Source organism: Pelodiscus sinensis, chromosome 23 (genome assembly GCF_052426305.1).
Source record: "Pelodiscus sinensis isolate ZL-2025 chromosome 23, ASM5242630v1, whole genome shotgun sequence".
Lineage (NCBI taxonomy): Eukaryota > Metazoa > Chordata > Testudines > Trionychidae > Pelodiscus > Pelodiscus sinensis.
The window spans coordinates 10,952,525-11,022,024 of record NC_143074.1 but is presented as its reverse complement, the minus strand read 5'-3'; the positions used below and the strand labels follow the sequence as shown (position 1 = coordinate 11,022,024).

The 69,500-nt window shown below is 53.0% G+C and overlaps 3 protein-coding genes across 13 annotated transcripts in view; all 3 read right to left on the bottom strand.

Moving 5' to 3' along the window:
- Positions 1-23,543, bottom strand: part of ST6GALNAC6 (ST6 N-acetylgalactosaminide alpha-2,6-sialyltransferase 6) — a 27,661-nt gene extending 4,118 nt beyond the window's left edge. Inside the window, exons 1-6 of one of the 2 annotated variants that reach the window (XM_075906002.2) lie at positions 22,551-23,543; positions 21,935-22,109; positions 6,393-6,572; positions 2,878-3,275; positions 2,373-2,480; positions 1-2,271 (exon numbers count right to left, since the gene is read on the bottom strand). The exon at positions 1-2,271 is cut by the window's left edge and continues 4,118 nt beyond it. In XM_075906002.2, coding sequence (XP_075762117.1) covers positions 2,082-2,271; positions 2,373-2,480; positions 2,878-3,275; positions 6,393-6,572; positions 21,935-22,060 — 1,002 coding nt within the window. In that variant the 5' untranslated portion in view covers positions 22,061-22,109; positions 22,551-23,543 and the 3' untranslated portion in view covers positions 1-2,081. Of the gene's footprint in view, positions 2,272-2,372; positions 2,481-2,877; positions 3,276-6,392; positions 6,573-17,687; positions 17,751-21,934; positions 22,110-22,550 lie in introns of those variants that run through there. The other variant, XM_006136334.5, reaches the window with a different exon arrangement.
- A 4,227-nt stretch (positions 23,544-27,770) lies between these two features.
- Positions 27,771-45,654, bottom strand: ST6GALNAC4 (ST6 N-acetylgalactosaminide alpha-2,6-sialyltransferase 4). Of its 10 annotated transcripts, none has more exons than XM_075906057.2 (8): positions 45,637-45,654; positions 42,114-42,341; positions 40,878-40,940; positions 37,620-37,796; positions 36,240-36,652; positions 34,293-34,400; positions 30,251-30,436; positions 27,771-29,960 (listed from the first exon to the last, which is right to left on the bottom strand). In XM_075906057.2, exons 3-8 carry the CDS (start codon positions 40,887-40,889, stop codon positions 29,945-29,947), a joined length of 912 nt encoding a protein of 303 aa, XP_075762172.1. In that variant the 5' UTR covers positions 40,890-40,940; positions 42,114-42,341; positions 45,637-45,654; the 3' UTR covers positions 27,771-29,944. The 10 variants fall into 10 exon arrangements, with proteins under 10 accessions (XP_075762172.1, XP_075762170.1, XP_075762169.1 ...); XM_075906055.2 differs by lacking the exon at positions 45,637-45,654 and adding an exon at positions 42,920-43,070; XM_075906054.2 differs by lacking the exon at positions 45,637-45,654 and adding an exon at positions 42,722-43,064.
- A 3,990-nt stretch (positions 45,655-49,644) lies between these two features.
- Positions 49,645-67,022, bottom strand: PIP5KL1 (phosphatidylinositol-4-phosphate 5-kinase like 1). The gene is made up of 12 exons (XM_006136331.5): positions 66,649-67,022; positions 65,781-65,936; positions 65,357-65,493; positions 61,287-61,484; positions 60,121-60,171; positions 59,200-59,354; positions 57,943-58,067; positions 57,389-57,423; positions 57,224-57,279; positions 56,743-56,855; positions 52,957-53,119; positions 49,645-52,265 (listed from the first exon to the last, which is right to left on the bottom strand). Exons 3-12 carry the CDS (start codon positions 65,357-65,359, stop codon positions 51,845-51,847), a joined length of 1,320 nt encoding a protein of 439 aa, XP_006136393.1. The 5' UTR covers positions 65,360-65,493; positions 65,781-65,936; positions 66,649-67,022; the 3' UTR covers positions 49,645-51,844.
- Between the last annotated feature and the right edge of the window lie 2,478 nt (positions 67,023-69,500).

Here is a 69,500-nt window from a genome sequence, read left to right as displayed (position 1 = left end):
AGAGACACAAGGGGGGAGGGGGAGCACCAATGGTACCAGAAGCAGTCTCAGGAAAGCACCTTCAAGCGAAATTGCCTTAAATGATATGGAGAAGCCTCCCACATGTGACTAGCAAATGGCCTTGCCACCTGGCCACCGGCAGGGAGCGCCATTGCCACATGCTGAGACAGGCTGGGCTCTGCTGTCAGGGCTCTGCAGGGCAGCCCAAGGGACAAGAAAGCTGCATGTGCAGGTTGAGGTCCCTGCTGTGTGCTGCAGCCCACCCACCCCCATCCCGGTGCTCAGGGGCACTTTGTCCCAGGCCAGCCACAGCTGCTCTCTGATCAATGAGAGGGATTCTCAAAGCACCCCCACCCCAAGAGTCAGCTAACGGCACCTCCCAAGCCCCCTCCTGTTATCCGGCTGTACAGCAGGGAGCAACTGGCCCCACATCATAGAAATCAGGGCTCCTGTCTCCCAGCCCTGTGCTCACACAGGTAGTGCTGAGTGCTGAGCACAGATCTCGGGTTTCAGGCACCAGGGTACTCAGCAATATTCCTCCCTAGCTGCCTGGAGAAATGCCAGAGGTGGGCCCAAAATTCAGGTCCAGACCTCAAAGCTCCCCACCAAAGGCCCAGGCTGTACAGAGGGGCATGAGGGGGCCAGCTCTGCATCACGGCTCCCAGGCTGCGTGGCATCCAAGGGAGCGAGGTCCCTACTGAATCACTGTGGAGCACCTGGAGGAAACTGTGTTTGGGCGCCAAGCTCTGAATCCCTTAGAGACTGGAGGGGGGAAGGAAATGGGAGGAAAGAAAGCAACTATCCCATTGCAGAAGGGGGCTGGGAGGGAGAGGACTGCTGCTGAATGCAGGAGGCTCTGGAGCCCATGTGGACACAGGGAGCCCAGTGGGACGCTTTAATAAACTGCAGCCCCAGCCCGGTGGGGGCAGCCAGCGTGGCCACATGCGATGTCTGGAAATGGGGTTAAAGGAGGCAAGTGACTAACTGCCAGCCTTGCTAGCTACTGGAAGGGAAGCTGGGACAGCAAACACCCGGACATGTGGCTCTCAGACTGGGCTTTGTGCAGGGCAGCTGGTGCTGCCAAAACAAGACTCCAGAGGCAGAGCAGAGGGATTGCTTCATGCCCCGCACAGTGCCCTCTACAGCTGGCAACAAATCCCTGTAGGCATTGGTGCCCTTCTGACAAACATGCCCCCACCAATGCATCCTGCCAACTGAGACACCCCCACATCCCTCAGTGTCTCCCAGTGACTGTGACACACAACCCCAGTGTGACTGACACCTCCCCTCCCCCAGCATCCCTCCCCTAGCTGGCTGTCCAGCATCAGTCAGCAGGACAAAGAGTTTCCAGGGAGAGTGTGCTCTGTCATTGTCACCTACGTGGTCAGTGCTCGGATGGCCATACTCCCTCCCCTGCCTTGTCTCAGGTCCACCTGGGAAGTCTACACTGGTCTCTACCTAGGTCTCACTTCCTGGAAACCTTGGGGATGGAGGCAGCAGTTTTCCACGGGAGAGGCTGCCTGAGGCAGCGTTGCACTGTAGAGCAGATGCAACGTTCCAGACACTCAGTATAGGCTGAGCCTAGCAGAGCCAAGAGGCTCCCAGTTCTCCCACCTTGGAAACACATTCCCCAGCAGCCTAGGGAGGCAAGACCAGAGCTGCCACCCAAAGCACTACGAAGCGTCAGCTGCTCCTTCTGGGCAGCCATGGATGCTTTCCCACTCTCCCTCTGGCCTCAGAGCTGATCGCTGATGGCGGAGCAAGGTGACCTCAAAGCAGGGAACCAGTGGCTGTAAAGTGTGGGGGGCACCATGAGCCCAGCAATGCCCGGTGCACAGCAGCGCTCCCCGGGCCTTAGGGCTGCGCGCCAGGTCAAGGAGCCATCCCAGTCTCTTCCTCCCCTCACAGTCCTTCTGGACTTGGACAGTGAACCTGGGCAGCCTGTGGCCTCCTTCCTCGAGCCCCGGCCGGCTCACAGGGTTAATCTAAGAGATGTTTTCCCTTCGAGGTGGAGTTATCCCACGCTGACACCAGCCACTGGGCTGGGCACTCGAATGGTTCCATGTCTCCTCAGGGAGCCCTTAGGCCCAGGCCGGGTGGGAGAAAGTGATGTTGTAGAGGCTGGCCCAGCTGGCAAAGACCCGCTTCTCTGTGAGGAAGCGGTGGTGGTTCCCCTTGCGGCTGCGCTCATTATAGGTGTAGGTGGTGCATTCGTCCGGGCCCTTGGGCTCATAGTAGTGATAGGCCATCTTGCGGGGCGGAGGTCGTCTGCTGTGGAGGACAGAGTTACAGGGTGAGCCGCTCGGTGCTGCCAGCCAATGGCCGAGGTCCAGGATCCCAGGAGGGGCACCTGGTGGAGGGTGGATTCTTACCTGCAGTAGTTAGGGGGGACCATCCCGTAGACATGCACCCTGTCACACAGCTCCACGGCGATCACCATGGTGAACCAGCCCGTGCTCAGCCATGACCGGGACTTCTCCCTGAGAGACAGGGAATGGCAGGAGGTGGGAAGGAAGAGAAGAGGGTGAGGCCGGGGAAGGGTGATGAAGGAAAGAAGTGGAGGATGGAGAGAAGTGGGGGGAGGACATGGAGTGGCCAGTTAGGGGACGGGGGATGACACAGAATTATATCTATGCTGTGTTCTTGATTCTCCCATTTATTCCCAGCTCCACCCCATTTCTGGTCTCCCAAGTAGCCTGGGACCAGGATGGATTGCCAGGCAGGCACATGGTTCCGGGGGGCAGCATGGCCTCTTTTCATGGGTGTGCAGCCCCGGCCAGTGGCACTGCAGGAGGGGCAAACAATCGGGATGGGCTGGCCAGCAAGGCTGGTGCTCCAGTCCCCAGGCATGAGACCAGGCATGGGGCTCCGAGGTACCTGTCCTTCCCTGTCTCTCCCCTGAACAAGTCGTCAAACTGCTTCATGCGCATGGGGGAGACCACATAGGCCGACATGTTGGGGAAGGAGATGCTGACACGCTGGAGAATCTTGAGCAAGCTCTTCTGCATTTTGCTGGGCGGCCCCCAGAAGATGAGGACGGTCTCTGGCGTCTTATTGACAAACTCCTGTGGCCTCTTCAGCACCCTGTAGACACTGGAGTGAGCCACCACCCGTATGGTGGTCTTGTTGCCCACATCCACCTCGTATCCAGTGGTGGGGGCGTCATTCATGCGGATGATGCACTCTGATTGGTCAATCTCTGAGCCCAGTTTGCTCCCGAGCAGGTGGCTGGAGCTGGTGATGATCACACACTGGTGGCAGTGGGATTCTAGGGTCTGGAGAAGAAACCATCATTAGCAAGGATCCTGTGGTCAACTGAGACCTCCCCATCGCCATGACCCTGTGCACCTTCCCTGTTTTGAACGCCAAGGCCACAGAGAGAGCAGAGACCCTGGCCTCTGCCACTTGAGCTATCAGGGGCTCTTTCTGTGGGGACAGGACCTAGGGTTGTTTTTCAAGTAAGGCTCAGGAGATCTGGGGTCAATTCTCAGCTCCGTCACAGACTCCTTGGGTAACTGGGTGGTCACAAGGTTTCTATGCCTCAATTCCCAGTTTGTGAAATGAAGCCAAGGACACTTTCTCTGTGCATTCAGATTAGAAGCTCTTTGGGGCAGGAAGCGTCTCTACATGGATGCCTAGCACCTACTACAATGGGATCCCGATTGGAGAGTATTACTGCCACTGCCATACTAACAGCAATACCAGACCTGTGGATCACAGCTCTGGCTGCATGCAGGGGAGGGCACAGACACTGCATCTGGGGGTGCTGGGGAGGTGCTGCAGCACCCTTGACTGGAAGTGGTTTCTATTCTATCCAGGTTTGATTCAATGGCTTCCAGCACCCCTGGCAGCAGGCAGTGCTCCACACTCACTGGCTAGCTCACTACCACGCTGCCCTTTAATAAGGACCTTCCGCCCAAGGATCCCAACCTGCTTTACAGGCATTCCGTAACATACCCTCCCTATGACCATGCTTGGGATTTACTGCCCGTTTCATATGTGAACAAACCAGGGCACAGAGGACCAAAGTGACTTGCCAAGGGCCAGCGAGTGAGCCATAAGCAGAGTTGCTACCAGAATGCAGAAGCCCCGATTCCCAGTAACTTGCTCTAAGTAGTGTGTAGCGCTTCCATAATAGAAACACCAAGGCCCATTTTCTAGCTGAGCTCCTGCAATTTGCCACCTCTGCTCCACCACCTCCCACAGGGGTGCTGCACAGGATGCAGCCATACAGACGCCAAAAAAGCAATGGCCTTTCATGCTCCTATTGCACCAGCATGCTATCGTGTGGCTCCTTAAAGTGATTTATAATCCATCCCTTCCTTCCCAATGTAAAACACCTGCTGAGCAAAGGAGCCATTTAGGGAGGGCTAGGGGGAAGTAGCCCTTCCTAAATTTGACCCCTTCCCTGAATTTCATATTTGAGGTCTGCTTAAAGCTGCATGCCTGGCTCCAGAGGCAGTTCTTAACTGCAACAGAGTTTGAGCTGTCTGCAGCTTTGCCTTAGGGACAGGAAGTTTTGTTATAAAAAGAGGGAGACAGGTGATTAACAATAACAAAAGGCTGGACATTCCAGAAACTGAAGGATCGTTAGATCATGAAAACATTGCCAGATACTCCACTTAAAAGATAGGGGGGAAAGAGTAGAAATGAGTGTTGTGCTACAGGGGTTTGCATTTGGATCAGTACCATTAAACTTATAAATGTTCTTGAAAAGGGGGTAAATAGTGAGGTGGTAAAATTTGCAGATCCTACAAAATTACGCAAAACAGTTACATCCAAAGCTGACTGGAAAAAGTTACAAAGGATCGCACAAAACTGGATGATTGGGCAATACGAGGGAGACAGAATTCAATGTTGGTAAATGCAAAGTAATGCACATGGAAAAATATAATCCCAACTCTACATACAAACATGATGGGATTGAAAATAGCTGTTACCACTCAAGAAAGAGCTTGGAATCATTGTGGACAGATGCCTGAAAACATCTGTTCAATGTGCGGTGGCAGTCTAAAAACTAACAAGCTAACAGAATATTGGGAATCGTTAAGAAAGGAATAGCTAATAAGACAGAAAAGATCATATTGCAGCAGTCAAACAGCAGTCACACATTAACTCGAACTAAGTCCTTAGTTCAAGTTAACTATTAGTCTTCGTGGAATGAGGTGTATTAGTAAACTTGAACTAAGGACTTAGTTCGAGTTAATGTTTGACAGCCGCGTGTAGCGTGGGCAGTTAGTTCGGACTAGTGGGATTTAAAAAAGAAGCCCGGATGGGAAGATGCAAATAAAACCCGGGATATTTAAATTCCGGGCTTCGTTTGCAACTTTGAATGCCTCCATTAGCCTCCCTAGTTCGAACTAGGGGGCTAGTGTAGACATAACCTAACACAAGAAGCTGACCCAATTAAATTTATAGGCAGCAGATTTAAAGCAAACAAAATAACTGATTTTTTCACAATGAACTTGTGGAACTCTTGCCAGGAGATGATGGAAAGGCCCAAAACCTAACAGGGTTCCAATAAGAACAAAATAAGTTTGAGGAGGTTAAGTCCATCAATGGCTACTAGCCAGAATGGGCAGGGATGGTGTCCCTAGCTTCTGTTTGCCAGAAGCTGGGAATAGGCAACAGGTCATGGTGATTTCCTCTTCTGTTCATGCCTTCTGAAGCACTTGGCATTGACCACTGTTGGAAGACAGGACACAGGGCTAGAAGGACCTTTGGTCTGACTCAGTATGGCCATTCTGATGTTCTTATATAGAGTCCAAATGTATCTGTCTCCTTCTGTAATCCATTCCACTTCCAGAGCTGAGATTGAGTCCAAGAGTCCTGACAGTGTCTGTCTGTCTCTCTCTGTCTCTTTCCCCGCAAAGTCAGTAACAAAGTAAGAATATATATTAACATTTTAAGGCTAACCAGTGTCCCTTAAGTAACTCGCCACAGGATGTCAAAACATGTTAATGTTAGAGCTGAGTGGATCTAATACTAATTTAAATTTCTTTCTTTTATATAGGAAGTAGATAGAGTGCTCCTGTCAGCTAATTGCTAAGGTATCTGCCCCAAAAGCTAGTTTTCCAGTGCCTTAGTAGCCCTAGGAAGAGGTGATATGTGTGTGGGAGGGGCAAAGGGAGGGTGAATGGGATCAGTTCTCCCCCATTTGCTGCTTGGCTTGTACTGAGCATGCTCAGTACCACTTCTGAAGCTGTTGTCCTGTCCCCTGATGCTCTCACTCTCTTCCTCTCTATCACAGAATGAACAGATTAGCCCCCCCAACTAAAATCTGAAACGGTGGTGCTGCTGCTGGGTTCATCCCAGAGACCTGGGAGCCAGTATGAGACACGACCACCAGAGAGTATGTGCCGCGGGCTCACGTGAGACTGGCTGCACTTTACCTTGTTTCCGTAGATGGGGAGGTATCCACTTTTCAGCCCCCATTTCTTGAGGTTGGGGGGACGGTGGAATTTCACCCGCAGGGCAGTATAATGGAAAGCTTCATTCCCACTGTTTGAGCTGTAGATGATCAGCAGCATGATCAGAGCAAAGAGAACCACAAAGATTGCAGTGCGCTGGCCCTGTGGTTGGGAAAGGAGAGAGAGGGACTGAGACGGTGCCAAGTGTCCGCCTTTCCACAGGAGCGCGGGAAAGAGCAGCCAACGGGACCCACATTTATCTGCAGTGGTCTCAGCTAAAAATGACTGAAAGGCCACTGGCCAACCCTCCTGAGCCTCGTTCTTGCCATGAGCAGCAACTGGGCAGGATTCCACCTCCAGCTCCCATAAGCTTCAGGTTTTAGATGCCCAATTTAAAATACACTGGGCATGATTTTTGGAAGCACTAGACCTCTCTGTCAGGTCACAGGTCACCCATATTGTCTGCCCCCCTCCTCCCTACAACCTGCCTAGAGAACGTAGCTCTCCTGGGGAAACGGGACATCTGCCAACAAGTGTTGCCTCTGTCTCTGACATCAGAGATCGCTGGAGCTGACACCACAGCAAAGGGCTTGGGAAGCACAAATGCCTCCTCTTTCTTTGGCAGGCAGCCAAGGCCAATCCCGCCCTCCGCCCCCAAACTCGGCTGAGACACACAGATGGAGCTGAAGGGAGAATTCAGCAACAGGCAGCTTTTTAAAGGAACATTTACCGGGTTTCAGTGGGACATTCTCCCAAGCCCGGCTGCACCGGAAATCCAGACACTGCTTTAAGCACTGTAACATTATCTAGCATGGATGCAGCAGCCAAAAGCCCAGGATCAAAAGGGTTAACTGTGCAGGGCTGGGGACGCAGGCCTGCAGGAGGCTGGAATTATGGTGAGCTAGTGGTGGTGGATGGAAGCAGGCGCCTAGGAGGTCCCAGCTGTCAAGAGGAGCAATGAGCATGTAGGGTTGCCAGATGGTTTCAACAAAAATACCGGAGACACTTGACATGACATCACAATCTACATTACATCTTATTTAGAAAATACCGGACATTTCTATTTTCTCAATTTGTTTCCCGAACAGAAAGCTCAAATACTGGACTGTCCGGTTCAAAACCAAACACCTGGCAACCCTATGAGCATGTGCAGGCTGGGGGCAGAGGAGAGGCCCTAGCAAAGAGACAGGCCCTGCAGTATCCAGTCTGCCTCTGCAGCCGTGTGCTGGCACCATTACAGCAAGCCCGGCTGCTCCAGAGCTTTCATTACAAACGCCGTGGCAAGGAGCCCAGGATAGCAAAGCTGCTGCTGAGGACTGACTGCCCTGGAGAGCATGGTGAGCAGGAGGGACAGAGCGGGCAGCAGCTGGACCAGCTCCCCACACACACTGCTCTGCCCATGGGCCTCAGTGCAGGCAGGCGTGCCATCTGCAGGCCTGAGGAAGGCCTTGGTCCTTCAGTGGAGAATGCTGAGGGAGGCCAAGCAGCAGGGAGGAATGTGGGGGAGGTGCAAGGGGCCATGTGCCTCCCAAATGCCCTAGGTGGGAGGGGCCAGAGTCTCTGGCCATCCCAAAGGTCTAGCGGGGGCACCAAGGACTGCCCCCCCCACTCACCAGCAGTGATGGGGGAAGCGGAGCGACACAGCCCAAGCTCGCTCTGGGGGGGCGTAGAACCACCCCCACACTCACCCGCCAGAAGCGGAGCAACATGACCAGGGGAGCAGAGCCTGCTAGGGCCATGTCACTGCTTTGCCTGCCACTGCTGGTCCTGACCGCAGGTCACAGTGCTTGGGGGAGGGGACTGAAGAAAGGGGTGGGGAGAGAGCAGAGCCGGAGTGGGAAGAGGAGGGGCAGAGGGTTGTCCCAACCTTTCCTCAGGATACGGGTGGCATGGGGAGGAGGCACCCAGTCACCCCCTCAAATAGTAAAGGCTTTTGGGAGGGTCTCAAGGACCAAGAAGGTCAGGGACCCAACTGTAAAGGTATTTATCAGAGAAAGTGGGTGGGTTCTCCCCTCCCCCCACCTTAAAATGAACCACCTCTCACAGAACCAGACAGAGACAGAGGGAATCTCGGAGACAATTTGTATCGTCAAGTCAGTGGCACAGCCACGGGCACCCATGTGGCTCCACAATATGCCAACGTCTTTATGGCTGTCCTTGAACAACGTTTCCTCCACTCTCGCTCCCAGCACCCTGGTTCTACTTGCGTTATATCGATGACATCATCACCATCTGGACTCACGGGAAAGAGACTCTTGAAGAATTTCACAGGGATTTCAACAACTTCCACCCCATCATCAACCTCAGCCTGGATCAGTCCACATGAGAGAGCCACTTCCTTGACACTACAGTACAACTAAATAATGGACAAATTTCCACCACCCTATACTGGAAACCTACCAACCGCTACACTTACCTTCATGCTTCTAGCTTCCATCCAAGACACGTTTCTCAATCTATTGTATACAGCCAAGCCCTAAGATACAACCGGATTTGCTCCAATCCCACAGACAAAGACAAACACCTACAGGATCTATATAGAGTATTCATAAAACTGAAATAGCCACCCGGAGAAGTGAAAAAACAGGTAGATAGAGCCAAGGAGTACCCAGACATGAACTACTTCAAGACAGACCCAAAAGAGAAAACAACAGGTTTCCACTTGTCATTACCTACAGTTCACAACTTAAACCCCTCCAACGCATTATCAACAATCTACAACCTATCCTGGAAAATGACCCTTCACTCACAAAGGCCTTGGTGGAAAGGCTAATCCTCATTTACAGATAACCCCCTAAACTCAAACAAATTCTTTCCAATAACCACACAACACACCTCCATCATAATCATCCAGGAACCCAGCCCTGCAATCAGCCCCGGTGCCAACTCTGCCCACACATCTACACCAGCAATTTCATCACTGGACCCAACAACATCAGCCACCAAATCAGAGACTCATTTAACTGCACATCCACTAATGTGATCTATGCCATCAAATGCCAACAATGCCCCACTGCTATGTATATTGGCCAAACTGGACAGTCTTTATGGGAAAGAATTAATGGACACAAATCAGATATCCAAAAAGGCAATACACAAAAATCTGCTGAAGAACATTTTCATCTACCTGAACACTCATTAATGGATCTCCAAGTTACCATTTTGTTTCAGGCAAATTCCACATGCCAAATACACAGAGAAGGATCTGAACTTCATTCACAAGTTTAATTCTCATGCAAATGGTATGAACAAAGACATCAGCTGGCTCACACACTACTTTCCACATCCTATGACTTAACCCAGTGTTTCTCAACCAGTGATACGAGTACCTTAGGGGTACTTAGAGTCTGGGGGATACGTGACAACTGAAATTTGGAGAAAACTGCATTTTTGTTTTAAGTTTTACAGCGCTTTATTATTTTTGGACTTTGTACACCCAAACATTTCATTGCCTGCCTGGCTACGATTAAGTTGTTTAAACAAATGTGTTGCAATGGTAGAAGAAAAATTGTGTCTGAAAACTGTAGGTACTGGGGGTACTTACAATTTTTTTTTAAAGGGGCACTTTATAAAAAAAGGTTGAGTAATACTGTAACCTACCAACCAAACAATGGAGGTGCTAATGGTTCTTATCAGCCTCTTGTAACTTAGTCTTTAAGGTGCTACTAGACTATCTGTTGTCTTTTTAAGCTTCAGAGGTATAGCCAAATTAGTCTGTAATAGGACAAACTTAAAAAACAACAAATAGTCTAGTAGCACCTTAAAGACTAACAAAACATGTAGATGGTATCATGAGCTTCCGGGGGCATAACTCACTTCTTCAGATGACCGGAGTGTTGGAAGTCCAGATCCAAGAATAAATAAAGGAGGCGGGGGGCGAGGGGGAATGGAGGGGAGGAAGAAAAAAGAGACAGTGAGTAGATACAGACTAAGGGTATGTCTACACTACAAAGTTAATTCAAACTAACAGATGTTAGTTCGAATTAACTTTGATAGGCGCTACACATGCAAACCGCTAGTTCGAACTTAATTCGAACTAGCGGAGCGCTTAATTCGAACTAGGTAAACCTCATTCCACGAGGACTAACGCCTAGTTCGAATTAACTAGTTCGAATTAAGGGCTGTGTAGCCACTTAATTCGAACTAGTGGGAGGCTAGCCCTCCCCAACTTTCCCTGGTGGCCACTCTGGGCACCACCAGGGAAACTCTTCTGCCCCCCTCCCGGCCCCGGAGCCCTTAAAGGGGCACGGGCTGGCTACGGTGCCCGTGCCAGGTGCAAGCCTGCCAGCACCCAGCCAGCAGACTCTGCACCTGGCACGGCTCGAGCCAGCCTCCCGCTGCCACCCAGCCCTCCGCCTCTTCCCGGGACCAGGTTGGCGGCTCCCAGGAGCCTGCTCAGGTTTGCAAGAGGCGGGCGCCCGCCTGGTCTAGTGCAGACATCATGGACCTCATCCACAACCTCTGCACTGGGCACAGGAAAGTGGCTGTCTAGGACAGGATAGCTACCAGCCTGGCCACTCAGAAGCAGGCTTGCATGAAAATCAAGGTTGTCCACTGAGACCCCCGACCCTGAACCCTGAGCTTAGAATGGCCGTACTGGGTCAGACCAAAGGTCCATCTAGCCCAGTAGCCTGTCTGTCGACAGTGGCCAGCACTAGGTACCCTGGAGGGGATGGACCGAAGACAATGACTAAGCCATTTGTCTCGCGCCATCCATCTCCAGCCTTCCACAAACAGAAGCCAGGGACACCATTTCTACTCTCTGGCTAATAGCACTACATGGACCCAACCTCCATGACTTTATCTCACTTCTCTTTAAACTCTGTTCTAGTTGTAGCCTTCACAGCCTCCTGCAGCAAGGAGTTCCACAGGTTGACTCTTTGCTTTGTGAAGAAGAACTTTCTGCTGTTAGTTTGAAGCCTGCTGTCCATTCATTTCATTTGGTGTCCTCTAGTCCTTCTATTATGGGAACTAATGAAGAACTTTTCTTTATGCACCCTCTCCACACCATTCATGCTTTTATAGACCTCTATCATATCCCCCCTCAGTCTCCTCTTTTCTAAACTGAAAAGTCCCAGTCTCTTTAGCCTCTCTTCATTTGGGATCTGTTCCAAACCCCTGATCATTTTAGTTGCCCTCCCCTCTCCCAGCCTCTCTCTTCCCCTCTCCCACCTCCTTTTCCCAGTCTCCCCAAGTTCTGTTCAATAAAGAGAGTTTCTATTTTTGACCACACGTGTCCTTTATTTTGTACATCAGGAAGGGGTGCTAGGGAGGGGTAAGTGGAAGGAGATGAGGGAGGAATGGGGTATGAGCCCCCGATGGGGAGGACTGGGCTGGCTCTGCGGGCTTCTGGGGGTGGAACCTCTTCTGCAGCCCCCCAATTGCCCCCTCTCCCCAGATGGCAGCCTGCGGCAAGTGCAGCCGGTCTGATGGCCGAGTGCTGTGATGTGCCCAGTGTGGGTACTCCGGGCAATCCAAGCCAGGACTGCTTTTCAAGCGGGGCACCCCTGAGAACTGTCTGTCCAGGGTGGGGGTCGGGTCCCTTTAAGCACAGCCCTCGGCTAGCCTGAGACAGCAGCTCCACGCTCTAAGTCTTCATCTGATGCCCTACCAGCACTGCTTCCGGCCACTCTGTGTGGACATGCTAGTTCGAATTAGCAAAACGCTAATTCGAACTAGTTTTTTAGTCTGGATGCGTTAATTCGAAGTAAGATAATTCGAACTAACTAATTCGAACTAAGTTAGTTTGAATTAGCGCTGTAGTGTAGACATACCCTAATTGGGCTATCCCCCTGAAGCGTAACAGGAAAGACTTAAAAAACAACAAATAGTCTAGTAGCATCTTAAAGACTAAATAGTTACAAGACGCTGATAAGAACCATCAGTTTGCACTTGGAAAGGAAAATGACCAACACCAGATTCTACACAGACATCAAGAACCATTAGCACCTTCATTGTTTGGTCGGTTGATAATGTGTGAGCCATCACCATTTGCATGAGAATTAAACTTGCAAATGAAGTTCCAACCCTTCTCTGTGTATTTGGCTTGTGGAATTGGTCTGAAAGAAAACAGTGACTTAGAGATCCATTAATGAGTGTCCAGGAAGATTAAAGTGTTCTCCAACAGGTGTTTGCCTGTTGCCTTTCCTCTACCAGTGACCAGAAGTGAAACAGAACTGAGGCTGGCTTCACTGTTGCGGTTCTGTGAAGGGATGGCAGGGAGTGAAGCGGCAGTTTAAATGGACAGGAGTGAGTTTTTCCAAGTTCCAGGGCTGTATTATTAGCAACAAAGGAAAGGATGCTAGTTTTCAGAGGCTGCACATGCTCTTACCTCTTCCCCTGGAGCAGCTACGCACTATGCAGGGCTTAAGAGCGGGCAGGGTGTGGCACACTGAAGTGCTCAATATCGGACTAACTCTGCACCCAGGGGTGTTCTTGTCAGCCGTTAGGCCAGTGCTGAACATTTCTGAACGACCCCCCTTATGCTGAGTGTCTCTTTTCCCAGCTGATCTCGCACATATTTCTTCAATACCTGCTGACCACTGGAGCTGGGGCATCCTCCCTCCCAACCTAGGGGTGCGGGTAGCTTTGTCTCAGATACCTGCGTCTCTGTCCTCTGCCACAGACCCTGCCTGAAAATCATACTAAGCTCATTTATTTCACCTGCCTTTTTGTCAGTGTTTCTTGGGCCCTCTCCCCTCAGAGCCTCCTTCCTCGTGTGAACTGAACCCCCAGTGAGTGGGGATGCCTGGTAGTTACTGGTTTCCCCCTTGTGCCAGATTTGTGGGAGCTCTCTGGTGGCTGCACGGATGCTTTGTATGCTAGGTCTCACATTTGGCTGATACTGTACAGTGCTTAGAGGCACCTTGTAAACAGATGACTTTGATAATGCAGAGAAGTCAGAAACCACAGCACAGTGCCCCAAACTCCATGCGCTGGTGACTTCTCTAGTTTGGGTCCCTTGTGTTAACACTAAAGTCTGTTGATTTAACCATAAATCAACCAAGAAAAAAAAAAGAGTGAATTCCTTGAAATGTTAGGAGAGGATGAAGAGAGCTGCTGTGCTGCTAGCTGGCTAGTGATTACTAAAGCTCAGAGCTGAAGATTTCATTGCTTAAAAAAAAAACCTCAGTACAATGATTTGGAACCACCAGGATGTACCAAGTTGTCTAAAAGCTCCCCAAATAACTGCATAACTCTGTTTCCTGTACCCTCATCCTTGCCTCCCCAATTCTGCCTTTCGGTACCAGATCCAAAGCCCACAGAAGTTAATGGAAAGAGTTTTTAGACCAGATCCCTGATTGTCACATTCACTTGCTGTATCGTATCTCAAATAAAACAATAAACTCCACTGGACAGGACCCTACACAGGACCTCTAGCCACTACAGAAAAACAAACAGGCCAGACTCCGCTGAAATTCCCCGTGAAGCAGACAGAGGCATTGCCAGTGCAAGGACTGGATACAGTGATGAGGGCTAGCTGGAAAGATGGAGAGAGATGGAATGAAAACCCTGAGTAGTCCCTTCATAATTTGGTCTGGAATAAGAAGACATTGAGGAAAGCTTAATCTAGTTCGTATCTAGTGTTTCTCTTCATCTCTTAGGCTCCTGAAGAGACGCTATTGTTCATGCTCACAACAGCTTCCCAGGCACTATTCAGCATTCTGCTAGTCAGCACTAGGATCGTGTGTCAGAAGCACCCTTTCACCCTGTCAGACAGAACATCAGTGCTCCACAAGGATGAAAAAGAACAGGGGAAGGGGGAAACCAGACACAACTCACCCTCCAGGCCCTTAGATCCCAGACCTCAACATGGAAGGAAGTCATACAATTCCTCACCGGAAAAGGAGGCCTGAAAAGTCCCATGGCCTATAGGCCCAGGCCCAGAACTGCCTCCTTTGAGGAAACTAACAGCTATGGCACAGCACAGGGAACCAACAGCTAGGGTTGCCAGATGGCTGAAACAAAAACACCAAACACCCCCTGCCAAAAAAAAAAAAAAAAAAAAAACCCACACACCGGGAAAATTTTGTTGAAGGAAAAAAGGGGGGGGGGGGCAAAGTTATTGAGCAAAAAAAAAAAAAAAAAAAAAAAAGACTGCAAGAACCTGGATCACCAGGTTACCAGGTAGTATGGGGCTGGCCAGAGTAGATGGTGGGGCTAACAGGAAGCAGGGCTGGTCGGGGGGGGGGAGGTTGGGTGGAACGGGGCTGGCTGCGGGATATCGGGGGAGGGGCGGAATCGGCCAGGAGGGGGCAGGGCTGGCCGGGAGCAAGGGGAGCAGGAAGCAGAGCTGGCTGGGGATGGGAGAGGTGCAGCGGCGCTGGCCAGGTAAGATCAGGAAGAGGAACTGGGAAGCAGAGCTGGGGGGCTGGCCAGGGAAGATCAGGAGGGGAAGTGGGGGAGAACCGGCTGGCCTGGAAAGGGGGGGCAAATTGGCCGGTGGGGAGCGGGACTGACCTGGGCACTTGCTGCCTGTCCTGCACAGGCCCCTGGCGACGCACGAGCGAGGAGGAGGCTTCCCCTCCTCCTCACACTCAACTGACTGAGGGCTCCCGGAGGCAATCGCGGTCCCGCCTCCCAGCTGGGACTCCCAGCCGCTCCCCCCTGCCCACGCCAGGCTTCCGTCTGATGCACAGCGGGAAAAATCAGAAAATACTGGACATTGCACGTGCCTGGTATTTTCTGATTTTTTTACCAGACAGAGCGCACAAATACCGGACTGTCTGGTACAATACCGGACACCTGGCAACCCTACCAACAGCCAGCACGCTATCAGCAACCTTCCAGCTGCCCTCTGCACCAGGAGTCTCCCATGGATGGGAGCCAAGCCTGCTTTTTCTCCTCCCTCTGAGTTAACTTGTTTTCAGAGAGAATGAACCTTAGGGCAGACTCTCAAGGGTGGGGTTCATTCATTTCCTTGCAGTCTTTCTAGAGAAAGCTCAGCCAGACTGCATGGTGCAACCGAAAACAGGGCAGCCCAGTAACCTGCAGGTGGCAGCTAATGAAATCTAGTTCTCTCAGAAAGTGCAGGTTACCTGGATACTGTTTCACCATGACTTCAGGGCACAAAGATTTGATGTGAGTTCGTTACTTGGTGCACCTCCTCTGACCTGTGGAGAATGCACAGATCTCCTGGGGAGGAAAACCACGAAAGCCTTACCCAGGCAGGAAGTGGTGACAGGAGGGAACAGAGAGGGGGGAAGGTAACAGTGTCTGAAGCAGTCAGAGGGGAGGGGGGCAGGGCAGTAGTGGAGTAAGTGATGAATGCTGGAAAGCGTGGCGAGAAAGATCAGAGCTGTGGAACTTAAAACCAGGCAAGACTGCCGCTTCCCAGTTTAGGCTTGCCTCGTGGCCTCATCTGCACAGCATTTCACAAAATCCTCCTATCAGGCTTGAGGACAGAGCCCATGACATTAGCGCTCTTTTACAAATGGGGAAACTGAGGCACTGAGCTCTTTGGGATAGGCGCTGTGTCTATGTGCAGCACCCAGCACAATGTGAGCGCTGATCCCAACTGGGGCTTCTGAGAGCTCCGGTAAGGTAGCTTTAAAGAACCAAATGAGAAGAGGTTAAGGCCAAACTCTTCAAAGGTGGCCCCTGGGTGGAGGGGAGTGTGGAGCAGCTGGGAGCTGTGGGCACTCATTGGCACTGAGCAACGGATCCTGCAGGTCTCGAATTGGAGCTGGGCACCCACAACCAGAGGTTTTTGCAGATTGGCCTTGAGTTCATGACTGGGTTAAAGTCCCAGGGCCCTATTATCCCATTGCAGTATCCTAGCAAGGTCCCACTGGACTACAGGAAGAGTTTCACTTACCCTATAGCCACAGAACTGCCTGAGAGCCAGAGCAGTTTTCAGATTGCTTCCCCTGCCGGGCAGAATGCAGGAAAACAGAGGCAGATGAATATTTATAGGTCTTAGCTGGTGGCTGGGAGAGGGTCACCCAGCATGTCAGTGGAGTTCCACCAGGGCTGGGGCTGGCTGCCATGCGGGCAAAGGTGACAGTGGTGACGGGAGGGAACGGAGAGGGGGGAGGGTAACAATGCCTGAAGCAGTTAGCGGAGGAGGGCAGGGTAGGGGGGGAATAAGCAATGAATGTTAGAAGGCGAGAAAGGTCGGAGCTTGGGACCTTAAAACCAGGCAAGACTCTGCCACTTCCCAGTTCAGTCACAAATCTAAAGCTCTGGCTAGGCTCCCCATGGCCCAGAGACCTCCTAGTGAGCTCCCACTGTCTCAAGAGTTCTCCCCACGAATCTCTAGCAAGTGATGCAGGATCCCCCCACATCTCACATGAGATCGTCCTACATCTCACGGGAACCTGGGCTGATATACGGACTCCGCTTGAAATCAGGCAAAGTTCCCCAGTTCTGACCTGGCTTGAGATATAACCTGGAAGTTTCCTTCAAGACTGGGTCTGCTAAGATACCCCCTGGGACTTCCTCCTCTGGAGTTTGACCCTTGTGAGATTTCTGCTACCTCATTCTTCCATCAAGGCTGGAACAAAAAACTTGCTTCAGCGCCCTCTTTCAAGAGCCCAGATACTAGGGCTCAGTTATGCTCAGTTTGGGCTGGCTTTTCCCAGTCCCAAGCAACAGGCTTGGCCCAGCAATCTGAGGAACCAGGAAACCTCCCACTGGCTACCTCTGTGACCTGGGGCTAAGTGGCTTTTATTGGGTTGTTTTTAACCACGTACAGCCACCGGATCCAGATGTCATGCTCCGAGGGTTAAGCACAGTGATTCCATACAGAGTTGCCCTGAACCCAGAGTACCAGTTGCATGGAAACGAAACCTAAGCCAGTGGAAAAATTACATTAACCTCCACCGCTGTGCTGAGAAGGTCAGCAAACCAGCTTGGGCAGATGGTGGAGCAGAATGAGCTGCAGAGGAGAGGAGAAAGCCCAGCCAGCACTGCCACGACCCACAGCAAGAGCCTCACAAGCATAGTCCCATACCATAGAGTCCGGCTAAGCCTTGCTCAGTTCTCAGCATTGCCACCAGCTGTCCCAATTATTGTGCCAACTAATGAGTCAGCCCTGCACTAGAATGGGTGGACGGTGCTTTGAGCATATTTAACCTCTGGGCTTCAGCTTCCTCCACCTGTGACACGGGAAGATCATTGTCCAGTTCTCAGGCGGGGTTGCGGACTGACTCATCCGCTTTGAAAACACGAAGAACTTGGACCCAGTAAGTAGGCAGTTCCCTGAGACCCTCCAAGGGCCCAGGAGATGGATGCTTGGGACAAGGACGGCAGGACTGCTTCATGGGGTGGACTTACCGTGTTGTTACTCATGTCTCTGCCAACCTTAGCCTGGAGCCTTCCTCAGCACAACTCGAGCACCTGCACAGAACCACACAAGCATGGTTTTCAAAGGCAGCGTATAAGTCAGTAGAACCCAGGAGTCCTGAGTCCCAAAGCTGGGTGCTAACCACTAGTCAACACTACTCAAGGCAAAGGAGCCAACAGTTAATGTTGTAAAGGAACTTTCCTACCAGAGGAAGAAAAACAAGTGATGGTTTGTGTACTGGTTTAGCCATAGGTAAAATCAGCTTATGTACTGGGTCATTAAAAAGAAGCTTACAGCTTGGGTCCCAGTTATAGCTTGGGTCTGGGAAGTAGGACTCCTGGGTTCTACCCCTCATTTTGACACCTTGGGCAAGTCACTGGATCCCTGGGGATCAGCTGTGTCATTTGTGAACTGGGAATAATAAGATATGCTGCAAGATGGGGGAAGGGTTGAGAAACTTAATTTCATTCATTAATGTTTGTAAAGGCCTTTGTGATCCCCTGGAAGGCCCATGAAAAGGGCCTGATATTCCTCTGATTAGTGATCTGGCATGGCTCTTCAGAACCCCGGGGTTTATGAGTCAGCTGCAAATCTTACTCAGCTTGTGCTGGAGGAGCGAGCCTGAGATCAAAACCAGGGTTTGCATAACATGGTCTTGTGCCAGGGCAGCTTGGCAGCCCCATCAGAATCCCCATTGCAGGCTCACTTCCTGGCAGGGAGACAGAGGGAGGGGTCTCCTAAGACAGACACCAGTATAAGCATGCCCAGGGGTGCTAGAACAATGCTGATGGGGGTGCGCTGTTGAAGGAAATAATGCATTTGATGTTTATTATTATTGTTTCAAGATAGGGGGTGTTGTAGATACCCTAGGTTCAGCACAACCGGGCATGCCCCTCACCCCCTGGCTTCTTAGAGTGAGAACCTGCAGGCTGGTTAAGCTGGCTGAGCTTTAGGAGATTAGTTTCCTGCTCACAAAGCTCAGTGAAATCCGTTCAAACAAGTACCCGGTCAAGAGACATAAACCTGCTGGGGAACGATGTTTGTCCATTATCGCCTCAACCCAACCTCTCTAAGGGGATTGTAGTCTCCAGTGCACAAAATCCCATTAAAACAAATACCTGGGAAAGGAGCAAATGCGGCCCACCCCCTCACCGGGGGCTCAGGCTGGGTTTTGCATGGGTGGAGGGGAAGGTCTGGCTGGCTCAGGGCAGATGGAGCTTTCCACAGCCACCTGCCCATGGCTGATAGTAACTGAAAATTGGTGCCATTCTGTGGCTCTTTGGTGGCCTGTGTGAAATGAAGATGCTACGTTACGACATGGAGCTCTGAGTCCATGTCCCGGCTCTGCCACAGCCTGCCTGCGACACCAGGCAAGTCAGTCAGTCTCCCTCGGTCTTAGTTCCCCCTTCGGCCAGGGGGGTAATAGCGTGGCCCAGTCTCACATGGGTGCTGTGAGGACAAATACATGAACAATTGTAAGGCGTTTGGGCCCTCTGGTAATGGCGGCCATGCATGCACAATGGATAGACAGACTGTCAGCCCAGTCCTTGGTGGCCAGGTGCCTGCATCACTACCTCCATCCCTACAACTCTGTTGTGCCCTTTGTTGGCAGGCTCTGTACAGAGGCAGAGGAGTGAATAGGCCATGAGGACCGATGCCCACTCTCCCCACTAGCAGGGGTCCCCTCCAAGTTCAGGAGAGAGGCACAGTGGTGGGGGAAGGTGGCTCAGTCTGGGAGACGGGTTTTCTCTCTCACCTTGTTACGTCTTGTGCTGGGAACAGTGTCCTCTCCACCACCCTGTGAAGGGGCCAAAGTCCTGCAAAAACCCCAGCAGCAGAGGGCAGCTTAGTCTCTCTGGCCCAATCTGACAGGGACCCATTTGCTGAGGGAGCTATGGATGGGGCTGCCCAGGCATAAGAACTGGGCTGAGAAGGTCCTAACTCATTTCACAGAGGGGCTCAGCTCCCACCAGCACTTCCGTGAAGCACTAAAGAGGATATTATTTTCCCTCCCACGTGAACATTCTCTCTCTCTCTCTCCCCCCCCCCCCCATACCAAGGACAGACCTAACCAATTGTTTTTAAGTCCTCATTAGAGAGTCACGATCGTTTGCCCTCTTCAGTACTTAGAGTGATTGGAAAAATCCTCTTTCCTCACTGCCTTGGGGAGGGTGGGAAACAACACGTGAGTGCGCATACATGCACAAATGGGAGTTCATCTCGCATAGCCTGGGAGCCCCAGCTGCAGAGGTGACCCCAGGGAGCCTGATGCCCAAGGGCAGGATGTAGTTAGACTGACATCACCCCAATGCCCATGGGTTTTCTTTGGAATTCCTTCTCTCGGGCAGTCAGTGCTGAAGAAAGCATTTTCCAAGCTGTCCCTCTGGCTCTGACAGCCTTTGGGCCCAGTTCAAAGGGATCTCCTAGGCCAAAGGCTCTGTACACTTCTGAACCAATCAGTCCCCCTGTGTAGCATGGGTGACAGGGGGATGGGAGGGGCAAAGGACAGCAGAGAGGAACCTGTACAGGTATCAGCCTGTGCTGAACCGGGACTGCTCCTTTTCTGGTCTCCTGGAAATAATGGTGCATGGGGTGGAAAAGGTTAACCTGGGCCCGGAAAATAGTCTCCCAGACGACCTTATATTTTGGCACCCTAGCCATCCCTGTGGCCCCTCCTGCCTCCCTAGTCGTCCCCTCTGTTACCCCGGACCCTGGTGCCTCCCTGGGTTCACCCGCCAGCTCCCTCCCATGGCCCAGCCTGCTCCTTTCCTCTTGACCATATGGAACCCTCAAGGCCAGTCCGGAACCCTGCTTCTGACAGGACTGGTACGAGGCATTTGGGACGCAGCGGGATGTTTCCCCCTGGGGTGTGGCGCAGGGACAGAGTTCACCTGCCTACTGCCAGAAATGAGGAATAATGGCCTGAGCTGGAGACACTTCCGGGAAGGCGGGCACGGGGTGGAAGAGCCCACCAGCTTGCAGTGTGGAGATGGGACTGAACCTGGGCTGGGAAAACACATGGAGGGGTGAGCAGGGGCCCTTCAATTGGGAGTAGGTAGGTGGGTGCGCCTGCCATGCCAGATTGTACCCTGCGGGCAAGCAGGGGGAACCCCATGCCTTGACCATGGCACCACGCGACCACAGTGCCCTGAACAGTCACACACAGCTAAGGCCACTCCTGGCTGGCACCTGCACAGGAGTGAACCACAATGCTGCCACCAGTGCTCCCCTAGTGCTGCCAGCTGGGCTCAGCACCAGCAGAGGGGGCATCTGAGCAGGATGGGGCATGGTGAAACCATGTGCACTGGTAGTGCTTTGCAACTGGCAAAACTCATGTGCCCCAAAGCTTGCTAGACCTCCCAACACAGGCATAATGCCACCTGCACCTGCATCTATCATCTGGATGTCTCCATGGCTTCCTCCTGGCTCTCACATCCATCCTGGGGTCCATAGCACTCCCCTGGGCTGGCGTGGGAGACTGTCAGTTCTCACCAAGCACGATTCAGCCTCTTTAAAGCTCAGCATCCCAACTCCACTGAGTTCATTTGCATCACTCTCCTCCGCAGCCTTGCCTGAAGAGGCTGGGAGCAGGAGATAATGTTTTGTGTGGGAAAGGGGAAACGCAAAGGTGGATAATGGACTGTGGGGGTGGGAGGGAGTGGAGGCAAAGCAGGGGAAGCAGAGAATCATCACTGGGGCTGGAAAGCAGGTCTGGAAGTTTCCCATCACTCATTCCTCCCTCCCCCCCCGTAGTGGCAGAAGCCAAATCCCTCTCCCTGGCTGGCCCCCAACGGGTGGCTCAGTCTAGGCCTTGAATTTCCCCAAAGCAGGGAACTGCACAAGGGGCACTAACATGAGAGGGGGGAGGGGAGAAAAGCAAATGAGCAAGGGAAGGAAGAGGCACAAATGCTCAGGGCTCCCCCGAGGTAAGTGATTCAGCACCCCCCAGACACAGGGTTGCTCATGGGCCAGCAGAGATCTCCCACACAGAGCACTGGGCATCTGAGCCAAAGCCACCAGTCACTGGGCTAACTCCCCAGCCCCTCTGCTTGCCTCAGGGCTGTGCTCTCAGCAGCTGTCTAGTGCGCAATGCCCTATTTACCCAGAAGCTTCAGCTTCCTCCCCACTAGGGATCTCTTGGAAGTCCCTAGGGATCAGGGGCAAGGGGCATCTCCAGGCTCCACCATGGATCCCCAGATCAGAGGGAGGCCTCTGCAAAGTTCCCCCTTTTCCATACCTGGTTGAGACCTTTCACCTGAGGAAAGTGGAGAGCGCGGCTGGAGGGTCTCTCCGCCCGCCGTTCCCCTCCCTTCCCGGGGGCTGTGAGAGGGCCCCAGCTCCCCCCGACTGGCGGCCCTTCCATCCTGAGGCTCACTCTGTCACATCTGATCCGATCCGCCGCCTGCAGCCTCCTAGAGCGAAAAACCCAAACAGCTGCCCCCTTCGGCCTGGGAGCGCCAGAGGGGAAGCAGCCCCGGCCCGCCCCTACTAATCCGCTGGCATCAGAGCCAAGCTCCTCCCCCGCTACCACTGGGGCCCCGCACGATGCGCTGTCCAGCGAGAGCCGGGATAAATCCCACCTCCCCGCTCGGCTCCGCGCCCCCGCCGCGGGCAGAGCCTCCCTCGGGCAGCCCCCGTGCAAGCCCCTCTCCCAGTCCCGAGCATTTCACAGCGCCAGGCTCGGCCCCAGCGGCCGCTCTGCGGGAGCCTCTCCCGAGCGGCTCGCACAGGCGCGGGGTGCGACAGCCCCTCACCGGGGTGCCCCGGCCGGGGAAGTGCCGCTCCCCGGCCCCCACCGAGCCCGGGAACTGCGCGGCCGGGGGGCGGCCAAGCACCCAGCAGGCGCCGCTTACCTCGTTCCCCCACGGCCTCCGGGCACGCAGCCGCCCCCTCTCCAGCACCGGCGCGCTCCCCTCCCTGCCGGCACCAGCCACCCCGCGGCCGAGCCGGGAGCCCGGTGCCTGCAGCCCCCGCGCAGCCACCTGCACAGCGGGCGGCGGGCCGAGCTCCGCGCCCCCGGGTCCTAGCGCGCGACATCTTCCTTCGCCAGCCGCGTCCGTAGGGCGTGGGAAAGGAGAGCGAGGGGGAGGGGCGAGCACGGCGCATCGGCTCCCGGGAGCGCTCTCCGCCGCGGGGACACCGCGGCCAGCCCTGGTCCTGGAAATGCAGCCGGCAGAATACTGCTTGGTACATGGCTACGCATCCTGCCCTCGGGGATCGCAAAGCTGAGCCACACCCTGCTCTGCGTGCTGGGACTCCCCCCTGAAGTCAAGCGGAGTTTTGGCTGAGTAAGGACTGCAGGACTTGCTTCATTAGGAGATGCTTCACAGCGCTGGTTTTGAAGCTGGAGAAACTGAGGCACGGAGAGGTTAAATGGCTTGTCCGGATCCTACAGTCAATCAGTGGCTGAGCTGGGAACAGACCCCAAGAGTCTGGGCACCCCAGAGTCTGGCTGTAACCACTAGACTAGACTGTACTTCTTCCTCATAAACAATAATATGAATATGGCAAAATGGAAGGTGCATTTCCAGGGACAGGGGAGCTATTGCACATGCAGCACCAGGGCATGGAGTCTCCGAATACATTCCCGTCTAGCCAGAGGCAAGACAATGGCTCAAAGGTGGATTTGAAGGCCTCGCTCTTGAGGGGTATTTTAGATTAGGTTTTCAGGAGGTTATTGTATAGGTCCTGTGAGCGGGGCTGTATTATAAAACTAAGGAAACAGATATACGAAGTGGAAAGGTAGGCCCATCTTTGGGATTGGGACCCAGCTTCTGATCCCACTCCCCCATCACATCATGAAGGATGGTTTCAGGATAAAGAACAGACTCGTGACGTTCATCTCATCGGTCTGGTCTCCGCCCCAGCAAAGCACAGAGCAGCCCTACACCTGCTTAGTATGAAATGGCTCCATGTGGCTCCTTAATCCTAGCTGCCATGTCATAGGTTCACCTTGGTTACTGCCTGTGCTGCACAGTTGCCATGGCAGCCCAGCCCAGCAGTCCATGCTCATTTTCCAAGAGGAGATGTCACAACGAACCTGTCTGGCTGGGAAAGCCTGGCCCTGTGTGCTGTAATTCAACTCCTCCCCTCTCCCTCTTGGACGGACTGCCCCGTCCCCTCCGGTACATTGTGTGGAATCGGGGATTAGGGGGTGCGAGGCAGAGATGAAAGCTGCATGGCTGTCAGTCTGGCCACAAACTAACTCCCCAGCACTTCAGCGATACAAGGGCTATGTGCACAAACCATATGCTAGCACTTCACTACAACCCTCTGGAACACAAGCAGCCCTGTGGCTGGCGTGCTGAGAAATCCCACTGCATAGCATTAATCTCCTCTAGCCGGCCACAGAGACCGCTCGGATCAGAACACATCCATTTTCAGGATCAGCTCTGACTCTGTAAACTGCTAATGCTGGGCTCCAAACCTCTCCACCGAGCCAGAAATGAAACAAAAGTTTGCACTTATTGACTGGCATCAGAGGGTATGTCCCTAGTTTGAACTAGGGATGCAAATGTAGGCATTTGAAATAGTCAATGAAGCGGGAATTTAAATATCCTGAGCTTCATTAGAATGAACTCACCGGCGCGTTACTCTGATCAACAGCTATTTTCAAAGTGAATGCGCCGGGACGCATTAGTTCAAACCAAACCCCTTGGTTCGAACTAACTTTACTCCTCGTTTGTTTGGTTTGAACTAACATGTCCCAGTGTGCACTTTCACTTTCGAAACAGCTGTTGATCGGAGTAACGCGCTGGTGAGATCATGCTAATGAAGCACCGGATATTTAAATCCCTGCTTCATTGACTATTTCAAATGCCTACATTTGCATCCCTAGTTCGAACTAGAGTGCAAGTGTAGACATATCCAGATACATCCAGCCAAAGCCAACGCCAACCAATAAGTAAAAACCCTATTTACTGAGCAATGCCCTCATGCAGTGCTAGAAGGCAGACAGAAGTCCAGTGTGTTCAGAAAGAAAGGAGGGAATTATTTTTAAATAGGGAATCTTCCCAGAGAAAGAGGCTTATAGTTACCATAGGAACCCATAACTGTAGCAACTTCCTCACTGACACCATGGAATCTGGTTCTGTAACCCTTGGGGTTGGCTTGCACATGCCCGATCATGGAACTCTTCTGCCTCCAAGAATAAATAGCTCAGTGGTAGGGAGCAGTGTATTCCCACTTTTTACACCCCTACTGCTGATGCTACTGTGTAAAGGTCATTTAGTTAATCAAGGGAATGTTGCCAAGCAGTTAGGATAGGGAACTGGGACCGTGTGTTTCTTGTTCCAACATAATTTGCTGGGTGAGCTCAGTCAAGTAGTTTGCATATTATGAGGCTCAAGGAAATTCAGGACTTGATTGTGGTGCTTACATGGGAGCTGGGCTCTTCTGAAATAGAGATCATGCTTAGTAATAGTGGCTATTTGTGTCTAAGGCCCCAGCTGAAACCAAGGTTCTATTGTGTTAGGTGCTGTACCTCCTCCATATACTTTATACTATAAGGCTACATCTACACTATGAGTTCTCAGCAAGAAATATGCTAATGAAAGACTCATTTGCATGAGTCAATCTCATTTGCATATTTTCTGCCAATCTATTTTTGTGCAAAAACAAGCAGTGGGGATGTTTTCTTTTTGTGCAAAAACCCCTTTTCCGCAAGAGGTATGCCTACTTTTTGGGGCATAAGGATCTTGCAGAAAAAGGGGTTTTTGCACAAAAAGAAAACGTACACACTGCTTTTTTTGCCCAAAAACCCTAGTGCAAAAACGGATTGGCAGAAAATATGCAAATTAATCATAGAATCATAGAATCATAGGACTGGAAGGGACCTCAAGAGGTCATCGAGTCCAGCCCCCCGCCCTCAAGGCAGGACCAAGCTCCACCTACACCATCCCTGACAGATGTCTATCTAACCTGTTCTTAAATATCTCCAGAGAGGGAGATTCCACCACCTCCCTTGGCAAGTTATTCCAATATTTGACCACCCTGACAGTTAGGAATTTTTTCCTAATGTCCAATCTAAACCTCCCCTGCTGCACTTTAAGCCCATTACTCCTTGTCCTGTCCTCAGAAACCAAGAGGAACAAATTTTCTCCTTCCTCCTTGTGACACCCTTTTAGATATTTGAAAACCGCTATCATGTCCCCCCTTAATCTTCTTTTTTCCAAACTAAACAAGCCCAGTTCATGAAGCCTGGCTTCATAGGTCATGTTCTCTAGACCTTTAATCATTCTTGTCGCTCTTCTCTGTACCCTTTCCAATTTCTCCACATCTTTCTTGAAATGTGGCGCCCAGAACTGGACACAGTACTCCAGCTGAGGCCTAACTAGTACAGAGTAGAGCGGCAGAATGACTTCACGAGTTTTGCTTACAACACACCTGTTGATACAACCTAGAATCATATTTGCTTTTTTGGCAACAGCATCACACTGTTGACTCATATTCAACTTGTGGTCCACTATGACCCCTAGATCCCTTTCTGCCATGCTCCTTCCTAGACAGTCGCTTCCCATCTTGTATGTATGGAACTGATTGTTCCTTCCTAAGTGGAGCACTTTGCATTTCTCTTTATTAAACCTCATCCTGTTTACCTCTGACCATTTCTCTAACTTGCTAAGGTCATTTTGAATTATGTCCCTATCCTCCAAAGAAGTCGAAACCCCACCCAGTTTGGTATCATCCGCAAACTTAATAAGCGTACTCTCTATCCCAATATCTACATCATTGATGAAGATATTGAACAGTACGGGTCCCAAAACAGACCCTTGAGGAACTCCACTTGTTATCCCTTTCCAGCAGGATTTAGAACCGTTAACAACAACTCTCTGACTACGGTTATCCAGCCAATTATGCACCCACCTTATCGTGGCCCTATCTAAGTTATATTTGCCTAGTTTATCAATAAGAATATCATGCGAGACCGTATCAAATGCCTTACTAAAGTCTAGGTATATGACATCCACCGCTTCTCCCTTATCCACAAGGCTCATGAGATCACAACTCATGGAAATGAGTCCCTTATTAGCCCTCGGTTTAGCTGTAACTTCTTGGGCTACTGGAATATCAACAATAGTTTCTTACAGTTCCTCATCTTCGTTTCTGGGGCATGGTAGTGTACTTTTGGAGCACGTTTGCTGATTTCAGCAGGGCTACTTAGGAAATACACAGCTGGTCAGTTAGGAAAAGTGGCAGAATTACTGTGCTTTCTGTGAGTAAATTAAAGGCCTGATCCTGCTCTCAGATAAGTTAGTTGATCGTGAGTGTGGGAGCTACTTGGGATATTCAAACAGTTCCCTAGATAAATAGGAAATTCTCCCCCCCCCCCCCGCACAGAGGAAATCTGCACACAAAGTGCTGAGTAATGCCGAATCAGCAGCCAATGCTTGGCATCTCTGCATTCCTTTCATTTATACATGAAGAATTTGTGTAACTAGCATTTCTCTGGGCAGCCCACTCTTCCGGTATAAATTCAACAGCCTCTGCCATAGAAGGGGGGCAGGGAAGAGTGTGATAGGAGCAGGGGACTCTGCCTCCCTCAATGATGTCTATATATATTTAAACCAAAGTCCAGGAGAGCCAGCAAGCAGCATGACCTATTGTGTGACATATGATCAGGCTGTTCCAGCCAAAGGAATAGCCCCTAGAGCTAAGGTGACTTGGCAGTGTCAGCAGGGAACTAGGGGGCATTAAACTTGCACATGGATGGGACAGCAGGGACTGACTGATCAAAAAGCATGACCTACACTGATTGAATTAAAGGACCCACGAACCTGCCGCAGTACCAGACTCAAATCTCTTATGTGGCATAGCCATTAGGGGACAAAACCCGTGCCACATTAGGTGGATTACTCAGGCTGCTTGTCAGTGGATTATGGGAAATGTATATAACAGTTGACAGCTGAGAACTAGAGAGAGCAATGCAAGAAGAGTTTGCTCCCCATGCCTTGAATTCTGGAGAACAGAATTTACAGCAACTCATGATCTGGCAGGATGGCTGTAGGAGCTTTGTCTGAGCAAGGACTCCACAACTGAGTCCAGCTGGATAAAACTGCACAAACAATAACTGATCCCAGAATTAAAAATAGTTTTATTAAGTAGGTTTGCTTTGGTATCATTCCAAGGGCACTTGGTAACAAAGGCAGCACAGGAACCCAAGGCTGCAAGCCAGAACACTGGAAGGGAATAGTTCTGCCTGACATGGTGGAGCTGCTGACAGAAGTTGAGTCTTCCAGCCTGAATTCCAAAGTGACCACACTCTGTTCCAGTTCAAGAAACCTTTAACACAGAGTCTTTCAAACATCTACAATTCAGTTTCAAAGGGCCACAGCACAAAGATGGGCTTTCCAGCTGTGTGGCCAAAGAGCACTGCAAGCCATTTCCAAAACTTCCTTCCCAGCTGTCAGCTGGCATCATTTAACCTTCCCCTCCCCCCCACCACACAAGGATTTTAAATAGATGCAATTATAATTACATGTGTGCACACAATATTTCAAGACAATGTAAAATAAGACTCTCCCTACAGTTTAAATTAGATACTTCTTCCTATGCTTCCTGTCCTAGAGGGTGTGCTGTTGAACAGCTAACATGTACCACTCCAGAAGTAGCTGCACTTTCAGGGGGAGATGAGGGGACTCCTGTAGCTGTTCAGATTTTGCAAAAGCACCTTGGGATCTTCAGGGTTAAAAGTGCTATTGAAAGGTAAGGTGTATCATTCAAGGTGTTGAACCAGAACTGGCCCCATTTTTCTGGCTAAAAGCTCCCACCTTTACTGAGAAGAAGTGAGCTGTGCCCACGAAAGCTCACAATACCATCTACAAGTTTTGTTACTCTTTAAGGTGCTGCTAGACAATTTGTTGTTTTTAGGTTTTTTCCAGTGACAGACTAACTCGGCTACCCCCTGAATCCTTGGAAGGTCAGGGCAGCGTGTAGACCACATCGTGGCGCCTGGAATGCAGGCTAATGGGAGCTGCAGGGGAGATGCACACTACTTTGAGAGGTGTGGTACATGGCAGTGGAGCGCAGTCGGGAGCTCCGGGTAGGACACTAGGTCAAAAGTCCCCACATTGGGACAGCGAATGAGACAAGATATCTGGACAGACGCTATGGACTGCTAGCCCAGGAGCTGGTGGCAACAGTTCAGCACAAACACTGAAGCACTTGAGGCTTACCCTCTGTTCATTCCCGCTGAAGCTGCCCTGGCATTGACCACTGCAGGAAGACAGGATGCTGGGCTAGATGGACTGTTGCTCTGAGCCAATGGTAGGCCAGTCTGCAACAGAGGGGTCTCTTTTCCCCACACTGCACCCCAGCATGCCCACGGGAGCACAGACATCTCAATTCTGTTTGGCCAAGTCCCAGCAAGAGACACTTTTCAAAATTCTGCTCCACTCGCTCTTTAAACTGACTGAAGACCAGGGCCCCCAAAGCCCCCAGATCTCCTGCCACTTTGCTCTGTATGGGAACAATTCACCCGCCCGACACCTGTGCCCTGCTTTACAACCAACAGGAAGAGGCACTCTTGGGATGCCCAAAATGCCGACAGATGCCAGCTGAGATCAGGGCCCCACTGTGCTCATAAGAGCCAACTTCCCCCCAGACAGCGCACAGTGGAAAGGACAAGACAAGCAAAGGGCAAGAGGAATGGCTACAATGGACAGGCAGTAGACTGGGAACAGAGACACAGAGATTAAGGGCCTGAGCTACAGCCCACTGCCGTAAATGGGAGTATTTCCATTGAGGTCAAGAGGCTTTAGTTCAGCTCCTAGGTAATTTGTCCAAGGTCACACAGGAAATCTGTGGCAGAGCTTGGGTGTGAGTCCACGTCCCCTAGTGCCAGTCCAGTATCTTGACTACAAGATCATACATCTTCCCCTGGATCACTCACCTAAGCTTCCTCTTAAGGGTTTATGTGAAGGGAGATGATGAATTTCACCCTAAGAGGCACTGACTCAAACCTCAGAGTGACTCCACTTTTCTATGATTTGCAGCCTCCTATACATATGGAAATGTTTAATACTGGATTAAATATTCATCGTGGTTCAAAGACACAAAACTTTACATACAGTCCTAGGCCCAGAGCTGGGAGCTGAGGGGGGTGGGCTTGCAGAGACATCAGGATCAGCTTGCAGCAATGGGCGGGATGAGGCCTCAAATGCTCTGAATGACGCCCTCGGTTTCCTCTGCCTCCTCCCGGCGAAGTGTCTGGGAAGGACGGCACGAGCCCCAACATCAGAGCCGCAGATCAAGTGGCAGGGATCCTGCAGAGGCGGGCATGTGTCAGATCTGAGATGTGCCTTTATAGCTCCACTGGACATGCTGATTAGAGCAGCCTTGCTGAAGGAGCCTTTACAAGGCACCGTGCCTCTCAGGATGCTCTGCCTGTTGCCAGGTCTGCCGGCGGCGTGCAGTTCCTGCACTGACCCCCACAGTGCAACTCCCCCAGGCAGTGCCCCGAGCCACGCCGTGCGAGTCCCATCGGGCTGCAGCCTGTCACACCAACAGCCTGAGGCCTTCCCCCAGGAGCAGCATGTGGGCCGGGTGCCCCTACCTGCCCGCCCACGAGGGGTGAGTGAAGACAATTTTCCTTCTCTTTGCCCAGTTGGAGAAGACGGCCTTCTCGGTGATGAAGCGGTGCCCGCCCCGGTGGGCTCTCTCATGGGTGAGGTACATCCTGCATTCATCCATCTTGCCCTTTTCAAAGTAGTGGTAAGGCACTGTGGGCAGGTTCTTCTCCCTGCCAACCAGAGCAGACAAGAGGTACCAGAGTTACAGAATCATAGAGCTGGAAGAGACCTCAGCAGGTCAGCAGGTCCAGCTCCCTGCCCAAGGCAGGACCAACCCCAATTAAATCAACCCAAGTCAAGCTGAGACTTAAAAACCTCTAGGAATGGAGATTCCACCCCCTCCCTAGGGAGCCCATTCCAGTGCTTCATCCTCCTCCTAGTGAAACAGTTTTTCCTAATATCCAACCTAGACCTCTCCCACTGTAACTTGAGACCATTGCTCCTTGTTCTGCCATCCATCACTACTGAGAACAGCCTCTCTCCATCCTCTTCGGAACCTCCCTTCAGGAAGTTGAAGGCTGCTATCAAATCCTCCTTCACTCTTTTCTTCTGCAGACTAAACAAACCCAAATCCCTCAGGGTATGTCTAGACTACATGCCTCTGGTGACAGAGGCATGTAGATTAGGCTACCCGGCACAGGAAAATGAAATGACCTCCTGGGATGAGGTTTACCTGGGAGGTCAACAAATGCCTTTGATGTCGACCGCGGAGTGTCCAGACTACAGCACTGAGCCAACAAACAGCTGATCAGGTCACTACGGCAGCCATTTAAATTGAAATGAAGCAGCGATTTAAATAATCCCCGCTTCATTTTCCTATGCCGGGTAGCATAATCTACATGCCTCTGGCGACAGAGACATGAGGTCTAGATGCAGCCTCAGTCTCTCCTCATAGGTCATGCGCTCCAACCCCCTAATCATTTTGGTCGCCCTCCGCTGGACCCTCTCCAATGTGTCCACATCCTTTCTATAGTGGGGGGCCTAGAACTGGACACAATACTCCAGGCGTGGCCTCACCAAAGCTGAATAAAGGGGAATAATCACTTCTCTGGATCTGCTGGCAATGCTCCTTCTAATGCACCCTAATATGCCATTAGCCCTCCTGGCTACAAGGGCACACTGTTGACTCATATCCAGCTTCTCATCCACTGTAACCCCCAGGTCCTTTTCTGCAGACTGGCTACTTAGCCATTCAGTCCCCAGCCTGTAATAACGCTTGGGATTCTTCCATCCCAAGTGCAGGACTCTGCACTTGTCCTTGTTGAACCTCATCACATTTCCTTTGGCCCAATCCTCTAATCTGTCCAGGTCACTCTGGACCCTATCCCTGCCCTCCAGTGTATCTACCTCTCCCCCTAGCTTGGTGTCATCTGCGAACTTGCTGAAAGTGCAATCCACCCCCTCATCCAGGTCATTAATCAAGATGTTGAACAAAACCAGTCCAAGAACAGATTCTTGGGGCACTCCGCTAGAAACCGACCACCAACCTGACATCGAGCCGTTAATCACTACCTGTTGGGCCCGACAGTCTAGCCAGCTTTCTATCCATCTTACAGTCCATGTATCCAATCCATATTCCCTTAACTTGCTGGCAAGAATATTGTGGGAGACCCTATCAAAAGCCTTGCTAAAGTCTAGATATATCACATCCACTGACTTTCCCGTATCCACAGAGCCAGTTACCACATCATGGAAGCTAATCAGATTGGTCAGGCACGACTTGCCCTTCGTGAATCCATGTTGATTATTCCTGATCACTTTCCCCTCCTTCCAAGTGCTTCAAAATGGATTCCTTGAGGATCCCCTCTGAGATTTTTCTGAGGACTGAGGTAAGGCTGACTGGTCTGTAGTTCCCTGGATTGTCCTCCTTCCTTTTTTAAAGATGGGCACTACATTTGCCTTTTTCCAGTCATCTGGGATTTCTGCTGATCTCCATGAGTTTTCAAAGATAATGGCCAAAGGCTCCACAATTACATCTGCCAACTCCCTCAGTACCCTTGGATGCATTAAATCCAGACCCATGGATTTGTGTATGTTTGGCTTTACTACATAGTTCCTAACTTGTTCCTTCCCCACCAAGGGCTGTCCACCTCCTTCCCATACTGCATTGCCTAGCGCATTAGTCTGGGAGCTGACCTTGTCCATGAAGACAGAGGCAAAGAAAGCATTGAGTACTTCAGCTTTTCCCACATCACCTGTCCCACATCATCTGCAGGGGTAAATCTAGACTACAGACTTTTGTCGACAAAGCAAGCTGCTTTTCGACAGAGAGTCTAAATGCTCTCTTTTGAAAAAGCACAGTGTGGATGCAATAGCACCTTTTGTTGACAGAACTCTGTCGACAAAAGGCAATATTCCTCATAGAATGAGGTTTACCGCCGTCAACACAACTGCTGCGTTCTGTTGACGCAAAAAAGTCCATTTTTGTCAACAAAACCCTGTAGTCTAGACACATCCTAGGTTACCTTCCTGATCCAATAAGGGCCCCATACCCTCTCTGATCACCCTGTTGCTGCTAACATGCCTGTAGAAACCTTTCTTGTTATCCTTCACATTCCTTGCTAGCTGCAATTCCAATTGCGCTTTCGCCTTCCTGATAACTCCCCTGCATTCTCGAGCAATATATTTATACTCCTCCCTAGTCATCTGTCCAAGTTTCCACTTCTTGCAAGCTTCCTTTTTGTGTTTAAGCTCACCAAGGATGTCCCCGGTAAGCCAATCTGGTCGCCTACCATATTTGCTTTTCGTGCTGCGCATCGGGATGAGATCAGAGACCGAAGGGGACACAGGCAGGTGCTGGAGTCTGAGCAGGGCACAGCCAAGGCAGGTGCTGGCAGGGGCAGATGACGATTTTGCGGGGCCCAGGGCAGCACAATTTCACGGGGCCCCCCCTTTGACACGGCGCATGCGCAGTGGTGCCACGGCGCATGCGCGGGGCTTCTTGAAGCACGGGGCCCCCCGCTCACCCTGCCCTACATCCGCCCCTGGGTGCTGGAGTCTGAGCAGGGCAAAGCCAAGATGGCAGAGCAGGGATGGGAAGACCACACAAGATAGCTTCCAGCCTAGTAACCCCACAGAAATCTATTCAGCATCTCTGGGCAACATGACTGGGGGCACAGAGCACGAGTCATAGTCATGGGGATTCTCATGTCTAGCTAGGAGTTCAGTGTATAACCCCCCCCCCTTTAGGCTGGAAAAGCACAAGCAGATCTTCCACAGGGACCAAACCTGCCCCAGGAGATGAAGCCAGGAGTGCTGAATGAATGAAGAGCTTCATCCTGTGACAGGCCTGGCCCTGAAATCCACATCCTCCTCTTCACTGCCCTGGGCCTCCATACCCATCACACCCTTCCTCCATAGTCTTACTGCACCCCAGCTCTGCAGACTCCACTAGGTGTGGGCTTCACACAAAGCAGAACCATGTCACCTCTACAGCTAGGGTCCCCAGCTCCCTGGTCCTTTTGGGGGTCCTGTTCCAAACTGCCTCCTTGCTTATAAATATTCCTCATGAACTTGCCCCCAGCTCAGACTCCAGCACCTGCCTTGTCCTCTTCCTTCTCTGATCTCATCGCTGCTGGCACAAGGACCTTCTTTTCTGCAACTCCTGATGCTTGAAGCAGCCTCCCCATATCTGTCTACTTCATGTATTTTCTGCATTGTCCGAGACACCTAAAACACCCCTCCTCATGCTGGCATTTGTTATTGAACTTGGCTAAGTCTAAGCTCCCTCTGATTTGTTCCATCCACGTGCAGAATACATTTTGTGTGCACAGAATCACGTGCAGCTGTGCATCACCAATAGAAACACAAGCTCCCAGCTGTGGGCGCTCTGCCAATCAGCTGCACAACACCTGAATCTCTCCTGGGCAGCCACCCAAGCGCTCAGCTTACAGGGAAGACTGCTCTGGAGCCAGAGTGGGTGGAAGGTGTATTGTATTGTCCTGCGGGTGACGCTTTCGCAAACAGAAGAATGTGCTGGGATATTTCTGCTGCCTTGTGCTTTGTGGCAAAAGCCTCCCTCCATACCTGCAGTAGCCAGCGCTGACCATGCCGAAGACAAAGATCTGTTCGCACAGCTCCATTGCCAGGATCATGGTGAACCAGCCAGTGCTCAGGAAGGAGCCAGATGTCATTCTGCAAATCACACAGCAACAGAGTGGGAGGGGACAGGCTGCCATATCCGGCATGGCAGAGAGAGTGATGACATGGACTATGGGAGGGACTCATGTCCCAGACCAAGAGGGGTTAGCAAGGAACATCCTGCTTTGGCTGAGGGGGGCACACTAAGGGTACGTCTCCACTACAGGACAAAGGCGAATTAAGATACACAACGTCCGCTATATGAATTGCATAGCTGAAGTCGAAGTAGCTTAACTCAGCTTTAGGCGCTGTCCGCACTGCAGGAAGTCGAAGGAAGAACACTCTCCCTTTGACTTCCCTTCCTCCTCACGAAAGCAGGGTTATCGGCATCGACCCACTTCAAATTATCTGTCTTAACTAGACCGCTAATTCGAACCCTGGAAGATCAACAGCAGCAGCTTCACTCTTCCTCTGTGGTGCAGACGTATCCTAAGGGACTCACTGGGTGTGATCAGGCCCTTGGGTACAGTCTCTGCGTGAGGATGAAAGAACAAGAAGGAAAACAGGATGGGGAGGAAGATGGGCTCTTTGGCTACCAAAGCAGAAGCCCCACCGAAGCCAAGTCCTCTGCCGATCAGATCCCCCAGCTGACTCCATCTCCTTCTGGGCCCTATCCTGCTGAGCTGAGAGCACCCAGCTCCCCAGAGGTGTCGATGTTTGGCCAGATCAGGTGCGCCTCAGTGAGCACCTGAGAGAGCCAGGCGCAGGCCTCAGCCCTTGGAAACAGCTGATGGGGTCTCAGCTGAAGCTGGACTGTGAAGACCTTGGAACTAGGGTTCCCTCCTGCCAGAACAAAACCCAGACCATGTTATCAGAACATTTGAGACCAGATACATTAAACTGTATTTAAAAAACTTTTATCAGTAAATGCATCTTTTCCAGAATTAAAGGTTGTGGCCTGCCCGATGGGTTTCCCGGGGAACGGCCGCTAACTAAAGGCTGACTTTCCCTTGGAGGACATGAATACAACCCCCTGATCAAGAACAGGCAACACTGGCCAATCAGCTTGCAGCTGTCATAAATTATGTTAATGAGCCCAGACACAAGCTGACTGTCATAAATTATGGAATGAGCTCTTTAAATGGCCTTAGCAATCAAGGCAGGGGAAACCACCTCAATCCCAGGCTAACCCAGGAGAGGGGAAGGAAACGCCAGCAACAGAGGGTGCATGTGGTTTTGGAGGCTCTCTCTTCCCACCCCCTCCCACTCCAGTCTCCTAGGGTTTGTCTAGACAACAGGGTTTTTTCGAAAAAAGTAGCCCTTTTTTAAAAAAACTTCACCTGCATCTAGACTGAAGCTGCGTTCTTTTGAAAGTAAATTGGAAGAACGTGGCAGTTTTTTCGATCGTGGTAAACCTCATTTGACAAGGAATAACGCCTTTTTGAAAGTACTCTTTTGAAAAAAGGCGGTACTGAATGCAAACTCTGCTTTTTCAAAAGAGAGCGTCTAGACTGTTTCGAAAAAGCGAGCCGCTTTTTTAAAAATATGCTTGTAGTCTCGATGCGTGAACTAAGCTGCACTGACAGCTTTGGACACTGATGCTCCCTGTCCATCTACATCGGGTCTGGGACCAGCAGCAGCAAGGCAGGTGTTCTCAGGCTGCTCCCTGCGTAGGTCAGAGGAGAGATCAGTCATCAGTTCTCGGACTCCCTGCTGTCTGTGCCAAGCAGGGGCGCTAGCACTGCCAAAGGAGATGGAGACAACCAGGAACCAGATGGAACCCCCATTCATCTTCCAAGCCAAGGACAAATCACTGCTGACCTGCACCGGACCTCAAGATGGAAAGCTGGAGGCCCTGGGACATTACAGGCTGGAAGGGAGGAGCCTGCTCACCTGTTCCTGCCCGTCTCGTTCTGGAAGACCTCGTCACAGTAAGCCATCATTCTCTCAGTCAGCGTGTAGATCTGCAGGCTGGGGTACATCTCCTTCACCTCCCGGAGCGTCCTGTAGGTCATCCCCACCTTTTCCCTGCTCATCTTCTTCATGGGCCCCCAGATGACGTAGATGGTGTCCCGGGACTGCTTGAAGAAGTAGGACTGGTTCCTCAGGAGCAAGGGGATGCTGGTGTGTGAGACGACCCTGATGCTGCTCTTCGTCCCCACGTCCTCTTCGTAGCCACTGGTGGGGGCCTGGTTCATGCGCAGCACACACTCCATTTGGTCAATCTCCTTGCCCAGCCGCGAACCCAGCATCTGGCCCGAGCTGGATACCACGGCGCACTGGCGGCAAGGAGCTCTGACCAACGGCTGCAGCAAAACACACAGTTAGCAATGGAGAGGGACCAGGAAAGGCCCAGGGCTCGCAAGGCGAGGGGACCACAGCATGTATCCATTCCAGCCAGCAAAGCCGCATCACCCTTCCAGCACCGGCTTCCGGTCTGCCTTTAAATCCAGTTTGGAACTGCCTCCCTCCAGGGGCCCCTTCCCCCAGGGCACTGCTCTGACCCGCCCGCCCCCTCCCCCATGCTCTCCAGGGCACTGCTCTTACTCACCCGCCCCCTCCCCCATTCCCTCCAGGGCACTGCTCTAACCCACCCGCCCCCTCCCCCATTCCCTCCAGGGCACTGCTCTGACCCACCCGCCCCCTCCCCCATGCCCTCCAGGGCACTGCTCTTACTCACCCGCCCCCTCTCCCATTCCCTCCAGGGCACTGCTCTGACCCACCCGCCCTGCAACGCCCCACTGCAGGCCCAGGGCGGTGTCATTCTCAAGCCACATCTACAAGGGCCAAAGTCAGGTAAGAACTGGCCTCTCTCAACTCCCTTGAACATCGCTTGGCTGTACCTGGAAGCCTGGGAGCAGCACATGCTAACTGAGGCCCTCACCAAAGGGTGGGGTTTTCCATGACTCCAGAGGTCAGACGTGCTTTGCTTTGAGCTTGTCCCAGGACATGGACAGCAGAGACTCAATAGGCTCCTGGTGCTCTGAATGAACCCAGGGGGCTTTGCTATCCCAGCAGGAGCCCCAGGAGTCCCGTGGGCAATGCTTTGCATTTTAGGAGCCTCGAACATGGTGCAAACATTCCTCAAGTCTTGGGAACGTAAGTACCTTGTCTTCTTTAGTGGTGGAAAAGAGGCAATGCTAGGTGAAGTGACTCACCCTACGGCACACGGTGACACTGCACATAGAACCCAGGAACCCTAACTCCCAGCTTTGTGCTCTAACCACTAGCTCAGATTCTCCCCACCCATTCACAGCGAGAACTTTAACCCACCTGTCCATCAGGAACACGACTGTATCCCTTAAGGCTGAGGGCTCCAGGCACCATCACCAAGGGACGTTTATGGTCCTCCAGCTGCTTACAGCTGGCCCAACACAGCTGCAGGCAGAAGTGCAGGCAGGCCACGATGCAGAGCAAAGCACAAGCAGACAGAGTTAAGAACAGACAGACCTGCAATGCATTCAGAAGGAAGGCTCAGGATTTGCTGCTGAGAACTCAGTACATGGCAGCAGTAGGGGTGACTGCTTTCTAGTGACCAGCAACGTTCCCTCTAATCTTTTCCATCTAGGTGTGGAATAAATTTTTGTGCACCGAGTCATGTGCAAATGGGCACCACCATTAGAAACAAACAAAAAACCCAGCTGTGGGCACTCTGCTAATCAGCTGGGCAGCATCTGAATCTCTCCTGAGTGGCCCTACAAGCGCTCAGCTTACAGGGAACACTGGTGACAAGGGCTCTCATTGTGCAAGGGGGAATGTGCTCTGAATGCTGTAAGCATCCTGGAAAACAAAACAATGATCGTGGTTCTTCCTTCTTCCACAGTGGGAGGGGGCCCGCCACCTCTTTAGCAGCATGGGAAGGACAAGGGTGATTGCAGTGGACCTCAACACCTGGTTATAATCCCCAAGTTGAGAGATGTGCAATACAATGTAATCAAAGCCCCTTGGTGTTCTCAGTTGAACACGCTGGGGGATGCATAATGGGAAGGAAATGGAGCCAGCTGCAACTGATTCAGGCAATACCTGGGGAAAGCAATGGCTTTTAGAAGCAGGTGAGAGGGACTGAGATAGATGTTTACAAGGTGGCAGGGGGTTCTACAGCCTGGGCCTCCTGCTGAAAACCCATGTGATGCCTCACCCCCAAAGAGCTTCCTCCCTGTGTTCAGCCTCACAGCACGCCCACAAGGTAACATCACTTAGCATTTGCCGCCAAGGAAAGGCTGATGTGCAGGAAGATGAAGCACCTTGCCTGTGGTCACACAGGAGGTTCACAGCAAAGCACCCAGGAGCTCTGATTCCTAACCGCTGCTCTAGCCACTGGATAACACTCCCTTTCACAGAACACCTGCCTATGCAATCAGCAGGATACACCTCGGCAGGGGCCAGGGAAACAGGCGATTACACCCAGAATTTCCTGTAAACTGAGCATTAGGACAGACACCCTGGAAAGATCCAAATGCCGCCCAACCAATCAGCCAAGTGTGCACAGCCAGGTAGAGGACAGGGAAACAGGGGTTACAGCTGTGACCATCACCAGCACCCACTGCTCCTCTTTGCACATCCCCGGGAAAGAGTTACTATCCGCTACCTCCATCCTGCAACTCTCTCTGCCTCGCAGGGGCGAGCTCTCTCTGGCTGGTTTCATTACACAGCAGTCCCCAGGAAGCCAAGCATCACTGTGCATTTTGTGTTCTTGATCACAAACCCGGAGCGGGGCTGCACTCTTTGGCTGGCAGCAATTACAATTTGATATGAAACCTTCAGTCAAGCATCAGAATTGGGAGGCTCAGCAAATGTGCAGACAGGCCATTTATCTGCTGCGTGCGACTGTTCTAGTGCAGAATGACTCACTTCCTTTCTAGTAGCGAGAGGCTGCAGCGCTGATAAACGGCCCAGCCTTAAAAAGCTCTGAGGTTATGTGCTGCTGTGTTCCTGTTTAGACTGAAACCTCAGCCTCTGTCCTATCCGTGGTTGGCTTGAGCCTCAGGGAGGGTCCGATCAATATCAAGCACACCAGGAACCACCCCCAGCACCAGGCAGATGGTGGGCGCTACATTTCAAAGCAGGAATGCGGAAGTTCCTATCGACTAGTTGAATAGTTGATAGAATTTCCATCGACTTCTCGACTAGTAAATTACTCGACATTTAACATCATTATAAACCAGCTTTGATTGAAACAGCTGGTTTGTAACCTCCAGGTACGGCAAGAAACTGCTGAGAATTGTCTTTGAATGAGCAGTGAACTCGATAAGGTGCGGTGGTTGCTACAGTCAGAGGGGCTGAGTACTGAAGATAGACCTCTGAGGAACTGGAGTTCATTGCCTGCTAGAGAAGGTTTGGACTGGCAGAGCCCAGTGTTTCTGTATAAGCAAAATACAGGACTATGTAGCACTTTAAAGACTAACAAGATGGTTTATTAGATGATGAGCTTTCGTGGGCCAGACCCACTTCCTCAGATCAAATAGCTGAGTGTTTGGGCAGCCCCCCAGGAGAGATTCAAATGCCACCCAGCTGATTAGCGGAGCACTCAGAGCTGGCATCATGTGTTTCTACTGGTGGTGCACATGCCTCGGTGCACATAATAAAAATTATTCCACGTATGGATGGAAAAAAGAGAGGCAGAGTCCTGGAAAGGTTGCCTGCAAGGCAGATAAGCTGGCACGGCATTACAGGGAGCTGTGACTCAGGGTAGCAGCAGAAAAGTTCTCACTAGGAGAAGGTAACACAACAGTTCACAGCTCTGGGAACCCTAGCAGGCTGTCACTGATGCACTCAACAGCAGTCCCACTGATGGGAGGGGGGCAAATAGGGCAATTTCCCCGAGGCCTGGAGGTTCAAAGGGGTTCCCTTTGAATTGCTGCTGGGGAGCTGCTGTGTGGCTCTGAGGGCTGGGGGAGGCATGCCGTGTTCTGGCCAGCACTAAGGGCTTCCTGTCCTCAGCCCTGCCCCTACTGTCTGAGGCCCCACCCCTTCCGAGGGCACGGGGCCATTCCCACACACACCTTGCCCCAGAGCCCACAGTGGCTGTCAGCCCCACTGCTCTCCAGTGTCACTTTGTGGGAGAAGCACCTTGAAGCCACATGGCTCCCCGTGTATTCTCCTGTCCTCTGCAGCTAGAGGCTATTTATCAGGAATCTAACTGGGGCAAAAGACTCCAGGTAACCAGCTCCCGAAGCAGGCGTTGTTGGTAAACGTTTCCAGATGGCCACCACATAAATTCTTAATCAGCTAGAATACAGACAGGCATGATGCCCAATGCCCACTTGCATTTCCTGTCTGCCTGCAACTTTTTCCTTGGTTCTGTGATCCCAGCCCATTTTGCCATCAATATGGTCCTACATTCCAGGGTCTGGAGGAGGGGTTTGATACATGGGTGACTGGTGCCAGCAGGGAGAGGGGGATAGGGAGGGGCACCCCACTGAGCAATTACAATTTTGGTGGGGTTCAGGGGCGCAGTGCACTTTCTAGGTACTACCACAAGTCACCTATGGGTTTGAGAGCATCACTGAAGAATACAATCTGGTTACTTACAAATTTCTTCATGCTTTAGTGTCTTATCTGTCACCAGTTTGCCTCAGGATTCAGGAACGTTCCCTGCAAAATACAGACAGCTTAGTCAGCTGGCAACAAAACAAACATCCAGCAAAGAAAACCAGAAGTGAAGTCACTGGCTACATCTAGACTGCGAGCCTCTTTCGAAAAAGAGCATCTAGACTACAACCAGTTCTTTTGAAAAAGCAAGCCGCTTTTTTGAAAGAGAGCACCCAGGCAGTCTGGATGCTCTCTTTTGAAAAAGCCCTGATTGCGTTACATAGCGCCTAAGAGAGGGATGGGCAATAATTTTTGATGGGGGCCACTCCAAGATTTTCGAAAGTGCTCAAGAGCCGCACTTTTCTATGGAGTGGTTGTGGGGTCTGGGATGGAGGTTAGGTGCAGAAGGGTGCTCAGGGTAAGGGACTGGGGTGCAGGAGAGGGTGTGGGGTCTAAGAGGCAGTTTGGATGAAGAGGGGGAAGGGAGTTGCAGCATGCCAAGTTTCCCTCTCTTCAGAGAGGCAGATGGAGCAGTCAGCTGCTCTGAGCCCTAGGTCTGCTCCCTGCTTGTGGGTCCAGTGGGGTAGGCTGCGGGCCAGATTAAAAGGCTTGGCGGACCGGATCCAGACCCTGGGCTGTAACTTGGCCACCCCTGCTTTAAGATCTTGTTAAAAACTGCTCCCCTTCCTTTTGAAACCCTCTGTCAACTTGCTCCAGCTCACTACATCTTCCCTGTGACTCCGATCTCCCATTTCTGCCACTCATGATCAGGCTTCTTCTTTAAACCTCCACTTTAAATCCTCACTGTGAAGTCTGCAGCATGTGCCATCTGGAACATCTCTTACAGTGTGTGCTTCTCACTTCAGATCTCACCAGGCTAAAAATGACAATACACTGCACTTGTACAGAACCTGCTTGTGGGAGGATTCCCTTACTCCTCAATGTGCTTTACACCCTTTGTGGGCATTCCACACTCAGTAACGCCTTTAACAATTCCTCACAACACCCTTGTGAGAAAATACAGAGATCACCTTGTCCACCACTGAAATGCAGCCACCTCTGGGGTAGAACACAGCTGTTTAACAGAGCACAGTATTGCTAGACTAGGGTTTAAGGACAGAAATATTTATCAAACATGCATAGCCTACTATGTGCCAGTCATCTGGGCCACATTCCCAGTCCCTCCCTCAATATCAGACTTGTGCTTCAGTTTCCCTGAGAATTACGTGGACTCACCTGCCTTGTGGGGGAAGAATGAAGGTTCAGTTACCAGTGTCTGTCTGGTTCTTTGAAGCAAAATGCAGGACAATGTAGCACTTTAAAGACTAACAAGATGGTTTATTAGATGATGAGCTTTCGTGGGCCAGACCCACTTCCTCAGATCAAATAGTGGAAGAAAGTAGTCACAGCCATATATACCAAAGGTTCTTTGTCTGGTTCTTTGTGATCCTTGGCTGGAAGGGGCTGCAGGGGAGGCAAGGCTGTCATTTAGCTTGGCCAAGAGATGGAGAGGGTCAAAGCTTTCAGTGGAGCTTCCTTTCTCTTGCCAGAGCCTCCTCACCCTGAGCTGAGCCAATGTGCCGTGGCCCTCCCTCCTGAGCACTGCCAGAAGCAGGGCACCGAATCCCCACAGCAGCGTCCAAGAGAAGGCAGCGGGGATGGAGAATACTCCCCAGCGTGCGGGGAGACCCCCAGAGCTACACACAAAGGGCCTGATGTGGCCCAGTGACTGCCCAACACTTCTGCAGGGTCCCCTGCACCCGCTGAGATAGGGGGTCTCTGCCCCCTCCAGCCCCGGGGCTCCCACCCTCTCCAGGGCAGCGCCGCCCACGCCCCGCACTAACTCCCATCCCTAGGGCAGCAGAGCAGGGCCAGCCCCACGGGCGTCCCACGCATGGGGGCCCAGCCTTACTCACACCCCAGCCCCCGGCAGCGGAGCAGGGCCAGCTCCCTTCCAGCGCCAGGAGGGACGCCCCGAGCGCCCAGCCGCAGGGGATCCCTGCCCGGGGAAGGGTCCCGCACAGCCCGCTCCGGGGCGGTACCGCTACGGCGGGGAGCCCGGATGCGGCTCCGCGGCGGTTCCCGGGCAGCCGCCCCGCGGCCGGGCCCTGGATCCTTCCCGGGCAGGGCCTCTGCGCCGGAGGCTGCGCCGCCCCAGGGCCCGGCATCGGCCGCACGCCCCGCCCCTGCTGCGGGACCGCCCCCGGCACCAGCCCGCTCCGTGCCCCCCCGTGACACCTCCCCCTCCGCTAGCATCCCCCCGCACCCCCCCGCTCTGACACCTCCCCCTCCGCTAGCATCCCCCCCGCACCCCCCGTGACACCTCCCCCTCCGCTAGCATCCCCCCGCACCCCCCCGCTCTGACACCTCCCCCTCCGCTAGCATCCCCCCCGCTCTGACACCTCCCCCTCCGCTAGCATCCCCCCGCACCCCCCGTGACACCTCCCCCTCCGCTAGCATCCCCCCCGCACCCCCCCGTGACAGCTCCCCCTCCGCTAGCATCCCCCCCGCTCTGACACCTCCCCCTCCGCTAGCATCCCCCCCGCACCCCCCGTGACACCTCCCCCTCCGCTAGCATCCCCCCGCACCCCCCCGCTCTGACACCTCCCCCTCCGCTAGCATCCCCCCGCACCCCCCGTGACACCTCCCCCTCCGCTAGCATCCCCCCGCACCCCCCCGCTCTGACACCTCCCCCTCCGCTAGCATCCCCCCGCACCCCCCCGTGACACCTCCCCCTCCGCTAGCATCCCCCCGCACCCCCCGTGACACCTCCCCCTCCGCTAGCATCCCCCCGCACCCCCCGTGACACCTCCCCCTCCGCTAGCATCCCCCCGCACCCCCCCGCTCTGACACCTCCCCCTCCGCTAGCATCCCCCCGCACCCCCCGTGACACCTCCCCCTCCGCTAGCATCCCCCCGCACCCCCCCGCTCTGACACCTCCCCCTCCGCTAGCATCCCCCCCGCTCTGACACCTCCCCCTCCGCTAGCATCCCCCCCGCACCCCCCGTGACACCTCCCCCTCCGCTAGCATCCCCCCCGCACCCCCCCGTGACAGCTCCCCCTCCGCTAGCATCCCCCCGCTCTGACACCTCCCCCTCCGCTAGCATCCCCCCGCACCCCCCGTGACACCTCCCCCTCCGCTAGCATCCCCCCGCACCCCCCCGCTCTGACACCTCCCCCTCCGCTAGCATCCCCCCCGCACCCCCCGTGACACCTCCCCCTCCGCTAGCATCCCCCCGCACCCCCCCGCTCTGACACCTCCCCCTCCGCTAGCATCCCCCCGCACCCCCCCCGTGACACCTCCCCCTCCGCTAGCATCCCCCCGCACCCCCCGTGACACCTCCCCCTCCGCTAGCATCCCCCCGCACCCCCCGTGACACCTCCCCCTCCGCTAGCATCCCCCCGCACCCCCCCGCTCTGACACCTCCCCCTCCGCTAGCATCCCCCCGCACCCCCCGTGACACCTCCCCCTCCGCTAGCATCCCCCCGCACCCCCCGTGACACCTCCCCCTCCGCTAGCATCCCCCCGCACCCCCCCGCTCTGACACCTCCCCCTCCGCTAGCATCCCCCCGCACCCCCCCGCTCTGACACCTCCCCCTCCGCTAACATCCCCCCCCGCACCCCCCCGCTCTGACACCTCCCCCTCCGCTAACATCCCCCCGCTCTGACACCTCCCCCTCCGCTAGCATCCCCCCGCACCCCCCCCGCTCTGACACCTCCCCCTCCGCTAACATCCCCCCGCTCTGACACCTCCCCCTCCGCTAGCATCCCCCCGCACCCCCCCCTCTGAAACCTCCCCCTCCGCTAGCATCCCCCCGCACCCCCCCGCTCTGACACCTCCCCCTCCGCTAGCATCCCCCCCCTCTGACACCTCCCCCTCCGCTAGCATCCCCCCCGCTCTGACACCTCCCCCTCCGCTAGCATCCCCCCCGCACCGCCCCCCCGCTCTGACACCTCCCCCTCCCGCTGCATCCCCCCGCACCCCCCCCTCTGACACCTCCCCCTCCGCTAGCATCCCCCCGCTCTGACACCTCCCCCCCGCACATCCCCCCCGCACCGCCCCCCCGCTCTGACACCTCCCCCTCCGCTAGCATCCTCCACACCCCCCCACGGCCCCCCCCCCACTCTGACACCTCCCCCCCGCACATCCCCCCACCCTCCCGCTCTGACACCTCCCCCCACACAGCCCGCCACCCAGCTCTGACATCTCCCACCCCCCACACCCCCTCCATAACTCCCCCACATTGCCCCATCACCCAGCTCTGACACCTCCCACTCCCACACTCCCCTCCATAACTCCCCCGCACGGCCCACCATCCAGCTCTGACACCTCCCAACCCCCACACCACCCTCCATACCGCCCCCTGCATGGCCCACCAGCCAGCTCTGACACCTCCCACCCCCACACCGCCCCCATAACTCCCCCTATATTGCCCCGCCACCCAACTCTGACACCTCCCCCTCCGCTAGCATCCCCCACACCGCCCCTGCACAGCCCGCCCCCCCAGCTGTGACACCTCCCACCCCCCACACCGCCCTTCTTTGACCATCCTCTCCTCCTCTAGTGCCAGCTTCACCTTCCCGAGGATCCATACCAAATGCCTCTCCTGTGGCACTGATTGCTGTGCCCAAGGCCTTTGCCAAGCCCACTGCAGCCCAGCACTTGCAAAATATCTTCCACTCCCCCTCCTTCTTCCTACAGACCTTTCCCCACAAACCAAACCTCACCGTACCACTGTGCAACAAAATGGGACTGACCTCAATCACTTCTATTGGTCCTGCGGAGAAAGTCGGAACTCAAAGAAAGAGTGCAAACAGGGACAAGTGAACTGTGTATTTAAATACTTTCGGTTTAGCTACAAAAAGGCTCGCTGTCAGTGAGTGGTTTATGCCCTGATGCATGACGAGTTATGGGCCTTAGAAAGTTTGCATCCTGTGTAGCAAAATTAGACTTCAGAAGGATCAGACTTTTATTAGCAATTGTCAATAAATGTCAATTTCACCTGTGTGAAAAAATATTTCCACCAGAAATGATCAAAACTTTCAGACAAGCAAAATAACAAAAATGCTGCTTGAGCACATAGTCGAGTGTGATTTAAGGATCTATACTTTGTATATTTTGTTGTGGGATACTGACAAGTTGGGTTTTAATGGCATACTGCTTTATTGTTTTGGATGTCAAAATCTACTGCCATGAAATAATCATTGGATAACGTCTGCCCCCATAATTGCCCACACCTATGACAATTTAAATTAATACACTAAAAAACCCTTAAAATGATCATTGATATTATCCAGCAAAATTATATAAAAATAAACATTAAACTCTGAAAAGCCTAAAAGGAACTCCAGGGCTGTGTCTAGACTGGCAAGCTGTCTACACTGGCCACTTGAATTTCCGCAAGAACACTGACGATCTCATGTAAGAAATCAGTGCTTCTTGCGGAAATACTGTGCTGTTCCCGTTTGGGCAAAAGTCCTTTTGCGCAAAAGCTTTTGCGCAAAAGGGCCAGTGTAGACAGCTCAGATTTGTTTTGCGCAAAAAAGCCCCGATCGCGAAAATGGCAATCAGGGCTTTTTTGCGGAAAAGCGTGTCTAAATTGGCACGGACACTTTTCTGCAAAAAGTGCTTTTGTGGAAAAGCGTCCATGCCAATCTAGATGCTCTTTTCCACAAATGCTTTTAATGGAAAACTTTTCCATTAAAAGCATTTGCGGAAAATCATGTCAGTCTAGACGTAGCCCAGATGTTCTGTTATTTTCCATATTAGTGCCTCAGCATTAACTTTAGATAGAACTCCAGAACTTCTTGGATAGACAGCAGCTCATTGAAGCTCCTGGCCTGTGCATGTTTACATGTCAAAATAGTCTTTCAGCCATGCAGCAGTAGCTTTACAGAAAAGTGTCTCTGAAAGCTGCTTTTGATATGCCCCATGCAGGTACTGGGGCGGGGTGGGGTTTCTTGGCCCCAGAATTTGCATGGGGCATATCAAAAGCAGCTTTCTATCCAGAGACTTTGCTGCAGCTTTACCAAAGCAGGCAGGTTAGGTCTGGGGAACAGAGGAGATGAGGGGATTAGGATGAGCCGGCCCAGGGCTCCTCTGGCGGGGTGGGGACACTTGGGAGTTTCTCTGGGAAGTGGGCCTTGTGGCCCCAGCTGAGGGAGGGAGCAGAGGGCCCACTGATTTCTGCCCTGGCCCCCAAATGGTGATTCACCCAGTGGACCTGGGTAAACTCTGGTGAGTAAAAAGGCTTTCGAATTCCTGGGCTAAATCTTAAAGCCTTGCTCTCTCACTATGAGTCTCATAGATGGTTTTACCCTAGTAAGTCCTGAGGGATTTGGCCCACTCCCAAGAAGTGATTAATGCTACTGTCTGACTCAGGTTAGCCCTAAGCTTGGCTGACACAGACACCCAATGGAAGCTCCAGATCCTGCTGCTTCACTAAAAACTTCTCCCTGGTTTGCACAAAAGAGAAGAGAAGAGAAGAGAAGAGAAGAGAACAGATGTGAGAGGACATGGGAGTGGGGCTTGAGCTCTTTATGATTTTTTTCCTGCACCATTTGCATAGCCATAAGTAGAGGTCATTTCAGGGTCGGTCCTGGCACCCCATGTCTGCAGCCGTACAGTCCTGAATAGCCAAGGGGGGGGGGATATTAATATCTACTCCGTCGATACTTAGGCAGCCTATCAATCAGTGTTCATCTGTGTGACTGCGTGGTCACGGGAGCTGCATTCAGCCTCGCCTAGTGGAGAGGCACAGCCCACAGGGACTAAAAGCCAGGAGTTACTGTTCCCTTGTGGAACCAGATAATAGTATTATGCGTCTCTGTTAAAATAGTTTCTCTAGTCTGGTCCCACAGAATTGTACTTGGTGCATTTTCTAATCAAATTTGATTTTCTCACCGGCTTTCCACACCGAAACCTTGTCGTGCTGCATCAGTGTTCACGGGTGAAACCCACTGGCCCAGTGACATTAACCTCACTTTGTGCATGTGAAGTAGGTGAGTTATTATTGCCTCCATTTTGCAGATGGGGAAACTGAGACCCAGGGAGGCAACATTATTTGCCCAAGGTGTACAGCAGGGGTGGAGGAGCTTTGTTGGGTCGGGGGCTGCTGACCGAAAGAAAAATCAGTCGGGGTGACCCACAAGTGATAAGAAAACAAAAAACAAAACAAAAAAACCCCCAACCCCCCCAAACCCACAAAAAACCACTCACTGATTGGAAAAGATGCTCCCCATAGTCCCCTCACACAGCAGAGCCTGGGGGGAACCAGGCTAGTATATTTTGTGTGCCCCAGCCCCACAGCCTGCACCAGCACAGGCTCCCCAATGCTGGGGGGGCGCTGAACCTCAGGAACTGGATCAACACAAGCCAGGGGCTGCATCCCGCCTCTGGGCCTTAGGTTCCCTACCCCCGGTGTACAGGAAAGTTTGCAGCTGGTTTGTTAAAGTGAGGCCCGTTGATTCAAAAGGGCTGGTGTCTCCTGGCCACCCCTGCTGCTACTATGGTAATGGGGGTGCCCAGAGCCCCAGACCATTTAAATCATCGCTAGTGTCACGCAGTGCGCTGTAGGCAGTGCTGGGCTGGCACTGAGGACAGGCTGCCCTGCCCTCACCCCTTTTGGGACCATGGAGCCACCCTCCCTCCTCACTCTACCCAGCACCCTGGCGAGACTGTCAGCTCCCCCGGTCACAGTTCAGTTCTGGGCCTTCACCACAAGACCACCCTCCCTATCGCTAGCCTGTTTGAGAGCCCCATGAGATGATCCGCTGATCCCAGCTGGATTTGGGGGATGTGAGAAGATCAGATTGAGCCCTAACCAGCAAATTTCATTCATTTAAACCATTTTTGAAAAGCAGCCATTCTCTAAAGGGCTTTCTTAGTAGACATTTATATCCAAAAGATCGCTTGAAAGCCAATTCAGGTTCCTTTTTCTTTGTAGGCAGAACTAAGCACATGTGGTGGAAGGTTTGACTTTATCATGGTTCCTTGCATAGTCATCTGCAGCAGTCTGGAGCACTTATGAGAAGACAGACGAGTCTCTTTTTGTTTCATTTCTTCTCCTTGAGTTGCCTTCAAAATTTGCCATGTAAAGAACAGCTCAGGAAACTCAGGGGAGATGACAGTAATTAATACACAGCTCATTTGGCACCCAATGGAAGCATCATCAGATCAAATTCAGATCTCAGATCACACCCCAGTCTTACACCCCCACACATTTCCTCTTGTCATAGCCTAAAATCAGCACTTAAGGGCAAAGGATAATTCTTTGCACTATGGCCTGTTCTATACAAAGTTGTACATATCAAACTAAAGGTGCAATTTGATAGTACATTAGTGCAATTTTGTGGGGGACAGTCTTCTCTTGGTTTAAATCAGGTTGATGACAATTTTGCTCAGGTATGAGCACTTGCAGCTCCTGTTGGCCACGATCACTGTTGCTGGCCAATGGGAGCTGCAGGAGATGGCTCTGCAGCCAATGGGAGCTGTAAGCCCTCGTAACTGAAGAGGCCCTGGTAAATAAAGTGGTGGTGTCCTACCAGGGCTAACCCTGGTGAACCACCATCATTTTATTGCCCACCCCTGGTTTAGCTTGTGCCACAAACTATACACGGGATTATGCCACTTATAAAGTGCTACAAACCAGATGCGATGTAAGTGTGTCCAAATACAAAGAAGCATCCGAATGATAAGTTCTTTGGTTTTCATGAGGACTCCCAGGGGTTACCACACTACAAATAAAGTGATTCATGTTCAACTGATGAAATTTCTATGTGTAGACAAGACCTTATGTCACACCTTTAATTCCAGGAGTTAAAAGCATTTTGCTAACATTAATGAACAAAGCCTCGTCCTACCCATGGTTAGGCAGACAAATATCTTTATCCCCTTAGGTGGTGAAACTGAGACACAGCAAGGTCAGTATCAGGCCTAGAACCCAGGAATCCTGATTCTCAGTGCCATACGCTACAACTGTGGTTCGCAAGGTATAGTCCATGAACCACTAGTGGTCCCTGACTATCTTGCAGGTGGGCTGCAGGCTTGGGGCTTGATCCTGCCCTGCAGCGAGGTGCATGCACTGGCACTCCAGTCCCGGCCTCCCTGCAAGGCTGGAGCACCATTGCCAGCTACCTGAGTCTTGCAGGACAGATCCCACTTGTGGGGGGAAGAAGCGGCTCAGCATGCTGCAGTTTCCCCTCCCCCTGGCTGGGGGAATGGCAGCTCAGGAAAGCTCTTGCCTGGAAGCTTTCCCCGCTGCTCCCATTGGCTGGAATCCTGGCCAATGGGAGCAGTGGGGGGCATTGTCTGGAAGCAAGGGGGGCACAGAGCCAGGTAAGTGCCCCCATCTCCCTCATGCCCAAACTCCTACCCCATCATCCTCACTCACAACCCTCCTGTGCAGACTCCCACCCCCAGCTTGCTCCTGCACCCTCCCTCCTGCACTGACTCCCCCACCCCAGCCCACTCCTGCACCCACTTTGTCATCATGGGTGGTTGGCTTGTGGTCCACGGAAAGGTTTGTGTTGTGTGGGGTTGGCATCGTGTCAGGTGTCCATGTTCAAATATGGAATTTCCTTGCTAGACAAGACCAGGAAGCTGCATTTTCTTGGGGGTCTGCAGGAAGGAATCCCTGGTTTAAAATTATTTGTTTTTATTAAGAGATCCCCTCCCCCGAGACACATTCTTTTCCTTTTCACTGACCCTTCCATAGGTCTCTGGCTGGGCTCTGAGATCTCTGAGGCCAAAGGTTTGTGGTTTAAACAAATGGGGTTTCCCTGGCAGACTGGGGAATCCCATTGGCTTTGCCCACAGTCGGCATTGCCAGTGCCACTTGACAGCAGGCTCGGCAGCTGCTGATGGGCATTCCTGCCAGGAGGCTACAGGGAGTCTAAACACCAACGCACAACCACCCACTCAGCCCCAGTTAATGCATGACCAGCACAGCAGCAGCACGGACTCAGCTGCAGCTGCACAAGAAGCTGGGCTGGAAAGTCACATCTCAAGGAGCATGCTCAGGGCCCCAGAATTTCCTGGCCAAGGGTTGCGGTAGCAGTAGATAGCCCCCGGACTTCCCTGCACCCGGACAAACTAACACAGGGAGAGCAGCTTCGCTGTGGCGCCTGGTTCTGAAATACCCCAGCCCAGCTGTAGAGCTAGGAGCGTAGCCCTCGATCCAAAATCATTCAGCACAGGGCAGTGGCTTCAGAGAGCAGGAAAGGCGGGCTTTCAGGAGCTAGCTCCTCATCACACATGCTCCAGCACTGGAACAGTGGGACCAGGGAGTTCAGGGCATAAGACAGGTGGGACTAGGAGGAGGCAGGTTCCACCTAGCCTAGATGCGACTTCAGTGCACAAACTGGCTCTGGCTGCTAAGTCTGTCATTAGAAACCTGCGTCTGATTGATCAGGTGCCTTTTGAACCCCGGGGAGATGGTGTTCTGCTTCAGCTGCTTGGGATTGAGATGGAGGGAGGGAGTTCAGGCCGCCCCTGCCCTTTCTTCCACATCTCCTGTCCCTCGTTGTCCCAAGAGAGGATCTGGGGACCATCAATGGCTATTTTACACTCCCCTCCCCGAGATGTAAACTGGTGCACCTGGAGACCCCCCCCCCCCGGCCGCAGCAATGCTAACTGGCAGCTGATTCACACAGTCCCCATTTACTGGGTTCCTTGGATAGATGTGGCACTTACACAGAACCCCATCCCCACAGCACGCTGCAGGACAGCTGTTGCCTGCCTGAACACGGCGTCTCCCACTCTCAGTTTCTGATGCCCCCAGCCTGCTCTCAGAACACTGGCAATGTTCCTTCTGCCTTCCTGTAGCACAGCAGCCTGCCCCCTGCAGGTGCAGGGACCAGATGCAGGCAGCTTGCAGCACCCTCTGGGAGCTAGTAACTCTCCCAGCATGTGAGTGGGGCTGCTGGAGAAGCTGCCTCCACTTTCTGCCCCAATGCAGAGTCCTGGTCATACAGTGTGTGATTCCACCCACTGGCAGAGGCGCCTGGCATAATCCGAGGGGCTGACAGTGGAGAAGGTCTGTCCCCGGTACCAGATGCATTTCCACAGGTGCTCAAGCTTCTTGCGGAAGGAGTACACGGTGAACAGGTCGATGATGCCCATGAAGTAGCGGAACTGTGGCCCATCCAGCAAGTGCAGAGGGCTCTTGCATCTGGGCAGCAGGCGTCGGTTCTGGGCCAGGATCTGGGCCAGCTCAGTATCAGACATGGCGCTGTTTCGGAGGCCCACGTCCTGCATCCCGGAGTACCGCTCACGCAGTCGGTAGAGGTCAGCTTCTCCCATCATCTCAGACACCAGCATGTCCGACTCCTCCTCCAGGATCCCTGACATCGAGGTGGGCTGGCAGCTCCCGAGGTTGTTCAAGGACCTGCAGCAGGGAAAGACCAGGACAGCGAATGGGTGAGATCTTGGGGACACTCCAGATCAAAGTGCCAGGAACCAGAGGCAGGTCTGCAAGTTCCCCACTGACTTGGTTCCTTGGGGGCTCGCAGGTTCCTGAGATTCAGTCAGCTACAGTCACAGACTGTGGGTCTGATTCTCAGTTACACGAAGGCCCCTTTATGCCTCTTGGCTTGGGAAAGAGTCCCTGAGACCCTGCCCCAGTGGAAGGACAGCATGTAGCTAGGGTAAGGGCTCTGGGCTAGGCTGCTCCCAGTGGGTGCAGGAGATTATGAGCACGCCAGAGGCAGGGCATGCAGAAGGGAAGGGCATGGCTGGGGACTCTCTGCTTCCTATGGCTCGTAAACATCAGCGGGAAAGAGTGCAAGGTAGAGCAGCCCTTCTGAGGCTACTGTGCCTCACACCAGGAGCTTCGCATCCCCTGTGCCTTGCCCTCCAGTTTGGCCACAGAGGAGGAATGCTGTGACTGAGAATTAGGGCCTGCGACCCCGAGGCTTTCTGCCCCTCAGAGATGTGGGGCTTCAGGCAGGCTCACCCCACACGGCGTGGTGATGGGAGGCAGAGCTAGCAGTGTCTCCTGCTTGCCCCCACTCAGCCAGAGCTGCAGGAGGAGCAGAGGGCTGGCTGAGAAAGAGGCAGCGTGTTCCCTCTGCACTCACCTGGTGGTCCTGAAGACCATGTCCGTGAAGGACAGGTTCAGGCTCTTTTCGTCTGCATGAAGGGGCTGAAACGCCACCAGCAGGCTGTAATCCAGCACGTTCAGCTCCTCCAGGAACTGCGTGTCCAGCTGCATCTGGCGGATGAGCCAGGAGCGCTGCTGGCCTGCAGGAGAGAGCAGAGGCTGACAGACACAGTGGCAGGCCGGGGGGGGGGGGGTCTGAGCTAGGATGGGACATACGCAAAGACAGCATGAGAGAGGGCAGGGCAGCATTCTGAAAAGGCCCAAGGGAACAGAGCAGTGGGCAGGGCCCCCAGTTCTAATGCAGCGGGATCAGGAGGAGAAGAAGCTGCAGCTGGAGGGGAAAAAGCTGCTTGTGAAGAAGAGATGGGTGCAGCCAGGCAGCAGAAGTGGAAGGAGACAGAGAGGGGAGAGCGAAATCAAGTGACAGCAAAGGTCACGGGGGAATGAGTGAGAGCAGTGCAGAGGCAGAGGAGGCTGCTAGTTCTGGGGAGTAATGAATGGGGAGGTTATGGCCGGGGATCCTCATCTTGTAATGGATTCGGGGCCCAATCTGCAGCTGAGCCAATTCTCCTGTCTCTACCATTAGCTCACAGATATTTACCTTCCCCCCTCCCCGTATCCCCCTTCTGTTCTGAAATTTGATTTGTCCTTTTCATGTGTTCTTTTTTTTAATTGTATCCTTTGGTATATATGGCTGTGACTATTTTCTTCCAGTACTTGATCTGAGGAAGTGGGTCTGGCCCACGAAAGCTCATCATCTAATAAACCATCTTGTTAGTCTTTAAAGTGCTACATAGTCCTGTATTTTGTTTCAGCTACACCAGACTAACATGGCTACATTTCTATCATTAAGGGACACTGGTTAGTCTTAAAATGTTAATGTACATCCTTCCTTTGGGACACCATCCCTGCCCATTCTGGCTAGTAGACATTGATGGACCTAACCTCCTCAAACTTACTTTGTTCTTACTGGAACCCTGTTATAGTTTGGGCCTTTCCAGCATCTCCTGGCAGAGTCCATGGACTCCCCAATCCTGGGGCGGCCCTGAGTCTTGGAGGGCCAGATCCAGGCAAGCCAGGGGCCTAATCTGGCCCCCACACCAGAGTTTCCCCACCCCTGCTTTAAATCACCATTTGTACCTAATGACTGGCGGATAGCTAACATGACGCCAAAAGGGCTCTAGAGATGATTACAGGCCAGGAAGTCTAACTTCAGTACTGAGCAAACTGGTTGAAACAATAGAAAAGAACAGACACATAGATGAACATAGTTTGTTGGGGAAAACTCAACATGGTTTCTGTTTCTGTAAGGGGAAATTGTGCCTTACTAATCTACTAGAGTTCTTTGAGGGGGTCAACAAACATGTGGATAAGGGGGATCCAGTGGATAGAGTGTACTTAGATTTCCAGAAAGCTTTTGACAAGGTCCCACACCAAAGGCTCTTAAGCAAAATAATCTGTCATGGGATAAGAGAGAAGATCCTCTCATGGATTACTAACTGGTTAAAAGACAGGAAACAAAGGGTAGGAATAAATAGTTTTCAGAATGGAGAGAGGTAACTTGTGGTGTCCTGCAGAGGTCCGCACTGAGACCAACGCTATTCAATATCTATACTATTATAAAAGGAGAGGCGTCCATTACGCCATCTGTCACAGAGAACATTTGAAAAAATTTGAAACATTTCTAGGGGGAGGCAGCCCCCAGCCCCACCTACAGCCCTGCCCCTCTGCTGAGGTCTCGCCCCACTACGGGGAGGGGAGAAGGAGGACTGCCTCAAGAACGCCTCCGCCCCCACCACCACCACGGGGAGGGGAAGAGCCCGCGCACGTCCCAGCATCCCCGGAGCAGCGGGGATGGAGGAGGCCACGTGTAAGTCTACCGTTGCAGTGGGACGGGTAATGCTAGTATTTATAAATGGTCGGGAGAAAGGGGTAAAAAGTGAGGAGGCAAAATTTGCAGATGATACCAAATTGCTCATGGCAGTTAAGTCCAAAGCAGACTGTGAAGAGCTTCAAAAGGACCTCACAGAACCAAGTGACCTGGCAACAAAATGGTAGATGAATGTTAATGTTGATATATGCAAAGTAATGCATATTGGAAAACATAATTCCAACTATATGTGTAAAACGATGGGGACTAATTTGGCTACAGCTTCTCAAGAGAGAGATCTTGGAGTCATTGTGGATAGTTCTCTGAAAACATCCACTCGGTGTGCAAGTCAGAAAAGCAAACAGAATATTAGGAATCATTAAAAAAAGGGTTAGAGAATAAGACAGAATATCTTGAATACTGCATGCAGATGTGGTCACCTTATCTCAAAAAAGATATCTTGGCACTGGAAAAAGTTCAGAAAAGGACAACAAAAATTATTAGAGGTATATGAGATGACTAAGAGGGGATATGCTAGAGGTCTATAAAATTATGACTAGTGTGGAGAGAGTAAATAAGTAAGTAAGTAAATAAGGAAAAATTATTTACTTGTTCCCATAACACAAGAACTAGGGGTCACGGAACGAAATTAATAGGCAGCAGGTTTAAAACAAAAACATGGAAGCATTTTTTTTCACACGATGCACAATCAATCTGTGGAACTCCTTGTCAGAGGATGTTGTGAAGGCAAGACTGTAATAGGGTTCAAAAAAGGCTAGATACATTCATGGAGGGTAGGTCCATCAATGGCTATTAGTCAGGATGGGCAGGAATGGTGTCTCAAGCTTCTGCTTGTCAGAAGCTAGGAGTGGGTATCCAGAGGTGGGTCACTTGATGATTCCCTGTTCTGTTCATTCCTTCTGAGGCACCCGGCATTGACCAAAATCAAAAGACAGGATAGTGGGTTAGACGGACCTTTGGTTTGACCCCAGTATGGCCTTTCTTATGTTCTTGTTTTAAGAAAATGAGAGAATGTCACATTGGTGGGAAAAAAATCTCTGGGTACAGCTAGACTGCGAGAATCTATTGGAAAAAGATACAGCGCTCCGCATTTTGCATATCTTTTTCCAATACTTTTGTTGGAAGAGGCTTTTCCAAATTTTGGCCCATCTAGACTGAGCCAAATTTCGGAAAAAAACCTCTCTTTCGAAAGCCCCATTCTTCCTTGTGGAACGAGAAATACAGGGCCTTCTGAAAGAGTGTGTTTGCTCTTCCGCAAAAAAAAGCGGAAGAGCAAATGTATTTTCTGGATGAGGCAGAGTTTTTTTCAGGATACCTCCAGTGTCCCAAAACTGCCCCGCAGTCTAGTCGTATCTTCCCAGAATAGCTTGAGTCAGAGTTGGCAACTCTAGGAATGCCAGCCTTAAACCACCCCGTCTCAACAATTCAAGGGGCTGTTTTGACAGGAAGTTCCATCCCCTTCCTACTTGTCAGAAAACCAGCTTGCAACACAAACAGGCTTCCCATGATAGTGGCCTCAGCAGCGGGGCCTGGAGTGACTCAAGACACAGACTGAATTACCTGCTGTCCCTAGAGGTGGCTGCCTTCAGGCCAGCTCTGAGGCACTTTGGCAAGATGGCTGGGGGAGGGGATCTTGCATCTTTCTCCAGCGCTAAGCTGGGTCCCTCTCTCTCCTCAGTCTCTCTATCTCCCACCACCCTAAGGTAATTCCCAGCCTTCCAGATGCGGTCCTATGCGGTGAGGAGGTTTAGCTCTGCTGGGTGAGATAGAGGGCTATAGACAAATGCAGAAGAGTGGGTTGAATGCAGATGGCTCGGTGGGTTCTTAGGGGGTCGCCCTGCCTCACCAGAGCTTGACCAGGGATGCACTCACCTAGGTGGATGGAATTTCCTTCGAAGTTGAGATCCTTCAGCACCACGATGACGTGGCTGCCCTCGGAGGGAGGTTCCGTCCAGCGATTCACCTGGCACCCTTTAATATCGTACCTACACATGGCAATTAGGACAGGTGACGCCTCTCCTGGGGCTGCACAGCCTAAGGGTGCAAAGGGGTTACGCCCCGGGACTTAGTAATGCTCAGTTATTTTCCCAGGAAGTAGGTTCCTCTCCTTTGCAGAATGCCACTCCCAGAGGGTGACATTGTATTGGTGCTGCTTGTGCACTCCCAGGGTGTGTGGACACAAGGCTGCAGCATGGCACACGTGGGAGTAGCTCTGCTCGGGGGGCAGAGGGGACACTCAAGTTGCAGAAGGGCAGCCGGCAAAGGCAGGGCGCTGTTCTGGGGAGGAAATGGCTGTAGAAATCCCTCTGATCTCAGGCTGCGAAACCTGTTGCTGCCTAGGCCTGGCACTCACCGCTGGAGGATCCGCTCTTCGGGGTAGAACACGCTCTGCATGATGATGAAGTATTTCTAGAAGAGAGAGCAGAAGAGACAGAAGCCATCACACACATGGAGCTGGCTGCACCAAAGATGCCCTGGTGGCACAGGACATGGACTTTGACAGGCAGGTGGAACCTACCTTCTTCTCTTGGGCCACGATGATGCTGTGAACCCCTGGAAGGGAGGAGACAAGGGGAAAGCTCAGAGAACACAGACCGAGATCAGCAGTCTGGCCCCCACTAACCAGCAGAGATGCTGTGTACTGTGCCCAGGATACAATGGCCCTGCAACCTTAAGCACCGTTGTAGCCAGACAGGCACTACCCAGGTATGGCCACAAGGGGGACACCAGGCCAGCATGGCTGAGAGCAGGGACTAGCCATCTGCTGGAGATGAGGGCCCTCCCCAGGCTGGAGCCCAGAGCCCCTAGCAGTTTGGCCCAATACACTGGCCAGCCCAAGCCTGTTAGATCCTCACTAGGCAGCCTTGGCCTCTGGTCCATGCTCCCCTGAATGGGAACTTGGCTCATGCAAAATCCCAGGGGACGGGTGAGGTCATGTTCCGCCTCGGAAGGCCCCCCAAGATCCTCCCCAGTGCCATGTCCCTCTCTGTGAGGTACCGTCCCAGGCTGGACTGTTCCCCCTGGGGTTACGGAGCCTCAGCCTTCCCCCCCAGCATGTCAGAGGTGGCTTACCCAGGAACTTGACGAGGAGGGAGTGGGGGTATTTCTCAAGGTGCTGGATGTACTTGGGCAGGTTGGAGAGGAGGAACCGGATCTCTCTCTTACTCTGTGTCTTCAGGAAGAAGCATTTGTTGTTCCTACGGCATGAGGAGGCTGAGCGTTAGCCCAGGCTGTTAATGGGGATGGGGGAAGATGTCCTCCCCTCCAGATCAGAACCAGTCGGATTCCAAGATACACCCAGCTCCCCAGGCATGTTCTCATACACTCAGCCTCGGGCACGCATGGGACACACGTGTCACCTGCACTCGGTATGTATGCCCCTCACCCCGCCCCCACAGCCGCGATAATGGACATGCTGATTTTGGCCACGAAGACATACATGGGACGTGTCTCCCTTCTCTGGGCACTGCTGGGCAGGAGCTGCAAAGGCCTGCTCAGCCTCTGGATTCCTGAGTGGTGCTAGGAGATATTGCCCTTTGCTAGGGAATATCAGACACCTCCAATAATTCAGACATGCCCACACCCTGGGTCCCATCCCCATAGACTGGAGAGAAACAACACCCAGCAAGTCTCCCAGTCCCACACGGAAACCACCTCGCCCCAGGAGACCAAACACGAGACAGATCCCCACCTAACACATGGGTAGCTTCCTCTCCCCAAGCCCATGACACTACCCACACGGTCTGACATATCCACTAGGTCAGGCCCAAATGCAGCACACACCTACACACCCTAACCTAGTGGGTATCTCTGCAAGTCTCCCAAAACACAAATCCAGCTTCTCTCCCTCCTGCTACTGCCAAGGGCACACAGCAGGGGATGTGCACACACAAGCCACAAAGGGGTCACCCAATGCCCCACTTTACAATAGAGGCAGCGTATTTGGTGCTGGTTGCTACTACACAGGTCAGTTACGGGGGGATCTCTAATCACTACAGATCTTTCTAGTCAGTAGTGAATTATCTGCTTGATTGATGGTTTGCTTAGGCAGTCAGTTCTGAAGGGCACAGCACTAATAGATTTCTGGGCCGAATTCTGCCTTGCAACGTTCTCCTGTCGCCATGTGGTCAGTGGGCTTTTGGCAGGAGTGCCTGAGGTTAAATTTCAACCTGGAGTCTGCAGACTCCATCTGTGATTTCCAAAGAGGTCTGCATCTCCATTCAAAATTTTGGAGGGGTCCACAAATGAAAGAAGGTTGAAAACCGCTGACCGAGACCACTGAGCTCTCAGAGAGGGCAGGCAGGGCTCTGCAGCCGAGGGAAGACTCACGTCAGGAAGAAGTCAGCCTTGCTCTTGGAGTTGCTGATGAACTGCAGATAGAAGCTGCGGGAGGACAGGGACTGCTGGTATTCCTTCTCCGACATGCCCAGCGAGTGCCTGAAGTGAGCGAAGGCTGGGCCACCGTACGTACGCATCTCAAAGCCCTGCAGCGACCCGAGGCAAAACCAGGTTCAACCACACCGTGCTACTTGGGGCACACGCCAGGCTGCCAAGCACTTTCACCCCACCTTCCCTAGTCAGCTGAGAGGCGGGGGAAGGACTCTCCTCTGCTGCTCCACAAGGCTGGCGGGGAGCTGGGACTGGCAAGAGCATCTCAGACCTCTCTTGAGGCTACTGAATGCAGACATGGCTCCGTCTGGGCCAGGGAGCAGCACAGCTGACTGGCGGCGGGGGTATGTGTGTGCCTCACTGATGCACGGATATGGGAAGGTGTGGCTAGGGATGGCTATGGGGCGGGACGTATAGGTGCATGTGGGGTGGCTGCAGTAGAAAAGAGGAGGGAGGTGTTTGCGGCTCTGAGGGACCTGGGGATAGATGGATGGTTAGGTGTGTGGCTCGCGTGCACGGCAGGGGTGGACAATAAGCGAACCAGAGGCTGGACGCTGTTTGCCAGGGGCCGCCAGATATTTTATTTACCTGCCTGTCTGCATGTTCAGCTGCTTGCAGCTCCTGTGGGCCGCAGTTCACCCTTCCCAGCCAATGGGAGCTGCAAGCAGCCAGACCTGCGGGCACTCAGCTAAATAAAGCATCTGGTGGCCTTCCAAGGGCTAACCCAGGTGAACCACGTGTGGCCCGCGAGCCACTTATTGCCCACCCCTGTGGAGGGAGAGGAGTGGCTCAGGAATCCTGTGCTAGGCCGGTCTGAGTGAACGGGGCCTGTGCTTTCTCCCTGCTGGGGTGAGCTCCTACCTCATGGGCCTGCTTCAGCACAGCCTTGCAGTCTGCCTCGCACAGGGCTTCCTGGCGAGGAGAGAGACAGAGAGTGAGTGCTCCACAAGGGGACTTCTCCCCATTCACATTCGCTGCTTCACCAGCCTCCCCAATGGTCCCGCCTACACAGCTAGAATGCAACCGTGAAACGAGCTGGAGGGAAATCGGCCTGGGAGTGCGAGGACAGTGGCGACAAGAGGGACTACGCCAGCCTCTGGACTCAACCCTGCCCTTGGCCTGCCCCATCTCTCCCCCTCATTTCCTCTGCTCTAAACCACTGCTGTGGTGAGAACTGACAGACAGGGGGGCCTTCCTTTTGAACCCCCTTTCCCCACTGCTGGCCAGCTGTCACCACCCTGCCACAGGATGTCCTCAGTGGTGGTAGCCCCCCCCCCATCTACCGGCCTCACGCGTCTCTGGTTCCCTTCATTGCAGGATCTCGACCCTCTGGCACAGAGCACTCAATTTACAAAGGGCAACGCTTCTTACAGCCCCAAGTCTGGCAGGTTTCTTATGATGATTCAGGCCTTTCACTGAAGGCCCTCTCTGCAGCTGTGCCCGCCCTGTTAACGTGGGGGGGGGGTCCCACCTCAGTCGCTCTGGTCTGCATGGGCAGCGACGTTAATGGGGTTCCATTAATGTCAGGCCTCACAACATCCAGTGAGCTCTGAGGTCTTGGGAATGCTGCAGGGGCTGGGATGGGGACCAACCCTGCACTTCAGCTGGTGTGTGCAAGACACAGACCCCTAGCTACTCCCAGCCCTGGGGGCAGGGGCAGGGAGACCCCCACTGGGCAGCCCTTTCTCCCCCCAGCAGAGGAGAGGCCTTTTGGTAGGTGTCCGTCAGGAGTTTGCTCGGATCACCTGTGCAGAGCTGCACCGGGCTGCTCGCTGGGCAGAGCCACCAGCCTTGGTATAGCCCTTCCCCCGCGGTGCCATGGGGATGCAAAGCACTGGGGGTCCTCGACTGGGGGAGACAGGTGGGAGGAGAGCAGGATCAGGGTGGGAGTGCACTGGAGGCCACACACTCTTGCCACAGCAGCGCACCCAGGGTAGCCCCCTGGGGGAGGAGAAGGCTGTGGAAGAGTCTCATTGTAGGGACAGGCAGCTGGGCGGTGAAGGAGCCCGTCCCTGGGAGATACTCACCGTAGGTGGGTTGTCAATGGCCTCCTGGATGGCAGCCCTGAGCCCCACCTTCAGCATGCAGGTGAGGCCATAAAACTCGTGCTCCCTGTCGATCTCAAAGAGGCCAAGGAGCTTCCATTTCTGGCGGAGCTTCCAGAGGAACCTGCGCTTCAGTGAGCTAGATCGCCTGCTCCTCCTCGTGTTCTCTGAGGCGTCGGCCTGCGCGGGACAAGGCACGTCGGGGAGTCAGAGCGGGCCCAGCTCCACCCGGGAGCCCCTGGGCTGAGAAGAACGGCCCCGTTCCCAGCAAACAAGGGCTGGGCACCTGAGCTGGCAGAGGTTTGAGGGAATGAGGAAGAGGATCTTCTAAACAAATGACCAAGAAGAGGGCAGAGGGATGACTGGCAAAATCGGGGGAGTGCAGAGAGGACCGACAGCAAGGGGCAGGGGGCTAACGGGGAGTAAACTGCCTCAGGCTGGGATCCCAGCCAGCCAGCCAGAGATGTGATCCCTGGGGCTCACCCTGAGAAAATAACCAAGGGGAACCATTTTCACCTTTGGATCCATGGATGAGACCCCTGACCCACTGACCTCAATGCCAAAGCTCCCATGGAATTTGACCAGGGCAGGATTGCATCCCTTGGGGACAGGTGAGCTCCTGGCAAAAGAGCCAAGCACCCAGGCCTCACAGAGACGAGAGCTGCGTGTGCGCAGGATCCAGAGCCAGGCAGGGAATGGTGGTTATGGCTCTGCTGAAAGGCAATAATGGCTGCCACCAGGGATGGCTGAAATCCAAGGACAATCACACCTCAGGACCACTGATGGGACTGCCAAGACCTCTCTCTCTGGCGCCCAGGAAGGAGTTCTTAACTCAGGGGTCCTGGAACAAGAGAGGCTGGGCGGGGGGACATGCCTGTCCCACCTGTTACCTGTCATAAGAGTCAGTGAGGGGGCAGAGAGGAGTAAGTGGGAGCAGGATCTGGAGGGAAGAGGCAGCAAAGAGCAGGAATCATAGAATCATAGAGCTGGAAGACACCTCAGGAGGTCATTGAGTCCAACCCCCTGCTGAAATCAGGACCAACCCCAGCTAGCCCCAGTGGAAACAGTCCATCTAGTATCTATAGCTGTGCTAGTAGATATTAACCTTTTCTGAAGTCTGTATGTTAATCTCTCACCACTCTTTCATTGCTCACTACAAACCTGTTTATTTTGTGTATTACCCTATGTATACATGGAAACGAAAAAGTTTTTTGTCCTTTAATTGGAAACAATGGGCAAAAAACATAAGAATGACCATGTTGGGTCAGACCAATGTTCCATCTAACCCAGTGTTCTCCAACCTTTTTACACCCAAGATCACTTTTTAATGTCAGGGCAAGCTAAGATCTACCCCATCCCTTCCCCAAGACCCCACCCTTCCTTGAGGCCCTGTCCTCTCCATTCCCCTCCTCTCCATCACTTGCTGTCCCCATCCCTTACCCACTCTCACTGGGTTGAGACAGGAGGGGCGGGCTCTGGGGTGGGAATGAGGGATTTGGCTATGGGAAGGGATGAGAGGTGCAAGCTCTGGGGGTGTGTCTAGACTACATGGCTCCATCGGCGGAGCCACGTAGATGAGTTTACTAGACATAGGAAAATGAAGCGGCGATTTAAATAAATGCTGCTGATCAGCTGTTTGGCGGCACAGCGGGGCAGTCTGGATGCGCCGCGGTTGACAAGGGAAGCCTTTGTCGACCGCTCCAGTAAACGTCATTTCACAAGGCATAACGGAGCGGTCGACAAAGGCTTCCCTTGTCGACCGCGGCGCATCCAGACTGCCCCGCTGTGCCGCCAAACAGCTGATTGGCACAGCATGGCGGCCATTTTGATGTAAATGAAGCGGTGATTATTTAAATCACCGCTTCATTTTCCTATGTCTAGTAAACTCATCTACATGGCTCCGTCGACGGAGGCATGTAGTCTAGACATATCCTGGGAGGGAACCAGGATGCAGGAGGAGGTGGAGAAGGAGATGCTGGCTCAGGCTGGAGAGTGTTTTGGTCAGGTGGAGGGTTGGGGTGCTAAGTAAGCCACAGACATGTGGATATCAGGGTGTAGGAGTTTGGATTGGGGTATATGAGGGGCTCAGGACAGGGGGTTGGGTGTCTGATGGGCTCAAGGTTGGAGTTTGTGGGGGGTGCAGAAGAGTTATGATTCTGCAGCCAGATGGGGGCTTGGTCTCAACTGGGGGCTTGTTGGCCAGGCTTCATTTTTAAATAAAATATTATGTCCAACACAAAACGTTTCAGCATTGTCTTTATTTATGGGAGGGGTGGGGAACATTTTGTTGGGTCAGGCAGCCACTGACCCACAGAAAAATCAGTTGGGGACCACACAAGTAAGATACAAAAAACCAACCCCTCCAAAAAAAAACCACCCCTCACTGATGTGGCTCCAACTGACACCCCTCACTCCCCTGGCACTCCAGCCCCATGAGGTGGAGGGTAGGTAGGACTGAGGTTCAAGGCCTCAGGCCAACTTAACTCTTCTGGGGTTCCAGGGTTAGTGGATTTTGTGGGCCCCACTAGGCTCTGGGGTGGGGCCAAAAATGAGGGATCCAGTGTGTGGAATAGAGATGCGGGTGCAGAATCTGGGTGGGAGGTAGGGTACAGGAGCAAGCTGGAGGTAGGTGTCTGGCCAGCAGGGAGGGGGCAGGGTGCTGGTGGGTGTCTGGCCAGGAAGTGGGGGCAAGGGCAGCTCGGCTGGTACCTGGGGGTCTCCAGGGATCAGGATCTCTCAGGAAGGATCTGCAGGCAGCACTGAAAGAAGCGCATGTGCAGCTCCTTTAAGAAATCCAGCCGCTCTGGATCCTCTGCTGCCATCTTAACACACACACACACACACCGCCTCCCTGGTGCACAAGAAAGTGCGCACGTTGCTGTGGGGAGGGGAGGAGCAGGACACGCTTCCTGAGAAGTCACATCTGGCATGGAGCAGCAGGACTTTTCCCCTCCCTGCCACAAGAAGCTGGCTTTGGCTACAATTTTGTGAAGGGTGGGAGGCTGTAGTGGCAGCGCGGGCTCCTCATTGTAGGTAGGGGGGAACAAGGGAGCATTGGGAACGCTGTGTCAAGATCGACTGGCATTGCCACCATGATTGACCAGTCAATCGCGATCGACTGCTTGGTGACCTAGCCCAATATCCTGTCTTCTGACAGTGGACAATGTCAGGTGCTTCTCAGGGAATGAACCAAACAGGGAATCATCACGTGATCCCTCCCCTGGAACAATGAACTCAATGATGAGATGTGCATAACTTTTACCTCTACTTTTTACCTGATTTTATTAGAACAGGGAAGAGACACCCCCATCCTTATACTGAGAAACGTTTCTCCAGAAGGATGTTATAAACAAAACTAGAGTGACTGCTAAGGGATACTTGTTTTTACAGATGAACGCTGTAATGAATGAAATAACGACCTATTGAAAGACGTTTTCAGATCTTTTAAGCACTGTCAGAAGTCACAGCTGTTAGTAATAGTGATTGGATTACAGCTTCTTTTTTGCTCATCAACCAGGTAAATTGGGGCTCCCAAAATAAATTCCATTAGTAAAGAGGAAAACAATATAGGGTAAAAATAATTGGGAGACAGAATTTTCCCTCCAAAAAGGAGTTTCTTTGTCTCACACTAGAAGGATGGAGGCCTTCAGATAAGGCCTGGACACTGTCAGCACTTCTCCAGAGGAAGGGACCTAACTACTGTCTCTTCACCATCTACAGGGGGTGGCAAAGCAGCTGTTCTTTCTGGACTGCACTGGATCAATCTCAGATGTAACCTCAATTAAATGAAACCCATCTGAGCTTGCTGCGTGACACTCTCAAATCGCTCTAACATTCAAACACCCAGCAGCTGTTGGGACTGTGTTTTCCAACCTGCTTTACTTTGCCCTTATCAACACTAAGAGATTGTCACACAAACCCACCTCCCTTTACCCCACTGGACTGGCCGTTGTGTGGTTCCACTTCCCCATCTCCCCCTTCACCATTGCGGGTCACCAGCCTGCTCTCTGCAAAGCAGCTTGAGAACCCCTGTAAAATACTGAATGACTCACCATGGCTTCTCTCTGCTTGTCAGGCCTCAGCTGTACAGTGAATGTTACCTGCTGGTGCCTGTGGCACAAAGGACTCCTACCAATGGACTCAAGTCCTCGGCACAGGGGGCACACCGTCCATGCTGGCAGGAACCAGTCTGCACAAAGCCAAAGCACAATGCAGCTATGAGACACAGCACACGCAGAGGGAGAATGCATGCATGAAGCAGGGCATGCAACGTGAAAAACCAGTAGGCTGGGAGGGTATGGCTGACTCCCTGTGAGGGCAACAACTGAAGCCAGCTCACTGCTTGGGGCAGAGCAACAGTGAGAAGATGAGCTCAGACTGGCCAGCTGGGAGGGATCAGCCGCAGAGTGGGAGCAAGCAGGTCCATTCTAGCCCCCCAAGGGAGTCAGGTGCTGGGTGGCTGGCAGGCAGACTGACCTTGAGAGACTTAACCTAGTGGACAAAGGGAGGCTTTGGCAATACTACAGTCCGGAGTCCAAGGCGATCAGATTTCAGGAAGACAAGTTTGAGGAAACTGCAGAGCCTGCTCTCCTGGAAATCAGCTGGAGAGCTGCTGCTGGCCTCAGTGTGTCCCTGCAACAGACAGTCACATCTTCTTAAGGCCTCTTCCCGGCTCGGCCTGATGCTCTGTGGGCCCCTTCTGGGCTAGGGCACACGAGCGGGTGCAGAACAGCGCCCCATGCGGCCAGCATTCTGCAGTCAGGCGCTGCCTTCTGGAACTAGCAGGGGCTTTGTGCCGTCACCCTTCCAGAACCCAGGACTAGAATGTCCGCAGCGCCGAAGCGCTTATTCCACAATAGCCATTCAGGGCAGTACCCCGAGGCAGACAAGCCCTCTGGGGTCAGAATGGCCTCGTGGTCACGGATTGTTCCGCCCATTCATCTCATTACAATAGAGCGAGGCCCCCGGCGTAGCCCGGACCCCTGGTGCCAGGCGCTGTACAAAGAGCCGGTCCTGCCTCCAGAGCTCTCAGGCAGTCTAGGGGGCTGGGGGAGGCAGGGGAAGCAGACGCGGTGGCTGAGGGAGGATCCAGGCACATCCTGCTGTCTGCAGGCGGGGAAGGGTGGGGCGCGCAGCGGGTCCGCCCCCCTCCCTGCCAGGGAGCGATCACAGGGCATCCACCGGCTGGGGGCCAGGGCAAGGGCGCGCCCGGTTGGGAGCGCGGGGGGTGGCAGGGCGCAGGGGGGAGCTGCCCGCGGCCCCTCCAGGGCAGGGGGCGGAGGCGTCCCGGGCCTGGCTCCCGGAGGGGGGAGGGGGACGGGCCGCTTGCAGTGCGAGCACCTACCTCTGCGGGCTTCTTCTGCAGCCACCGGCCCCGCTGCCGCCTTCCGCCCGCGCCCCAAATCACTGCCCGCCCGCCCGGAGCCGCCCCCTCCCCGAGCCCGCGGCGTGCTGCCTCGCTCTCTTCCCTCTCCCCCAGCGGGCTCTTGGCAGCAGCTGCCCGCGGGCCGCGGCTCGGCAGAGGCTGCCCGCTGCAGCTCGGAGCGGGTGACATCAGCCTGCCCGCAGCTGGCCCTACTGACAGCAATGCGGCGGAAGGGGGAGGGGAGGGCGAGGCCCGGGCCAGCTGTCCACCTGCGCGGCGGACGGCTCTGCCAGAGGATACAGGGATACAAATGTAACCCTCCTCTGCACTTGCCGCCTTCCAAGGCTTCGTCCCCATCCATCCCTGCAGAGCAGGTAAATAGACCCCCAATCTGGGGAAACTGAGGCAGAGAACAGGGAAGTGACTTGCCCAGGGATACTACATGGTTGGAGAGCTTAGGAAAAACTGCCTGTCAGGGTGGTTAAGCAGTGGAATACATTGTCTAGTGAGGTTGTGGAATCTCCATCACTGGAGATATTTAAGAGCAGGTTAGACAGACACCTGTCAGGGATGATCTAGATGGTGCTTGGTCCTGCCATGAGGGCAGGGGACTGGATTTGATGACCTCTCAAGGTCCCTTCCAGTTCTAGTATTCTGTGATTCTATACCCAGGGAGTCATTGCCAGGAGGTTTGGGCACCTAATTCTGGGCTCACACCAGAGGTGTGAAAGCCCTGAACTATGCACCTGCCCACAGAAGGTATTAATCTGGCATACAGGGGCAGCACACAATTCTTTGACCCCCCCCCCCCCCAGTAGTCTTGAGCCCTTACAAGGAAAATCTTCCAAAGTTTTGGCTGCCTGAATCTGCAGCCAGCTTGGAGCAACAGCTCTAGGAGAGAGGGGAACAGCACCCTGCATCACACTGCAGCAGTAACTATTACATCTAAAAACAACAAAGAGACCCATGACACCTTAAAGACTAATACATCTGTTAGGGCAAAAGCTGCTGTGGATAAAACCGCACTTTGTCAGCTTATGTCACAGGACTCCTTGTTGTTTTGCAGATACAGACTAGCAGGGCTACCCCTCCGATACTTATTCAGTCTAATTACAACCTCAGAGTCAGATTTTCAAACAATACGGGTGCCTACTTTTGTGTGTGCACAACCATGGCAAGTGTGTGAGCCACTCCTGTTAAATGCAGCTGAGCCCAGGGCAGGCAGGGTGGGCTGCAGCCCCCAAGACTTCCAGCCAACGATGTACCAGTAACTTTACCAAGTAGAAGTTTAGTGACCACATCGGAGCCATGTCCTACCCCTTTGGGCTAACCAGCCCTCAGCACTGTCCTGGCTACTTGTAGTATATTGGAAGGAGAGCTGCAGTGGACTGAGGGCTGCATGTGGACCTGCCTTTGTAGGCTCAGTCTAGGGACAGCATTCCAAATAAAAGACACTAATTTTCAGATGCACTGAGAACCATGGAGTTCCCACCGAAATCGGGGGAACCGCAGGCGCTCAGCATCTCTGGAAATTGGGCCCAGAATGATTCTGACTCCTTTGCCCTGGCCCAGAGCTCTGAGTAAGGGGCTTCAGCAGCACTTGGCATGGGACAGATTAAAGTGAGCAGGAGAGTTATGCTGGAGTCTGGATCTCTGTCCTCACCTCACATCTGTGGGCAAGACAGGCCTTCAAATAAATCCCCATGCCTAGAGGGCACTTTCTGGACAAGGAGCAAGGAACCATTTCACCCTGTAGTGCTGGGGTGAGCTGTAGCCCAGAGGGGGAAGTGACTTGTTTGGAGTTGGTGCCAGGGTGGAGAATAGAAGCCAGAGCCTGACTCCCAGCTCGGTGCTTTGATCCCAAGAACAGCTCTTTCCAGAGTCCAGTTCTGTCAGGGGTTCAGAGGTGACCGATCATAGAATCCTAGGGCTGGAAGAGACCTCGGGAGGTTACTGAGTCCAGACCCCTGCCCAAAACAGGACCAACCTCAACTAAATCAACCCAGCCAGGGCTTTGTCAAGCCGAGACTTAAAAACCTCTAGGGATGGAGATTCCACCACCTCCCTATGTAACCCATTCCAGTGCTTCACCACCCTCCTTGTGATCCAGCAGGGGAAGGGGCAGGAGGGTCTCTATCCATGTGCAGGGAACCACAAGGCCAGGAAAGGCTTGTGCCATGTAGAATCCTGCCAAGAATCACAGCAGCATATCTGTTGGCTTCCACCTCAAGCAGATACAGAGGTATTCACCCTAGTAATAGCCCCTTCCTTCCAAGCTGCTGGATATGATTGTATTGCTTGACTAAGCACAGCCTCTGTGGCTGTAACCCACACACCTAGTGGGTGTGGTTCACTGTCCCATGTAGTGGCACTTGGACCATGTACAGCGAGAGATAAGAAAAGAACAAGGGAGCTCTACAGTCTAAGCTGAGAGCCAGCTGGCTTTGTAGTTCATGCTGTAGAGGCTTCTCTACTAAGCTCCACAGTTCCCAGGTTCAAATCTGCATGGTGGTGGTAACACAGCCCCATAGGCCAGCATACAGTTCCAAGGACTCTGGCCTCTCCTGCTTTAGGATGAAGTGGGAGTCCTATGATGTTCCCCACAGTATGATGCACTATGGCAAGGATGATGGTATCCACTGAGGAGCTGTTAACTCACCCTGCTCAGGTCTACCTGACAGGCAGCCAGAACACTGTGTCTACACCAGCCCTGCCTTGTCTTGGCCATTACACCAGTTCAGCTCCAAACAGTAGGAAATGGGAAAGGAAAAAGGAGAGACAGCCCTTCTGCTCTTTGGGAGCTATTCAAGCTGCTGCCTCAGCACATTTCA

Bases quoted from the DNA above. Each gene is read 5' to 3' on its own strand.
- ST6GALNAC4 (XM_075906057.2), bottom strand. The intron at 36,653-37,619 runs GTGGGTTAAAGT...GTTTTGCTGCAG, and splicing joins GTCGTGTTCCTGATGGACAG to CCGTTGGTCAGAGCTCCTTG. The intron at 30,437-34,292 runs GTATGGAGGGAG...TCTGGTTGGCAG, and splicing joins GTCAGCGCTGGCTACTGCAG to GGAGAAGAACCTGCCCACAG.
- PIP5KL1 (XM_006136331.5), bottom strand. The intron at 59,355-60,120 runs GTAGGAGCTCAC...GGGTCGCTGCAG, and splicing joins TGCTGAAGCAGGCCCATGAG to GGCTTTGAGATGCGTACGTA. The intron at 57,280-57,388 runs GTAGGTTCCACC...TCTCTCTTCTAG, and splicing joins TCGTGGCCCAAGAGAAGAAG to AAATACTTCATCATCATGCA.